This window comes from Pelophylax lessonae (assembly GCF_965119305.1).
Source record: "Pelophylax lessonae genome assembly, chromosome: 4".
Taxonomy (NCBI): Eukaryota; Metazoa; Chordata; class Amphibia; order Anura; family Ranidae; genus Pelophylax; species Pelophylax lessonae.
In genome coordinates, this window is record NC_138771.1 from 597,659,533 (window position 1) to 597,731,621 (window position 72,089).

The 72,089-nt window shown below is 43.5% G+C and overlaps 1 protein-coding gene across 2 annotated transcripts; it reads right to left on the reverse strand.

Moving 5' to 3' along the window:
- Positions 1–4,846: 4,846 nt before the first annotated feature.
- KRI1 (KRI1 homolog) lies at positions 4,847–56,410 on the reverse strand. 2 transcript variants are annotated; one of them, XM_082255607.1, is made up of 20 exons: positions 56,294–56,410; positions 50,903–50,979; positions 49,375–49,480; positions 48,168–48,258; positions 48,007–48,061; positions 43,971–44,020; positions 43,616–43,709; positions 36,933–37,010; positions 36,279–36,394; positions 33,822–33,948; positions 32,485–32,580; positions 32,219–32,389; positions 29,347–29,422; positions 26,362–26,480; positions 24,576–24,726; positions 22,401–22,531; positions 18,656–18,720; positions 10,787–10,882; positions 5,576–5,715; positions 4,847–5,527 (listed from the first exon to the last, which is right to left on the reverse strand). In XM_082255607.1, the coding sequence occupies exons 1-20, from the start codon at positions 56,367–56,369 to the stop codon at positions 4,893–4,895; spliced, it is 2,550 nt and encodes an 849-aa protein (XP_082111733.1). In that variant the 5' UTR covers positions 56,370–56,410; the 3' UTR covers positions 4,847–4,892. The 2 variants fall into 2 exon arrangements, with proteins under 2 accessions (XP_082111733.1, XP_082111732.1); XM_082255606.1 differs by having other exon boundaries at positions 4,847–5,715.
- Between the last annotated feature and the right edge of the window lie 15,679 nt (positions 56,411–72,089).

The window sequence follows — 72,089 nt, forward strand, 5'->3', positions numbered from 1 at the left end:
AACCGGATCCCGAAATGACGGGGAATCCTCCAACAGGATAACAGTACCCTTATTTAGTCTGGAAACCGGCGGATCCACCGAAGGTGGCACCGTCCATTTCTTAAAGTGGAGTTCCACCCATTTTTGGAACTTTAGATCTTTGTAATCCCCTTTAAAATGGCTTTTACCAATGGAAACTTTTTTTTTTTTTTTTTGCTAGTAAATACCTTAATTTTGGCTTTATTCCTCCTCTCCTCACTTCCTGGTCCGATCGGCGATGACGTCATTCGGCGATCCGCAGTGTCTGCTGGGATGTATTCTACTTGCAGTAGCTGTATCTGTACTGAGCCGTGCCTGCCCCGCCTCCGCCCCCTCTCATTGAATTGCATTGTATGAATGTATTAAGGCTGTTCTCTGCCCAGCCTCCGCCCCGCCTCCTCTCATTGAGTTGTATTGAGAGGAGGCGGGGCGGAGGCTGGGCAGAGAACAGCCTTAATACATTCATACAATGCAATTCAATGAGAGGAGGCGGGGCGGAGGCTGGGCAGAGAACAGCCTTAATACATTCATACAATGCAATTCAATGAGAGGAGGCGGGGCGGAGGCTGGGCAGAGAACGGCCTTAATACATTCATACAATGCAATTCAATGAGAGGAGGCGGGGCAGGCACGGCTCAGTACAGATACAGCTACTGCAAGTAGAATACATCCCAGCAGACACTGCGGATCGCCGAATGACGTCATCGCCGATCGGACCAGGAAGTGAGGAGAGGAGGAATAAAGCCAAAATTAAGGTATTTACTAGCAAAAAAAAAAAAGTTTCCATTGGTAAAAGCCATTTTAAAGGGGATTACAAAGATCTATGTATTCCAACCTATTAAAAATGGGTGGAACTCCGCTTTAAGGAGGGACTCTTCAAACGGGTAGCGCCTAGCAATCCGTTTGGGCATCCCAGGGGGTCGTTTTGGACGGACCCACTCCTTTTTAATGATATCGTCAAAGCATTTGGGAAAGGGAAACACCTTGCCACCCTGGAGGGCTTGCGAGTGCCAAAGGCAACTTCCGTATGAGCTGCATCCGCAGGTGCAACCTCCAGTTTTAGGGTCTCCTGGACAGACACAATCAGTGCGTCCACCAGTGCCTTGTCTTGCGCTATGGCGGAGGCAGAAAGTTCATCCTCACTATCAGAGGAGACGGGGCACGAGACAGCAGCCCCAGAGGAGGAACCCGCAGTAGCAGCGACTGGCTCAGGATCAGAATCTGAGGCATCAGACAAGACAGGGGTAGGCGGGGGTCGCTTTTTAGCCCCCCGTCCCTGACAGGCCACCTCCACCCGGGACACAAATGACTCCAGGACCGCCGAAAGCGCATCAATGGTGAGCGGAGAATCGGAGGGCCCTGCGGCCACCTCGAGGGGATCAGGTGGGGACACATGTGCAGCAGGGTCCATGGCAACACCAGGGGAACCCATCAGCAAAATATGACAAAATAAAAAAAAAAAAAAAACTTTTTTTTTTTGAAAAATGTCATCCAGCGCTGCAGCGCCCCTCAACGGTCAGACAGCGTGCCTCTAGATCCCCTCAGAGAGAGAGAGACTCCCAAAAGGCTCACCACATGATGCACCAGAGTTCAACAGGACTGCTCTCAGCGTTTGTCTGCATGACAAGTCCTGTGGAGCAATCTTCCCGGGTCTAGGGGCTCCTCCCCCTCACACACCCTCAGTAACTCCCACAGCTGCCCAGCTCTGCAAACAAAACGAGCTGGGTGTACCAAGATGGCCGCCCCCATGAGCCACATGAGGGACTCCAAACAAATGGCGGCCCCGCGCGCTGCGGTGGGGTCCCCACATTCACTAACAGACGATCGATCGGCAGGTAGGCCCTGGGAAGCCAGGGAGGAAGCCCCCCGCACAACAGCCGTCCGCACTCGGGACCCCCCCGCCCCCTTAGCGGCTTGCATGAACAGCTAGCCACCCCACACACACACACAAACACCCCCCCATAGGGGGGAAAGGGAGGGGGGAGAGGGACACCACAGGGGGAGGGTGCACAGGGGAACAGAGGGGAACCCAGATTAGTGTGGGTCCGACCGTCCCAGGGAGGGGCCCGGGTCCACCCCAGAGTCAGCCATGAGGAGCAGGGGGGAAACATTTACTCACCATACCGGAAAAGGCGGGCACCAACTCCTGACAGAACCCCTCTCCACCGAGGTGGGGGGGCTGTCGGCCAATACGGACGCCGCGACTCAGATTCCGACTGGTCGTAGGCGACCTGGCGAGACGTTTAACTCGCGGGGCCAGTCCCCGTCCAGTGGGACTATGTCGCAGCCGACCCAGCACGGAGCTAGGGCCTGCACGCGCTCGTAGGCCGGCTGGGGTGACCACCGGATCTCAACATCCAGCCCATCGCCCAGATCCAGCATCATTGCTTGAAGATCTCACAGGAACAAACTGGAGAAAAAAAGCTAACTAAAAAAGATTTATCTAAAAAAGCTTGTCAGGACCAGAGATCCCAGCAAGGAACTTAGGTTCTTACTCCTGACTAGGCAGAAAAAAACTGACATCCTGTAGCAGGGAGAGAGAGGATATACCCCCTGGGACAGCCCATAAGGTGTGGCCAGAACTTTTTTTCCTGCCTAGTGTCCTACTCCTGTAGGGGGCAGTATATCCCTACTGATATTAATCAAGACGTCTGCGTCTGTCAATGAGCGACAGAGAAATGTCATGTTCCTTCTACCAGCCACTGGACTAGACAGTGGGGGGGGGGGGGGGGGGCAGTAGGCTGATAAGCTTATCCCTTTGATCTCTCCTCCTATCAGTATGATTCTTGCTAGGACATGAACACTGCAAAACAACTGACCTGCTTTCTTCTCTTTTCAGTCTTACCATTGTACAGGGCAAAAAGACTGATACTAGGCATTATTTAATTGCACCACTTGCAATAAAAATAATAATCATTCGGTGTAATTGCTCACAAAGCTTTGTAATATGCCTGAAGTTCAGCTTTAGGATGTCCTCTATCTCAAGGCAGTTTCGTTTTGAGGGAACAGGGATGCAGAGAGACCGTGTGAAATTATCTTTATTCTCAGACCTATTTATATCCCATTATGAAGTTCTTCTGGAATTATCCTCCGGGACTGGCTTCAAATAAATTGTCAGTGGTGCAGGACCCTTTTTTTGGTTCGCACTAGAATCGGATCGCATGGGTGTTGATACCTATGCATTGCGATTCCACAGTTCGCACTGCGTTCTGCGAACCGATTTGGGGGCGTCTAACTTTCTATTGACACCTGCAGCGGTTTGCAGAGAGCAGTCTGAACTGCCTGCGCGTCAGATGCAATGCGGGAACCCGCACAGAAATCACACGGGTTCCCGAAGTGCACCAGTGTAATTAGAGACTTGCAGGATTTGAGCTTTTATTTCTCTGCCTAAAAGCTTGAAGCGTGTGCTTATTGGTGCGGTTTTGCGCGTTTTTATTAAACGTCTTTGATCATAACAGTTTTTTCCACAAACCCTCCATGGATACTAGTGATCGACCGATAGCCTTTTTTTTTTTTTTTGCCGATACCGATATTTTGGTCATCGGATATCGGTATCGGCCGATATTTTCGGACATTTAAAAAAACATTTTTTTTTCCCCACAGGTACTCTGGTGGAGGGATCTGGGGGTCTAAAAGACCGCAAACCCCTCCTCTACACTTAAAAGCATTAAAAACGCCCCGTTTGGCTGTTTTGAATGCTCGCATTTTTTTTAAATTTGCCGCCCAGTACCCGGAGACCCGATCAGAGCCGAATGCAGCTTTGATCGGGTCTTCCCTTCGGCAGAAACGTGCAGGTATGATTCCCGGGTTTCCCGGTGGGACGGGAGACCCGTTGAAGGGGGGGGGGAGGGGGGGAGGCGTCCCCTCCTGCTCCTTGTAATGACAGCCGAGCGGCTTCTCAGCCGCATTGGTTGTCATTACAAGACGGCTGACCGTCGGCTATGGACGCCGGTACCGTTGTGATGCCTCTAGCTGCAGGCATCACTCCGGTACAGCACTTTCCCGAAATCTCAGCGATATCAGTAACCTCAAGGGCCGATTCCGATATATAGGGGAAAGTGCATATCGGCCCCCGATATATCGGCATTGCCGATAATCGGTCGATCCCTAATGGATACATTATCTAACATGGAGGGGAGTTTCCAGGCAGAAAAGAAATTAGAGCTAAAAGTGCTTCTAAAGGCAGAAGGTTTTTTTTATCTTAATGCATTCTATGCATTAAGAAAAAAAACCTGTGTGCAGCAGCCCCCCTCAGCCCCGTGTTCATCCAGCGATATTGCAGCAGTGTCTCGGTTGCCTGGGACTCCCCTCATTTGCTTAGACAGCAGCACGGCGTCATTGGCTCCCGCTGCTGTCAGTCAGCCAATAAGGATAGGAAGTGGGCGGGGCTGGGCCATGGCTCCATGCTCAAATGGACACACGGAGCTGTGGCTCGGCGCGGGTGCCCCCATAACAAGCTGCTTGCTATGGGAGCAATCAGCAGGGAGTGAGGGGCCAGGAGCGTCGGTGAGGGACCCAAGAAGAGGAGGATCTGGGCTTCTCTGTGCAAAACCAACTGCACAGAGGAGGTAAGTTGAACATATTTGTTCTTTTTAATTAAAAAGATAAAAATAAATAAAAAAACAGACTTTAGTATCACTTTAAAATAGCAGTTTCTTTGAGATGCATTGGGCATGAGCCCTTTAAATGACAATACATTGAATGCATGCATATCTTCACCCATGTTTTAAACTGAAGACAAATTTTTAATTGTTACTTATGAAGAACAGATGTGGGGGAATAACGCTTTATAAATTGGGTTCCAATTTTTTTGGGAAAAAAAATAAATTGGGTTCTATGATAAATGTAGGTTTGTGGTGTTAAAAGTTCTGTATTTAGTCCTCTTTAGTGGTTTTCTTTTGGTGTTTTTCCTTAATTTTCCGCCTTTCTCTGCCCAGCTGCCTATATCGCAACCTCTTGGGGTTCAAGCCGTATGCCCGCAGTCTCTGCCCACTAAATTCCCTCCCACCCATTCGCACCATGGCACCCAGAATATGTCCAGCCTTCCGTTTTAGTTTCTTCTTCTTCTTTTCTTTCAGACACAGGTCATTCACTTTTGCCTCTAGCATTTCAGCCCCGGCAGAGTCTTTCTTCTCTGCTAGTATACGGTTGGCATTTGGCTTGCTCTTATTGCTTTTATTCACTTCTGCTTTCGGTTCATTATCATTGGCAGGGTCTTCCTTCTCTGCCAGTATACTGCAGACACTTGGCTTGCTGTTGGTGCTTTTATTCACTGCTGCCTTCAGTTCTTTATTCTTGTCAAAGTTTTTCCTCTCTTTTGGCATACTGTTAGGACTGGACTTATTCTCCGTGCTTTTATTCACTACAGCTTTTGGTACTTTAGCCTTGGCTTTCTTTGCGGTGGGTATACTGTTGGCATTTAACTTGCCCTTTATCCTTTCTTCATTATGACCTCCCTTGGACAAAGATTGATTTTTCAGCTCTGTTTCGGCTGAAGCCGGTTTCTCTCCTATCTCCTGCTTCAGTGAAGCGTTAATGTATGTCGATTTCTCCTGACCCGGGTCCAGCTGTATTGTTGGTTCAGTTTCAACAGATTTGAATGCCACCGTCCTCTCTTCTGACTGGCTCTTCAGTTTATCTCTGCGTTTCTTTCCTACTTTTGTCTTGGAGGACATTGTAGAATCTGAGTTTTCAGCACTTGCAGAGGATAAAATGAAATAAGTGTTACTGTGCAAAAGCATTGAAAATTGACGTCACATTTTTTTCATTCATTGCATTTTGTTCAGACAGCCCTGGACTGCCACCTTGCTACACACATATACTGCCCGTCATTAAGCTGGCAGTGGCACCCCCTGCATTCTTTAACCATAAGTCACATGATGCAGTGGAAGCCAGGTACTACTTTATAATGCACCTTTTTAGTAAGCACACCTCAAAAAGTTACACAATACTAATCTTTAGGGCTCGTTTACACTTGCGGCTGTGGAGGCAGTAAAAAAAGTAAGTTACATAGTTAATCTGGTTGAAAAAAAAAAAAAGGACACTAGCCCATCCAGTCCAAAAACACACAAATAGAAAACCTCCATATACACTGTCCTAGAGTTACTTGCCACCAGTTGCCCAACCCAACCCCTACCCTACCTCCGCTCCTAATCACTCACTCGTAAATTATCATATTTTATCCAGATCATACATGGCATCTCAAAAATGGCCCCCAGCTCTCTCGGCTCTTACAAACTGCCCCCAGATCTCCCGCCTCTTACAAATGCCCCCCAGCTTTCTCACCTCACATGTCGCCGCACCCCCCAGCTCTCAACAAAGCCATCCCCAGCTCCCTCACCTTTTAGAAACCTAGAATTCATCCAGCATCTTACTGTTTGGTATTACTGTGCTTTTTTTCTTCAGCACAGTGCCACTGACAGCTCTGTCTGTCAGCACTGTAGCACAGAGCAGAGGAGGAGTTTAACATCACTTCACTCAGCTCCATGCTAGAGTCCTGACAGGCAGAGAAAGAAGCCGACTCCGACTAGAACAAACAAAACAATGTGGGGCAGTTGCAGCGCCGGTACCCGGGGCACCCACCAGCCAGTGTGGGGCATATGCCCAGGGTGCCTGCCGCTCGCACACAAAAGCTGCCATACAGAAGCCTCTACCTGTGTGCGACAAGCTAAAAACATGCAGGGCTGCAGGATTCCTTACCAGAGGACGGTTTGGAGGTATGCCTTCATTGTCCAACGAGCACCTCTTCTCCTCCCCCAGCAGGATCCTGGCTGCTTCTGCCTGCTCCACGTGCCCTCAGTTTATTTCAACTCGCCTAATACGAACATGGCGAGCAGAAATATTGAGGGCTGCACTATCCTATACCCACAGTTGAGCCACAGTTTTACTGTCCCCAACCGTAACATAACATTGCAGCCTGAAGGAAATGTATATCAAAAACAAACAAAAATTCCCAGGCACTTAGTTAGCCTGCAAAAAAAAAAAACGAATTGACCCGGTCTAACACGTAACGTTAAAAACAAGCACACTTGCTTTAAAAAAGGTACAGGGATGCACGGGACACCCAGCAAGGGCCAGCAAAGGCACAAAGACAGCTGAAGCTATCCAGTGCATCCCCTCATTTATTTGTACTGTATACCTTACCTTCAGGTGCTATTGTGCCCTTGCACCTTGTGTCCCTGTACCTTTAAGGAGAGGTGGGCTCCCTTGATTGCAAACCTGCCCTTAATCTATCCATTGCTATATATGCTCCAATTTGAAAGACTCTTAAAATAACAGAGTTAGGACCACAGTACACTGGGGTGCCATGATGTGGCCACTGCAACGAACACATACATTATATTTGCAAATGTGTGTGATTGAACCCCTTGTTTTTAACATGGAACTGTTAGACAAGGTCAATTTGGTTTTGTTGCAGGCTAGCTGGTAACAATTTTACAGGCAATTCTCCTATGATTATATCCTATTGGATGAAACGCGTCAGGAAACCTTATTCTGCCATCTCCTCACTACATGCGTTGCCTTACATGATGACTTTGTAAGTGTATTTCTCTTTTTTTAATAAAATTTGAGAAACAGTTTTATGCTATGTTTGCACCGTTTGGTCATTTTCATGTACACACCATCCGTTGGGAAGTCCGGGCGTTCCATTGCTGACCACCCTATCCATCCAGGCATGTACCCTGGGCAACTGTATGCTGAGAGAGAGGACGTATTACCATAATCTGCTTTAATGACCCATATTCAATACGGAATTTTGGGTTCATTACCTCTGGTGAGCGCATTTGTATTACCTTGTTGGTGTTGGATTCTATCACAATTATCACCAGTATTTGTTTCAAAGTCACCTTTTCACTTGGGACTCTATTTCTGCAATTCTATATGGACATTTTCTCACAAAGATTTCAACTCTTTTTTATGAGGTTTAATTGTCATATTATTTTAATTTATTCTTCATTCATTTGAAGGCGATTTATGATTTTATGTATATATCCTTTTAGCGCTGCACTTATTTTATCTATGTTTGATGACCGCTACTTATGTCAAGTTGAAGTGCTGGCAGTTTTTTTGATCACAGAGTCAGTGCGGTTTGATTCCACTATTTACCTAGCTGGTAGGAGAGTTGGGAATTTTTGTTTGTTTTTGATGCGGGTTGCCCTTCCATGTGTTCCTTGTAAAGGCTAGTTATAGCTTAGGATTTGTTTGTACAGAAGTGAATGTAAGCATGCTGCGACCACAGCAAAATCTATATTCGGTACCAAATCCAACAGAACGCATTTAAGTATACAGGGTCACACCAAAACTGCCCTGCAATTGCATGTGGTTGCGTAATACTGCTGCGGAATTTCAAGGGTTAAAACAGGAAGCAAGAAGGTGACATATTACCTCCCAGCCTCCTGTCAACTGCACTCTAAAAAACGATCCACTGCAGTTTACATTTCAGAAGGTGGTAAAACTGCTGCAAATGTAAACTGACTCTTTAGGGGAGAGGGACTAAAAAGGGCTGTGTGCACAAATAAAGTGTATGTCTGTACAAAAAAAAAAAAATCAGTATATCGCTGCTTTATATGTACATATTACCATGTTTTCTGCTTTTAAAAAATGCTGCAGATACAGAAAAATCCCTTTTGATTCTGCCAAAAATCTAGTGAGCTCCTAACAGTGCCACTGCTGCACTGAAATCCCAAGCAGTGTTAACAGCCCTGCCCAGATCTCCTCGTGAGAATTAAAAAGCAGCTCCTCCTCTCGTTCGTTCATAAAAAGGGTGATGAGTTCTGAAGTCCTGAAGGGGAGAACTAGGCAGGGCTATTAATACTGCTTGGAATTTCAGTGCAGCCGTGGCAATGTGTCTGTCAAACCGATGTTAGCTCACTACATTTTTGGCAGACCAATGGGTACTTTTCTGTATTTGTAGCATTTTTAAAGAGACAAAACATTGCATGAACTGCAGAAAGGTTTTGAATATTTTTTTTTTTAATATTTTTTTTTCCCACAGACATAGGCTTTTAGGGCCAGTTCAAACTAAGAATAGCACAGGAATGCGCTTAGACTATTGCGGACACTCTGGAAATGCTAGATGCTTAGATTTTATGCTCATCTAAAAACTTCCAATACTTGGAGTCGCTGTCTTCGGACAAGCACCTAAGCTAGACAGCCAAGCAATTTGCAGGAGGTGGCCAATAATGGCAGCCTGACCCAAATACTTAAAGCGGAGTTCCACTCAAAAGTGGAACTTCTGCTCATCTGTCTGCTCCACAGCATGCAATGAGGGGGGAGCGGGTACCTATTTTTGCCAGGTACCCTGTCCCCACTTCAGTCGAACCTTGCCGTGGCGATGTACCTCAGAAGTTCAGCCCCCCTCCTCCTCCTGCTTCCAGGCCAGTAACCAAGCACTGCGCGGTTCGCGCATGCGCAATAGGGACCCGGCTGGAAACATCGGCAGCTGTGCCGACATCTCTCAAAAACGTTTTTTTTTTTTTTTGCCATAGGCTGAGCATCAAAAGTTTTCATCACTGTCCGTGTCCTCTCTGGAGGGATGTCCCCTCACTTCCTGCCCTAGTGACACCAGAAATAGGAGGGCGTGCGTTTCATTAACCACTTGCCGACCGCTCACTCGAGCTCTACTGCGGCAAAGTGGTTAGTTCCCGTCCAGCGACGTAGACCTACGTCCCTGGACTCCTCCCCTTGTGGGCAGCGCACGCGCGCCGCCGGAGGCTCGCTCCTGCTGTATTCAGTCACAGCGGGAGTCAAGCCAGGGGAGGAGCGGCGGTGATCACCGCCACTCTTCCCCGATCGTCGGGGAATCGAGTTTAGAGATCCACCCGCTTGTGTAAACAAAGCGGGCGGATCTCCTAAGTGACAGATTGCAGGGTTCAGCATAGCTGAACATCCGATCTGTCCCTGTGTCACTCAGTCACCTCCCCCCACACACGTTAGTAAGCACCAGGCATACATTAACCTCTCCCTCTCCAATAAAATTAACCCCTTCCCTGCCAGTGTCATTTTTACAGTAACCGTGCATATTTATAGCACTGATTACTATAGTAATGTCACTGGAACCCCCAAAAGTGTCAAAAATGTCAGTCAAGGGTCCGATCTGTCCGCCGCAATGTCGCAGTCCCTCAAAAAAAAAAAAAAAAAAAAAAAGACAGAAATCTTTCCCGTAGTTAGTAAACGCAATAACTTTTGTGCAAACCAATCAAAATACGCTTATTGTGATTTTTTTTTACCAAACATAGGTAGCAGAAAACAAATTGGCCAAAAATTTTAAAAAATTTAGATTTTTACATTTTTTTGGAGGGAATTTCATATAAAAAAAATGTGAAAAATAGTTATTTTTTCAAAATTTACGCTCTTTTTTTGTTTATAGCGCAAAAAGTAAAAATCGCACTGGTGATCAAATACCACCAAAAGAAAGCTCTGTTTGTGGGAAAAAAAGGACGTAAATTCCGTTTGGGTACAGCGTCGCACGACCGCGCAATTGTCAGTTAAAGTCGCACAGTGCCGAATCACAAAAAGTGGCCTGGACGTAAGACCGCAAAATCCTCCGGTGGTAAAGTGGTTAACATAGCAAGACACAGAGCAAAAAAACTTGGCAACCATTCCAGCAACCCCCCCATGCACACACTAAATAAAGTGTTATGTTATAAAATGCTCTACTTCATCCACCGCTCATGTGAATGGGCCCCCACAAATCTGCCCACTCTAAGATAAAATGTGATTGGCAGCTGCTATTCCCCAAGTGTGTCTATTGAACAAGGAATCCTACCTCTCGGTTATGGACTTCAGGATTTGCTGTTTCTTCCAGAGATTCTGTGCTTTCTGGCTGAAGGTATTTTGATCATAAATGTCGTCTTTTTCAGATCTGTAACAAGTCAAAATCCTGTTTACAAAGTTTGTCTACCAGCAAACAATAAAACTTCCTAGAGACTTTGGTTTCTGGCACAAATTAAACCCCTCTACAGAAACACTCATACCAGAGCATTGAATTACCTTGCAAGCACTGCTTAGCTAACCATACATGCATCTTTTTTGGAAGTGGGGAGGGGTGCATTGTGAATGATATTGACAAATAGGTTTTAGAAATCTTTCAACTGTTAGCAACCCCCTTAAAAAAAGAATTATGCCCCCCCCCCATTAAAAGTCAGCTGCTGCAGGAATCAATCAGTGTACCTGTGCTTAGTCGTAGACCCCTATCCCAACAATTACCCATTTTGCCTGCCATTAAAGTCAACCTAATGCAGCTTCCTGTTATGGGGTGGCAACAATGCTGCACTGCTCCTGAATACACAGCAGAGTTGTCAGTCTGACATATGGTCATACACCTGATCCAAAAACCATATGATAGATCATCCTTTTTTTTTTTTGGGTTGCTAGTCTCATATTGAAAATTAAGAGTTTACCAACATACAAAAATTCTCGTACGACAGAATAAATGTTGTAGTGTATTTGTATTGTTTTTTCGAATGACAACTGTACTGATTAAACAAAAATCGTATAATCTGGTATCGTACAAGAAAAATCTTCATACTTGTCCCTTAAGATATGGTTTGAGCTGTCCTAGTCAGCTCTTGAAAGCTGTGTTCTAACGATCAGATTATCGTGCAATCGCTTTAAAAGCGTTATTTTTCATACGATTTTGCAGAACATGTGTACGGACCCCATAAGACTATCTGGCTGCACTACAGTGGGATGAGAAAATGCTTTAGGAGGCGTGGCTATCAGCATTGTTACTACTGATTCATGTCTGTAGCTTTTCAATCAGCATATGGCAACACCTAGTCCTGCCCACCGTACATTTTCTTCGGGATTGGCAAGAAGGGGGCAGATTTATTAAAACTGAAGCGTGCAAAATCTGGTGCAGCTCTGCATAGAAACCAATAAGTTTTCAAGTTTTATTGTCAAAGCCTATAGAATCTAGTGCAGCTGTGCATGGTAGCCAATCAGCTTGTTCAGAGTGCTCCAAGTCTCGCCTCTTTTGCTGAAATCCTCCCACTGTGAGCTGCAGTCTCTGGAAGGAGAAGTTTGTAGGAAGGATGATTGAATTAGGAATGTAATAGAAGCTTATTGGTTTTTCTTTTCTTTTTTTCTGGGGGGGATCCACAGTGGCTGGATCTGGTACTGGTTTAGGCATACAAGAGTCCTTAGTTGTATTTTGAAAGTGACAGGCTCAGATACAATTGTTGGTTTCCATATTTTATGATACTATTGGGACACCTGCCTTTACACACACACGAACTTTAATGGCATCCCAGTCTTAGTCTGTAGGATTCAATATTAGGTTGGCCCACCCTTTGCAGCTATAACAGCATCAACTCTCCTGGGAAGGCTGTCCACAAGGTTTAGGAGTGTTTCTATGGGAATGTTCGACCATTCTTCCAGGAGTAAATTTGTGAGGTCAGGCACTGATGTTGGATGAGATTGCCTGGCTTGCAATCTGCGCTCTAATTCACCCCAAAGCTGTTCTATTGGGTTGAGGTGAGGTCTCTTTGCAGGCCAGTCAAGTTCCTCCACCCCGAACTCACTCATTCATGTCTTTTGGCACTTTTCCACTGCAAGAACCGGCTCGGCTCTACTCGGCCCGGTTTGCTTTTCCACTGCTGGTACCGCATGGTACAGTGTTGGAACGGTTCAGTACGGTTTGGTATGCTTTTCCACTAAAGTAGTACTAAAGTTAAGTGGGTGGGATAACAACGATTCTCTGACCAATCAGTGGCTAGTAGTGACTGCATGCAAAGGATTGTGGGATATGGTACCGGTATGGTACCTCTTGGAACCACAATCGAGGTGGTACTGTTTTAGAGAGCCGTACCGTTCGGTTCTATGCAGTGGAAAAGCGCCACCGTACCGAACCATTCCAACACCGTACCATGTGGTACCAGCAGTGGAAAAGCACAAAAGCGAGCCGAACAGTTCGGTTCCATGCAGTGGAAAAGCACCATTTATGGACCTTGCTTTGTGCACTGGTCCAAATCATTTGGTAGATGGGGAATTATGGTGTGGGGTGGTTTTTCAGGGGTTGTTCTTGGTCCCTTAGTTTCAATTAAGGGAACTCTTAAAGCGTTGGTATACCAAGACATTTTGGACAATTTCATGTTCCCAACTTTGTAGGCCTGTTTGGGGATGGCCCCTTCCTGTTCCAACATGACTGTGCAAGGCCAAAGCAAGGTCCACTCAGCACAGATTTTAGCTATCACTGTGAAAAGGACAGATTGTCAGCTTTCCCAGCAGCCTTCTCAGGTATGTGCTATACATACATATACACACACATATACAAAGGGCCAAGCTAGATCAATGTAGCTACAGTGCATCCAGAAAGTATTGACAGCACTTCACCTTTTCCACATTTTATGTTACAGCCTTATTCCAAAGTGGATTAAATTCATTAATTTCCTCATAGTCCTACAAACAATACCCCATAATGTGAAAGAAGTTTGTTTGAAATCTTTGCACATTTATTAAAAATAAATTACATGTACATAAGTATTCACAGCCTTTGCCATTACACTCAAAATTGGGCTACGGTGCATCCTGTTTCCATTGATCATTCTTGAGATCTTTCTACAACTTGATTGGAGACCACCTGTGGTAAATTTAGTTGATTGGAAATTACTTGGAAAGGCACACACCTGTCTATATATAAGCTCCCACAGTTAACAGTGCATGTCGGAGCACAAACCAAGCCTTTAAGTCCAAGGAATTGTCTGTAGACCTCAGACAGGATTGTATCGAGGCACAGATCTGGGGAAGGGTACAGAAAAAGTTCTGCAGCATTAAAAGGTCCCAATGAGTACAGTGGCCTCCATCATCCATAAATGGAATAAGTTTTAAATCACCAGGACTCTTCTTAGAGCGAGCCACCAGGCTAAACTGAGCAACCAGGGGAGAAGGGCCTTTAGTCAAGGTAACCAAGAACCCGATGGTCACTCTTGACAGAGCTCCAGCATTTCTCTGTGGAGAGAGGAGAACCTTCCAGGAGAACAACCATCTCTGCAGCACTCCACCAATCAGGCCTGTATGGTGGAGTGGCCAGACGGAAGCCATTTCTCAGTAAAAGGCACATGACAGCCTTGCTTGTGAATTTGCCAAAAAGGCACCTGAAGGACTGTCAGACCATGAGAAACAAAACTCTCTGGTCTGATGAAACAAACATTGAACTCTTTGAATGGCAAGCGTTATGTCTGGGGGGGGAACCAGGTACGACTCATAACCTGGCCAATACCACCCCTACAGTGAAGCATGGTGGTGGCAGCATTATGCTGTGGGGATGTTTTTCAACAGCAGGAACTGAGGGACTAGTCAGGATCAAAGGAAAGATGAATGCAGCAATGTACAGAGACATCCTTGATGATGACTCAGACTGGGGCAAAGGTTCATCTTCTAACAGGACAACGACTCTACGCACACAGCCAAGATAAAGGAGTGGCAACAGGACAACTCTGTGAATGTCCTTGAGTGGCCCAGCCAGAGTCCAGACCTGGACCCGATTAAACATCTCTGGAGAGATCCTGAAAATGGCGGTGCCCTGACACTCCTCAGCCAACCTGCTGGGAGCTTGAGAGGTCCTGCAAAGAAGAAGATTGTGAGAAACTGCCCAAAAATAGTTGTGCCAAGCTTGTAGCATCATACTCAAAAATACTTGAGGCTGCAATTGGTGCTGTGAATACTTTCCGGATGCACCGTATGCAACAAAAATCATACCTATAGTCCAGCTTTGAAGCTGAACTCCAAGTAGATATTAAAGTCAATAAATGCAGCCTTCCAATAAATAATATAGAAATAAATGTATTAAGTAAAAGCAATGCAAGTATGTGAATTCAAGATGTTATCAGCCTCTCGCAGTCCCTGCAAAAAGGGGGAGAGAGAAGCGGTGCAGGAAGCCAGTCAGTTGCGCTGCATTTCAAGAAGTATGCAGATGGGAGGAGAGAGCAGAGTAACAAGGAGCTGAGCTCTGGAGCCTACTGCTTCTCCTGTTACTATCATGTCACTAGCTACGCTAGAAAGGAGACCTGTACATGTTACTGGAGATCATTTCCTCACCTGCCAGACAAAGCTGTGCTGTATGACAGAGCTGTGCAAGTCTCAGCAAAAAATTGACACAAAAAAACCTTTGGCAGGTAAAAAAACAATTCCCATAGTTTTTCCACTATGTATTTAGCAATTAGCCTGGATTTCAGCAATAGAAGAAGGGGCAATTAACTATAGAGAGGAACTCCAGCTCCTTTTGAACTCCCTCACCCACGAATATCCACTTGCCATAAAACGACTAACCTGTACGTCATTTTGCGGCAAGTGGTTGTACCGAGGTAATGCCTGCAGCTGCAGGCATCACCCCAGTACCATTTTTTTTAAATCGATGGTTGGCTCTCTTTTAAAAACAACCGATGCAGCTAAGCAGGCGTTTGGCTGTTATTACAAGCAGCGGGAGTGAACGCCCCCCCTCCAGCTGCTCACCGGAGTGCTCCCATCCCACTGGGAGACCCGAGCGACCAGCAGGCACGTCCCCCGGCTGCCGGAGAACAGAATAAAGCCGGAATCAAAAGTATTCAAAAACACAGATCTTAGCGTTTTGAATACTTTTAACTGCAGAGGAGAGGTTTGGGGTATAAAATGAACAAGGGTGATCAGCGCTATGGAGTATACACAGACTTGTATAAAGTACTCGAAATTTCTACTTGAGTAAAAGTACAAGTGCTCGATCAAAAAGTGACTTGAGTAGAAGTGGAAGTGCTCGCAGAAAAAGTTACTTAAGTAAAAGTACTAAAGTATTCAACATTTTTTTTACTTAAGTATTGCAAGTAGTTTTTTCAAAAAATTTGCTACTTAAGTACTAAAAGTAAAAAGTACCAGTAGTTTTGAAAAAAAAATTCTACTCAAGTACTGAAAGTAGAAGTAGAAGTACTGTGTTATGTAGTTATTAAAGAAAGAAGTCAAAAGTTTGAACATCATATTGTTTTTTATTATTTCAAATGATTTATTCAAATGATTAACCTGTGTTTGTTAGTAGTTTCTTGATGCACTTTAAGCGCTGTAGCACCATTTATTTGTTTGTTTCATATTTTCTTTTTATTGGAAAGATTTGGTATAGCAGCTTTTATTATACACAGCCTTTATTTTCGTATGCGCTGATTTACAAATGACATTTTACACATTTTTTGAGCTTTATGCAACCTGCCATCTACTGTTCTGGCAGTGGTAATTTTTTTTAAAAGTAACGAGTAACTATGCAGCACAAAAAAAAAATATCGGAGTAGAAGTATCGAAATCATCGAAAAAATGTAGTGAAGTAAAAGTAGAAGTAGGAGAAAAAAATTCTACTCTAGGAAAGTACAGATACCGCATTTCGGTACTTAAGTACAGTACTTAAGTAGTTCTACTTCGTTACTATACATCTCTGAGTATACAGTAAATGTGTGTGCTTTATTGAAAAGGTGTAAGCTGCCAACAACCAACCCCTAGGGGTTAAGAAAGGGAGACAAGTGAAAAGGGTTGAAACGGCGCTACCTTACAAGAGATAAAGTGCCGAGTGTATAAATAAATAAATAAATAAATAAATAGATGGTGGTATGATTATATTTTATATCGTAAAAAATATATAAATATAAAGTGCACTAGTGATTGGTGGTCAGTGAGGTAACCAATTTTTTGACCCCAAAAATAGTGTGCAACAATAAGGTGAAAAGTGCTAGTGCAAATAAATTAATGAAGAAAGGTAAATAAGTGAACAGTGAATTTTATTTCAAAGGAAAAATAAATGATTTACAGCGTGGTTGCACCAGTGATAATAATAGTGAATTATTTATAAATCAACGAATGAGATAGAGCTCTTCTTGGTAAGAAGTAACCACAAATTCCACTAGGGAATCAACCCAAAAAATAAAAATATGAGTGAATAGACAAGTGAAAAAAACAGGTAAAAAGAATTTCGGTTGCATTCACCAGTGTGCCCACTAGGTGTCGCACCTCTCATACAACCTGCTTTATGATAGATTTCCGAGGGACAAAGATAATATCCAGGGGTTCCTCCAATGTCATCCCTTCTTAGTTCCTCAGAGATAAAAGAGAAAGGGAACCCCTTGGTATAGTATGAATAGCAATAGAGAATAGCGGAGGTAGTAAATCACAGTTGAAGCTGTCCGCGATCAGTAGTAGAAGAAGCCGGGAAGCTTCCGCGTTCCACGGCCCTGGCTCCAAAAAAAACGGAAGTGACGTAGTGACGCATGACTCCACCCTACGTGTTTCGTCAGAGGACGTCTCTATAGTATGAATAGCAATCGGGAATATCTCAGCTATTCCCGATTGCTATTCATACAATACCAAGGGGTTCCCTTTCTCTTTTGTCTCTGAGGAACTAAGAAGGGATGACATTGGAGGAACCCCTGGATATTATCTTTGTCCCTCGGAAATCTATCATAAAGCAGGTTGTATGAGAGGTGCGACACCTAGTGGGCACACTGGTGAATGCAACCGAAATTCTTTTTACCTGTTTTTTTTCACTTGTCTATTCACTCATATTTTTTATTTTTTGGGTTGATTCCCTAGTGGAATTTGTGGTTACTACTTACCAAGAAGAGCTCTATCTCATTCGTTGATTTATAAATAATTCACTATTATCACTGGTGCAACCACACTGTAAATCATTTATTTTTCCTTTGAAATAAAATTCACTGTTCACTTATTTACCTTTCTTCATTGATTTATTTGCACTAGCACTTTTCACCTTATTATTGCACACTATTTTTGGGGTCAAAAAATTGGTTACCTCACTGACCACCAATCACTAGTGCACTTTATATTTATATATTTTTTACAATATAAAATATAATCGTACCACCATCTATTTATTTATACACTCGGCACTTTATCTCTTGTAAGGTAGAGCCGTTTCAACCCTTTGCACTTATCTCACTTTGGGGTATAAAGACCCCAGATCCCCCCCAAAAAAGAGTACCTGTCACTATTACTGTCACAAGGGAGGTTTAAATTCCTTGTGACAGCAAAAAAAAAAGTGATAAAAAAAAAAGTAAAGCACCTTATCCCACCGTGCTCGCGCGCAGAAGCGAATGCATATGTAAGTCGCACCCCACATGTAAACAGTGTTCAAACCACACGTGAGGTATCCCCATGATTGTTAGAACCAGAGCAATAATTCTAGCAGAAGACCTCCTCTGTAGCTCCAAACAGGTAACCTGCAAACATTTTTAATGTCGTCTATGGAGATTTTTTAAAACCGCAGTTTATCACCCTTCCACGAGCATGCGCAATTTTTAGAGCATGACAGGTTAGGTGCCTATTTACTCAGCGCAACATCATCTTTCACATTATACAAAAAAAAATTAGGCTAACTTTACTGTTTTGAGTTTTTTTTTTTAAATTCAATAAAGTGTTCTTTTTTTTCCAAAAAAATTTAGCTTGCAAGACCGCTGCGCAAATACAGTGTGACATAAAACATTGCAACAGCTGCCATTTTATTCTCTAGGGTCTCTGCTAAAAATATATAATATGTTTAGGGGCTCTAAGTAATTTTCTAGAAAAAAATACTGATTTTAACTTTTAAGCAAAAAAATTTAAGAAAAAGGCCTGGTCTTCAAGTGTATATAATGGTTCTGCCAACATGTGGACACAAGCAGGTTCTCACCTGTACATACAAGTCTTCCTTAGTGAACACCATCTGTTCAGTTCCTTGTCATCTGCTGTCAGGATCTGTAGGAGAATATCACATCACTGAATTCCAATTTCACTATAGATATATGTATATCCATAACCACCAATCTAAGCATAGCCACAGACATGAGATGACAGCCGGATGACCTGACCACTGAAAACTCAGACATATCTTTCCACAGAAAAGTCAGATTTCAGAGCCGGTTCACACTCATGCGGCGTTCGCATGCAATGTTGGAGCGCACTGCTCCTTCATTACATGCGATCGGCTGTGCAGTGCGAGTTTAGCCATACACTTTGTATGGCTAAATTCGCACCGCACCCGTAGCAAACACGCACAGGACCCTTTTTTTGCAGCCGCATCAGGATCGGATCGCACAGCGGTTCACACTTGTGCGATCCGATCCTGTGCGAACTGCAAGATCGTACTGCGATATGCGATCAAACTGGGGGTGTCGTTAAGATTACATTGACACCCCAACGTATCGCATATGGCAGTGTGAACTGCCGGGGGTGCGTTTGCGATGCGGGAACAGGCTGCGGATTCGCAGCCTTCCCGCATCGCATAAGTGTGAACCGGGGCTTAGTCAGCCAATGTTTATACGTAGATCCGACACCTCTGACCTTGTTTCAGGGATACAAATAATAAACATTTGGGGAAAAAAAAAAAAAAAAACAATAAAACAGTATAATTGCGTTGGAAAATTTCCCCCATTCATGACCAGGCCATTTTTTAGCACTGCGCTACTTTAATGCTCCATACACACGTGCAGATTATCTGCAGACTTTTGTCTGCAGACTTACCAAAACCATATAATATGAGGTCAAACCTAAACACTTTCAATTTGTATGCAAGGCAGGCCCTTGCACTACATAGAAAAGGCAAGTCTGCAGACAAAAGTCTGCAGATAATCTGCACGTGTGTATGGGGCATAACTAGTAATTGCGCGGTCATGCTAAGCTGTACCCAAACAAAATTTATATACATTTTTTTCACACAAACAGAGCTTTTTTTGTGGTATTTGATAACCACTGGTTTATTTTTTGCAATGTTAAAAAAAAAAAAAAAGATTTTTTTTTTTATTTTCTATTTTCTGCTATAAAACATATACAATAAAAAAAAAAAAAGCTGCAAAAAATTATGGCCAAAATGTATTCTGCCCCATGTCTGAAATACAAAAATTCCAATAAGTGTATATTGATTGGTTTGCGTCAAAGTTTTAGCACCAACAATCTATGGTGTATATATATATATATACTGGAATGTTTATTTTAGTACCAATGGCAGTGATCAGCGACTTAGAATGGGACTGCAATAGTGTGGCAGCCAATCTGACACTAACTGGCGCTGTGTGGAACTGATTGCCACTGACATCACCAGTAACATTATTACAGCGATCAGTGAAAATACTGTACACGGTCACTATACTAATGGCTGGGAAGGGGTTACCTAGGGTGACAAAAGAGTTAACTGTGTGCCCAACAATGTGTAATGAGTGTAAAGCGTGTTGGTTTTACTACTAGATCTCAGTTTCTCGTTCCTGCTTTTGCAGGAATGAGAAACTGACAGATCGTTCCCTTCGCACAGAGCTCTGTGTTGTTTATCAACACAGAGCTCTGGTCTGTGATTGTACACAGCCGATCAGCAGATCCCAGCTGTGAATCACTGGCCGGGACTTGCTGACATGCTCCCCCTGTGTACAATCACAGCAGGTGGCAGGCAGAGGCACAGGTCCTAAACCTGGAAGAAGGTAACAGTGTATGGGTACATCATTTTGCCTACACCGGCTGCTTGCCCACAGTACATTGCGGGTGGGCAGTCGGCAAGTGGATAATTCACCTAGAAGGTCTGTCAGGCAGGAGTGCCTGCAGAACATAACGTGAAACTACAGCTACTTCTATTGTTATCATCTAGATTGAGAGACAATTATTGAACGCTTAGACTAACATTAAGCATAAAGCTTTGTTCAGATGGTTGCCAACACCCATCCTACAGAGGTGGATGCAGATGCAGTTTCTGCACAGACACAGCCGCATGTCAAAACTTGACAAGCAGGCAGGAGCATGGATTCAAACAGACATTGTGCATTCAGCTCTATGCAACCACTCCTGCCCACATGTCAAATTTTGGCATGCAGCTACAGCGTTGGCATTCACCTCTATAGGCTGTCTGCACACAGCTTGGGGCAGATGCAGACACAAGGACAATGGAAGCCTGCAGGACAGGTGTCTGTGCCCAACTGAATGGAACCTATGCAGCACTTAAATTGCATCAGTAGCCAAACTTGTAGCTTTGCTTTGAAAAGAGTGAGAATTGTTTTAAATCCCTTTACGTTTTCTTTTTTTTTTTTTTTGCTGTTTCTGTTCCATTTACAACCAAACCAAGGTGAGGGGAAATTGCTTTTAAACACAGTTATCACCACAGCAGGCTTCCCCATACCTTTTGTTGTAGTGACTGCTATGCAATTTTCATTTCCCGTCATATTCTGCCACCAGGACAAACGGAGAGGGGGACTCTACCCATCAGAGACACATAAAGCAATACAAATCTGAAAGGGGTTCTGACCATCTCCTAATCCATTCCAACCCTGCTGAGGGCCTCTAATGGCAAGCCTCTTGCTGTGTGAGCCAATGAGCAGAGAAAGATCCGGGAGGCACGTTGCTCTCATGCACATTGGTGGATCGTGATGACGCTCAGGTAAGAATAAGGGGGTACTGGGGGGCCAGTAAGCTGCACCCAGGTGTTTTTTTTTTATGCTACTGCATGAATGCATTAAAGCGGAGTTCCGGCCTCGGGGGTGAAATTTAGTTAACAATACCCCCGGGACAGTCAGGGCTAGTACATTCCACAATGGATAGCCTCTGAACAGTCCCGGGTCGCACTTACCTTTTAGAAGAAATACTTACCTTGAAAATTTCTTCTCCAGCGCTGCCATCTCAGGTGTGGGCAGCTGAAGCCAGCGCGTCCTCTTCTGCGTCCTCTTCCGTGTCCTCTTCTCCCAGAATGCGCCTGCACCCGCCCCGTTCGTCACTTCCAGTGCGGGCGCGTCATCCCTCCACAGCTTCTGGGCATGCCCAGAAGCGGTTTAGCAGGGAATGATGTGTCTGCACCGGAACCGGCGAGCGGGGCCGGTGCAGGCGTATTGATTCCTGGGAGCGATGACGTTCAGCTCCCAGGAATCAATGCAAAGAGGAAGTGACGGCGCGGGCCGCGGCCGCAGAGGGAGGAAGTAGAAGAAAGGTCTGAGTATATTTTTTTCAATATCAAGGTAAGTAAATAAAAAAAAAAATCGTAAAATATACATTTCTTTTTCAGGTGACCCAGAGCAGGCGGTTGGCCCAAAAATCGATTTTGAGGCCGGAACTCCGCTTTAAGGTAACAAACCTTTTGCTATTAGAACCACTTTAATGCAGGCAATGCATTAAGGTAAAAAACGGTTTTTCCTTTATAACCCCTTTAAGAGTTCTAAAAGCCAGGAGGCGGGTATTGTGATTGGCTGTCGTAGCAGTCACATGATCGGAAATCTCCCGATCGCAAGTATGCGTCAGGAACTTACCGATCCCTGCCAGCTACACTCCAAGCAAAGTAAGTTGCTTACAAAGGGCTGTATATATGCAGTCACTTGGTGTTAAGGCCCACCCGTCGAGATACCGCATATATGCGTACTGTCAGAGCAAAGGGGTTAATAAAATACGGTTACAGTTCAACATATTCTTACCTCATCAGTGCTAAGTCCAAAGTCACAAGGAAGCACCTGCCGATACTTGAATCGACACGGAAGATCATCCACAATATCCTCATAGTCTAGCTTGTAATACTCTTCTACATATTCCTGGAATGTTTTATCATCTGTGTTAAAAAAAAAGTGCCTGCATGAAGAAACACATTAAAAGGTAGCCTGTGCTGAAAAAAAAAATAGGTAGGCTGCCTTTAGGTGCCTCCTTCAGAAAATACCAGCTTCTCGGTAACTAACCTGGAGCAAGCATGCAGATAAAGTCAAACAGGAGTTAGAACCTTTGTGAAAACCTACCCATGTTACTTTGCAAGCCCTGCGACAATACCCAAGTCAACCCAAGTGACCAATCATATTTATACCCCATCTTTATATGATCCAGCCCTATCACAAGCCCAGTTCCTGGCAATGAAAAAGTTGTTCCCAGAGAGAAATCACTGAGGAAATGATCACATCATGTCTAAGACGATAGCACTGCTTTCATCCCCTCCCATCAATGCTGAATACAGGTAATGGAACAGACCACAAGAGGACATGGAGAACGATAAATTAAAACATAACACAAACATAAAGGAATGCATTATTTGTACCTTGAAATTTCAGAGTGTTTGTGTTAAGGAAAAAAAACAACACTTTTAGTTCTGCTTTCAAAAGTAAACTGGGTCCATATTTGGTAATAATAAAAGATGAGTTTTAACTTACCTGTAAATTCCATATCTTGGAGTACAGTACAGGACATAGTAAAGTTTTCATAAACTAGGGTCTGTAAATACACCCTGGTCTATGAACACTTTTGCCCGTGTCCTGCATTGTAGAATTAAGATAGACATGTTCTACAGCCCAAAAGCTTGATATCCCTTACCTTGGTAATGTAAAACATTGGGGGCCTGGTCAGGTCTTGGCTGTTTGCATCTATAAGTCTAAAGCCTAGTACACACGCAACGAATTTCCGCAGACCGGTCGCCCGTCTTTTGTCCAGAGTTGTGTTTTGTTGGTTGGAATGTGCCTAGACTGCACACGAATTTTCCCGCACGACAAAATTCTACTTCAGAAGTGATGTCATGTGTTGGTTTGCTTTCTTTCTTCTCTGAGCATGCCCAGTCTTGCTCATAAGATTTTTCCCCATCAAAATCTTTACTGACTGCACGAAAATCGGACGTGTTTTGACGGAGGAAAAAAATTTTATAGTCTGCACACCAGACTTTTTTCGGCCGAAAAGTCGGAGTCGGTTGTCGGAAGCATCATACTAACAAGCCGAAAATCGGCAGATCGGCCGTCGGACGAAAATTCCCGGCCGAATTTTGACTCGTGTGTACGGGCCTTAAGTCTTTCTATGTCACAATAGACTGACCAACATTTGTAAAGCTGATCCATTAGCTAATATCTTTTTAAACAGGACTGGGCTCCAAATTTAACAGTCAGTCCTCCTCCTTTCTATATTGTAAATGTGTCACTGCTGCAAAAAAATAATGAAATTAAAAGTTTGCTGAAGCTAAAATGACTCCAAGCACAGGAGTGCGAATTAAATGGGGGGAAAAAAAAAAAAAAAGGAGAAGCTGCGCTAACCTCAAATTGTGCAAACAATCCCAAAAATACTTTCGTAGTGAATAATGTGTGCCCCCAATACTATTAAACCAATATATCAAATCTTATATACAAATTTGTGAATTACAAAGAAAAACATTTGTATGAAGTATCCAAGTGTCCATTATTCCATTCCATGCCAGAAAGTAAATCTTAATCATGCAGTGCTTCACCCAATATTGTGTGCGAATCCACCACCTGCCAAATTGTGCACTCACCAGTAGTTGGTATATTTTAGGCCTTAACACAATATTGGGTGAAGCACTGCATGATTAATATTTTCTTTCTGGCATGGAATGGAATAATGGACACTTGGATACTTCATACAAATGTTTTTCTTTGTATACAAGACTTGATATATTGGTTTAATAGTATTGGGGGCACTACAAAAGTGTTTTTGGGATTGTGGTTTGCACAATTTGAGGTTAGCGCAGCTATTTATAGTCCTCCTATGCCAGGATATGTCTGGGACTAGCCACAGTTTGTGGGAGATTCACAACCATAGTGTGCAAAATTTGACCCATACAGAACAACTAAGTCATTAACGGATTACTCATGCTTGCCTGTCTGACTGACCTGGATCAAAGACAGGTTTGTCTCTGCTCACAGCTTCGGCAAACACAGACTTCTTTCTCCTCTTGGCATTCTTTTCTCTCTCGAGCCGTAGCCGCTTTCTCTCTTTACGTGATGGGGCATGAGTGTCTTGAGGGTTGAAATCTGCATCCATCTAAAGAACAAAGGAATAACTTGGCAATGTAAATCAGTGCAACTCCTGCACATTATTAGTGTTTCCCTACAGGCCATGACAGCGGACCATGAAAGGGTAAAAAAAATGTCCATTGTTTCAGTTCTATCAAAAGTCAAGGCTTTTTGCAAACATTATTGGTCAAAAAAAAAAAAAAAAACCCGAGGGTTCATCACAGTCATTTTACAATCAATTAGGTCTGTCATCGCAGATCCATAAACGTACAACATTTTAGGCAAAGTAAAAGCCCTTTGTCAGTTGCTGGTGCTGGAGCATCTGCGCACCAGACTTCATCATGTATATAGGATGTTAGTGCAGAGATGATGGTGGGGTCTTAGCTGTGCATATTCTTGGGGCTGTTTCTTTTATTTTTTAGTAATTAAAACTGAACTAGGGGTGCAAAAATTAAATTGAAATAGATTCTTCATTAGTTGCAAGAGAGATCATCTACATTTTGAGCACCAAATGCCTTTGCTAATAAGGATATTGCCTGTTAAATATAGCGGTGACATCAGTGGACTGTGCATAGACTATGCCGAGTTCAGAGCTGTAGGTGGGTTGCAGTGGGTAATCCTATTACAAGCTGCCTGCAGAAACTAAAGGGGGTGGGGGGGGGGGGGGGTCAGATACAAGGCCTGCCACAAAGAGCAGCAGTGACCGGTCTGTATCACAGGACAGCGGATCAGTCGCCCAGCACAAGAAAAGCAGTGACCGACCAGTAGACAGAAGGTAGAAAAGTTGCACGCCAGAACTCATCCACTATATGGAGAGGTAAAAATACAGGTTCAGCCTGAACTTTTCCTGGCTAAGCTCCTCTGACATGTTTCGTCCCACCTACAGAGCTTAATAATAAAGATCTCTATGATAAAGTCCCATAGGCCTGGCAAAAAACGTCAGGGGAGCTTAGTCAGAAGTTCAGTTTTGCAGCGTTTCCACCTTCTGTCTTCGGATCGGTTTCAGCTAGCCTTGATGAGCTTGTTTGAACAATAGCACCTGATCTGTGCTTTGTACTGCAGGGGAAAAGTTTTACAGTGCACTGAATAGCAGTCCATGTTTTTGTATATGGGTCACAGTGACCAGTCTATTACAGGAAGGTTCTGCACAGTGGAGGAGTAACCTCTTGTATTCAGACGTTTAACTTGTTTTTTAGCTTTAATAAATCAAGGTGAATAATAAATAATGGCATATACAAAAACATGGCATGGCAAAGTGGAGCTGTGGTTACATAGCAAAGTTCCCCAGCTAGGAAAGATGAAACTGAACAGGATACCTGCCATGACACAAAAGGCAAAGTTTCAAAAATAATCATAGAATGGAGCATGGAAGCCAACAGTAAAAATCAGTCTGTATATGCAGTAAAGCATGCTTGTTGCACTCTCTGTGGAACCTAAGGGGTTAACCCTCTGCATTGTGTAAAAAGGCTGTTTGATCCTGTATGCATAGATCCTCCCCTTTTTGCATTGCCCCCCAAACATGTCCGGATAAGGCTGCACATGCAGTTTGGCGGTGTTTTTTTTTTTTTTGGCGCAAAGTTTACCATGTGGGTGGAACCCAGCTTTAAATTAATGGTACCAACCCTCTATTGTACCCTTCAAAAAGTAATAATCTTAAAATTACCACAAAGTTTGGATCATCGCAATGAAGTTCAGCATCATCTTCTCCCTCGTCACACTTGTCGTCTTCACCAGCCTCCTCCTCTCCTTCTGCTCCAGTCCAGGTATCCCAGTTCCACTCCCCTGTAAGAGTCAGGACCCGTTAACCAGAGCCCAGTAATACACAGATTAAAAGCACAAAAAAGTGAAAGCGCACCACCACTGTAAAAAAAAGTATATAGATAAATGAAATAACAAATGTCAAATACATACATAAATCTACTAAAAGTGCCTAATACTGTCACATAAATAATCTCCAAACGCACATCAATGGTGCTAAAAACATAAATAATTGAAGACTAACAATGTGCTAAAACACACTCACAAGTTTGTCTGATAAGGAAGCAGGATGGCAGATAAACCTATGGTCTTATATAACTTCAGCCTCAAACCTGGTCACAGTGAGGTAATTAATGGGCAGGTATAGAAAGGCTTTACAGACATCAGGTCCGGTTTACCCAATGAGGAAGTCACAGATCGTGTGACAAAACATATCAGGAGCGGAGCAATGTGATGTCATTACGCCCGGAAGCTGTGTAGCAGTCATCTTTCTATATCCTCTCCAGATGCCCATGATTAAGGTGGGAATGTTTGTACTGTGAATTTCTGCTAGTTACCTTGTGTATGGTACCCAGTGCACCTTATTTGCAAGTATCTTTTAATCTTTATTCAAATACTTCATTTATATTGCCGAGTGACACACATCCAGAGGCATTGTTTTGGATACCTGCTCCTTGGAGGATTGCTGCAATTATAGACACCCAGTTTTGAACTGGCCAGTGTGTAGGTCGATTGTTGAGGTAAGCAGAAGAGGAGACTAGTGGTGGACACACAGAGGGAGCACTTTTGAAAGTCATATTGTGCACAAGAGATCTGGAATTTTATACGTTACCAACGCATTAGGTTTCCACTTAAATGGACTTTTATCATTTAATTGCACAGTGTGTTTAGCACATTGTTGTTGTTCTATTATTTTTGTTTTGGCAAAATTATTGTGCAGTTGTATCGGGATTATTTATGTGACAATGGGGCACTTTTACGAGATCCATGTATATAATTTAACATTTGTGATTTCATTTATCTACAGTGCCTTGCAAAAGTATTCCCCCCCTTTACTTTTTACCTATTTTGTTACATTACAGCCCTAAGTTCAATGTTTTGTTAATCTGAATTTTATGTGACGGATCAGAACACAATAGTCTAAAGTTGGTGAAGTGAAACAAGAAAAATATATACATAGAACTATTTTTTAGAAATAGAAAACAGAAAATTGGCATGTGCGTATGTATTCACCCCCTTTGTTATGAAGCCCATGAAAAGTTCTGGTGCAACCAATTACCTTCAGAAGTCACACAGTTAGTGAAATGTCCACCTGTGTGCAATTCAAGTGTCACATGATCTGTCATTACATATACACACACCTTTTTTTTAAAGGCCCCAGAGGCTGTAACACCTAAGCAAGAGGCACCACTAACCAAACACTGCCATGAAGACCAAGGAACTTTCCAAACAAGTAAGGGACAATGTTGTTGAGAAGTACAAGTCAGGGTTAGGTATAAACAAAATATCCAAATCTTTGATGATCTCCAGGAGCACCATCAATTCTATCATAACCAAATGCAAAGAACATGGCACAACAGCAAACCTGCCAAGAGATGGCCGCCCACCAAAACTCTCGGACCGGGCAAGGAGGGCATTAAACAAACAGAGAGGCAGCACAGAAACCTAAGGTAACCCTGGAGGAGCTTCAGAGTTCCATAGCAGAGACTGGAGTATCTGTACATAGGAGGAAAATAAGCCATACGCTCCATAGAGTTGGGTTTTATGGCAGAGTGGCCAGAAGAAGGCCATTACTTTCAGCAAAAAACAAAATGGCATGTTCTAAGTTTGCGAAAAGGCAATTGGGAAGCTCCCAAAATGTATAGAGGGAGGTGCTCTGGTATGATGGGACTAAAATTGAACTTTTCAGCCATCAAAGAAAGCGCTATGTCTGGCGCAAACCCAACACATCACCCAAAGAACACCATCCCCACAGTGAAACATGGTGGTTGCAGCATCATGCTGTGGGGATGTTTTTCAGCAGCCGGGACTGGGAAACTGGTCAGAGTTGAGGGAAAGATGGATGGTGCTAAATACAGGGATATTCTTGAGCAAAACCAGTATCACTCTGTCCGTGATTTGAGGCTAAGACGGAAGTTCACCTTCCAGCAGGACAATGACCCCAAACACACTGCTAAGGCAACACTTGAGTGGTTTAAGGGGAAACATGTAATGTGTTGGAATAGCCTAGACAAAGCCCAGACTTCAATCAAATAGAAAATCTGTGGTCAGACCTAAAGATTGCTGTTCACAAGCGCAAACCATCCAACTTGAAGAAGCTGGAGCAGTGTTGCACGGAAGAATGGCCAAAAATCCCAGTGGCAAGATGTAGCAAGCTCATAGAGACTTATCCAAAGCGACTTGAAGCTGTGATTGCCGCAAAAGGTGGCTCTACAAAGTATTGACTTTAGGGGGGTGAATAGTTATGCACATTGACTTTGTTATTTTATTATATTTGTTGTTTGTTTCACAATAAAAAAAAAAAAAAGTCTTCAAAGTTGTGGGCATGTTCTGTAAATTAAATGATGAAAATCCTCAAACAATCCATGTTAATTCCAGATTGTGAGGCAAAAAAACACGAAAAATGCCAAGGGGGTGAATACTTTTGCAAGGCACTGTATATACTTTATTACAGTGGTGTTGCGCTTAGCCTTTTTGTGGTTTTGGTTTTTGAGGTGCGGGAACGCATGGCAGTTTACAGCAGCAACCAAGCATTACATTTATACACATTTTTCCAACATAAGAGATACATTGTTTTGAATATCACATATTCGCACTAGGGTTTCGCAGTGATTTTACTGTAGCAGTAATACACAGATTAAACATAGCAAAAGGATAACATAAGACTCACCATCCAACTCCTCTTCATCATTAAACTGTGGCTTCTGATCCTCCTCTACTCCATAATAATCATCCCCAAAGCATTTCTATAACATAATTTATATTAGGAGGTTATATAATAAAATGTACAAATGATGTCAACATACATAGTGCAATCATTCACAGGTCAAATTGCAACAGTGAGCTGATTTCTGATTGGTTGAAAAAAGCCAAATACATTTCTGCACAGCCATCATTTCTAACAAGCGTGGGTATCTGGGTCATCAAGGGCTGTGACAGGAAAGGACTAACAAGAGGGAAACTGACTTCTAAATTTACAGTATATAATTTTTATTTTATTTTGCAAGAGGTGGACTGGCACCAAGGTTTCCTTCAAGTGAATCTCTCAGTCAACTATACATGTTGCAAAACTTTAAAACAGTTACCTGCTTCTGTAAAGTAAATGAGATATCCCTTTGAACCTGCTAAAATTTTTCAAAATGAGTGCCAAGCAGAAGGTGCCCCCGTTAAAGTGACCCTGTCACCATGCTACACGTGTCAGGTTTAACAACTTCCCTGCCACTGTATCGTCAAATGACGGCGGGCGGGATGCACTCTCGTTCTGGGACGTCAGATGACACCCCTGCAGTCTGACCACTGTTGTGCGCTGTGTCCCTGGGACATGGCGCGACCCGGATCTTGGTAAAGAGCAGATGATGCAGCTCTTTACCCAGGTGATCGACTGTGTCCAATCACAGCTGATCACTTGTAAACACGGAATTGTTGGTAATCGGCTTTCCTCTCCTTACAGAGGGTGTGAGGAGAGGAGAGCCAAGCCTCGCAGGGGAGACCTGTACAGGGAATCAGGACACTGATCCTCAGTGCCCTGGTTATCAGTGCAGCCCTAACAGTGCCCAGCAGTGATGCCAGTCAGTGCCACCTCATCAGTGAAGGATAAAAAAATTACCTATTTACAAAATTTTCTGACAAACTAAGAAAAACTTTTTTTTTATATCAAAAGTTACGGCCATTTTTTTTTGTGTTTGTGTGAAAAAAATGATAAAAATGTCATTTACATAGTTAGTCAGGTTGAAAAAAGACAAGTCCATCTGGTTCAGCCAACAAAAAGAAAAAAAAAAAAAAAAAAGAAAAAAAAACAGGATTGAAAACCCAACCATACAATCCCATATACACAATCCTTAGGGTTCATACACATTTTTACCAATAAAATTCCATGACTTTTCCATGACTTCACGTAAATATTCATGACCTAAAGTTTCATGAAATGTCTATGTATACATGTGAAATAAGAAGAAAATCCATGTCACACCCAGCATATTTTTACTAAAATAAATGACAATCTTTGTAGTGTACAGTACCTCTGCAGTTAGGGTTTCCTTTCTGGATACAGCGCGACTCAAAATGGTCCCTTGTTTTACAGTGGATGAGATGGAAGCACCACTGCCGCAGCTGGGAGCGGGTGTCACTTCAGGTGCACGGGTGAAAAAGCCGAGAACTCTGATGTAGGGGGGACTCTGGTGACCAGAGACCACTTTCCACAGAGTGAATGCACTAAGGAAGGGGGGGGGGGGGTCCTGATATAAGGAGGAACCTTTATAACAGTGCCCCCTTACATCAGTGACCCCTCCTCAGACTGGCCGGGCAGCACTGTCACTGACCTCCTCTTAGGTGCACCATGCTCTGGTTTTATCCTGTAGTCTCCTCTCCCCAGTCCACACATGTCTGACTAAATTTTAGTACCCACTAACTGTATATTAAGTACACCCAGGAAAGAATCCAGACCTGTTTTAAAGCAATCTAGTGCGCTAGCCAGAACCACCTCTGGAGGGAGTCTATTCCACATTTTCACAGCTCTTACGGTGAAGAAACCTTTCCGTATTTGGGAGACGAAATCTGTTTTCCTCTTGGGTACAGTGTTGAATGACCGCACAATTATTCAAAGTGACAGCGCTGAAAGCTAAAAATTGGCCTTGACAGGAAGGGGGTAAAAGTGCCCAGTATTGAAGCGGTGAATATATCCTTAGCAACAATGCAGGCTTCTCCAAATGTCCTGCAATTGCAATTTAACAATATTTTCAACCACCTTTGAAACTTTCAAAAGTGGAGGCGTTCTCATCCAGACAGACACATCCACTTTCCCCCTCGGCCTTGAAATCACCCATGCTTCTGGAAGCTGCCAGGGGAGCCTTGTATCATCTGCATAGTACTTCATAAAAGCTTTGCTTAGAGAGGCTGTACAGGTGTAAGTTCTGTGTAGGACTAACATTTAATAAACTCATAATGGGCAAACAACTCATTACTCATGTAAAACATTTAGATCATGTGGAGGACAAATGTCAGCCTGACCACATTTAAAATCCCAGCCATTCCATGCAAGAGAGAATTAACAACCTAATAGCAATGTAATGATAGGGCCAGTATACAAATCTTTGCTATTTTGTAAAAGCACACGCAGGCAGTGGGTCCCAGACACAGGTAGGACCAGCCAGCTGAGGCAGTATCGGAAACACTGAGAAAACTGCCATTTACTTTAATCTTCGAATGACCCCGATCTAATTTTTGAACATGAAAGTGATATTGAAGTCTTGGTTCAGCCAATAAGGAGGGAGAGCCCCCAGACAGCAGAGTCTCTGGTGCAACATCGCTGGAAGAACAGAGCTCAGGTAAGTATTAGGAAGGCTGCTGCACACAGAGGGTTTTTTATGCTAATGCATAGAATGCATGAAGGTAAAAAAACCTTCTGCCTTTAGAACCACTTTAATGTGAAGGTACCTTCCAACAGATTTCCCCTCAATATGAATCCATTCTCCTCCTCCAGGGAAAAGCCAAAAGCCTTCCTAACAGAGCACTTTCTCAAAAGAACAAAATTAAAACTAATTTACCTGCATAACTTGGTCATGTTTTTCTGGGTCAAAATCTTCCAGCAGGTCTTCCTCAGTGACTCCGAGATTCTGATCTCCCGTCAGCTCCCGCAGCTTCTGCAACTTATCCTGCAGCTCCTTCCTCTTCAGGTTCTTCAGCTGCTTTAGCTCCTCTTCCTTCTTTTCTTTCTCCTGTAGACAGGACAGAACAAAATGGCAGCTAAAATGCTTACAGCTGCTCCCCCCACTCAGGTTCTCTTCCTGAAGAAATAAATTATTGGTCTCACCTTCTTTTTTCTCTCCTTTATCTCATCTCGTTTCCTCTTCCTCCGATCATCTTTCATTCTCACTGACTGAGCAATGGTTCTGGGAAAAGTCTTAATCTAAAAAAACATAAAATGCAAGATTATATTATAGTCTGCATAAACTAGAATAATCAGACAAAATTATAAGTCCGCACAATACTCACATTTCAGTACTGAACAAGGACAAGAAAAAAAAAAAAAAAAAAAAAAAACACTAACACTATAACTGATAAAACTTGGGCGCCATGTCACACTGATGATTCCACCACCAGAGAAACCTCCTCAGTGATAAAATCACCATGGTGTAACCGAAATCCTTCCTGAGTGGGCGTTGCTCCTTCACTAGCTGAAATTCTGCAGAATATTGATCGCAACCAGAGAAGCAGTAAAAAGAAGTACTCCTCGCTAGTTCGGCCAATGATGTAGAAACATCAAAAGGTAGGTGGTCTCTTAGCAATCCTGTTGCTGGCGAGTCATTGCCAGAAACTGGTCACTGGCTTGACATGACCCTAAAGCCTGGTACGCCCAGAGACTTTTTCGTTCAACCCCGGTCGGAGCTTCTGTACATCTCCAGAACACTCCGCCATTGGCTGACAGCACTGATCGGGAGTTGGTCAGCTGCTGGTTTTCCAGCATGCCTATCCAACAGAAGCTGACCATTTTGGACAGGGTGGCATACACACGGTCCGAAAGTCGATTGTTTTTTTAACCAGCTGATGTCTTCCGACAATTGGCCTGTGTTTACAGGGCTTTAAACTGGCCTTACACCTGTAAAATTTCATTAAAAATTTGTCGTTTACAGAAAATTTGATTATCTAAGAGTTAAAGGGGATGAATTGAAAATCAGGTTTGACCAAAGTGAGCAAAAAAAAAAAAAATCTAAAGACAAGGATGGAAAATCAGTTGAATCCAATAAGAACAAACACGTTTCTAATAGTTGAATTTGCTCCCGGATGAGAAAAATTTTAACTAGTCTTACCAGTATCCACTTATTAATCCAGAAGAACATATGATTTTAAGAAAATGAAGACACTGACCTGGAGCTCAAACTAAAAGTCGTTCAAAATGAATAGAGTCCATGAAGGTACCATTGAATGGTTGCATGAGCACATTTTATACTTTCTCACCCTAATGTTTGAATGACATATTACAGGTGCAAGGCCAACTTTAGGCTCATCGGAGTCAGATACAATAAACAACCAAGGACAAGCTCCTACACTCACTCATCCGATCTAGAAACGTTTAGAAACATTGTACTGACCACAAGCAGCACATTGCACAGACCCAACCCAAGTTCATACAACCAGCGCTATACATACCAAATCAGAATCTGGCTCTTCAAATCGGAAATTATATTTTCTTTCAAAATCTTCTTGTTTTTTCAAGAAAAGTTCCCCTTCGTCTTCAGAATCAGAGACGTGTGGTGCTTCTTCCAATGCTGGGGGGCTGAAGGACAATTTTATTACAAAAGCGTTTCAGGTGAACCCAACACTGCGCAGTAGATTTTAGGACGTTTCAGAAATATGTAAATCGTAGCTTGTGCAGTCTGCAAATGTAATCAGTCAAATCATCATTATGCAAATGTAGTGACTACAGGTATTGGCAACTCTATATTTGGCACTTTACAGTGAAGCTTTAGGGTACTGCAATTGTTTGATTTACTTGAAAATGCCAATTGCCTGCCTGTCTCTGGCTCATTCCGGGAACAGAAGAGTTCAAAAATATATACAACTCCTTATTGAACGGTTCCACCGTGCTTTGAACTAAAGCTCCATGGTGCTGAAGGGGCTCTTCGGCCCATATTTTAGATTAGAGTGCTTCTAAAAAACTCAACAGCTCATTATGCAAGAGTGGACATTATACGATCTTTCCAAATTACAGGATGCACAGTAACAGTGAGACACCCACAGATGCATACTTAACAAGATCCGATGACCATTTCCTCCATTGTTCATTTCCATTCTGCAGTGAAAGTCTCCCTCTCCTGGCCTTTTCAGCGCAGTACATTCCCCCATACACTGTCTACCTTTTGGCCACAAGAAGACCCCATAATAGTCTATGGGGTCATACTGTGCAGATGCGGCCAGGAAAATGTAAATCAAAGGAGACCATGGCCGTTAGATCTCTGTAAGAATGCATCTGTGGAGGGGTTAGGTCAGCTTAAAGGGCCAAAAGGGACTTTAAAGCTTCATTTTTTGTTTTTTTTAATAATAAAACATGTTATACTTACCTGCCCCGTGCAACAGTTTTGCACAGAGCAGCTCCTATCCTCCTCTTCTGGGCTCCCCCCGCCAAAGCTTCTGGCTTCTCTTCATAGAGTGCCTCCATAGAGAGCCGCTTTATAGGTGGGCACACGTGCAGGCTCGCTCTCAAGCTGCCTTGAGCCCGTCCCCGCCACAGGATTTGATTGACAGCAATGGGAGCCAAAGGCCCCTGCTGCTATCAATCTGCCCTGTGAGGAGGGAGAGAGCCGAAAAAGAGCTTCTGCTCTCATGCATTGGGCTTAGGCAAGTATAAAGGGGGCTTGGGGGGATTCTGCAGCACAGGTGTTTTTTTTGTTTTATCTTAATGGCAAAGAATGCATTATAGTAAACGACCTTAAGGGTTTAGAACTACTTTAAAGTACATCTAAAGTTTTTTTCATCCAATTTAAATAAACACTATATTACCAAAAGTATTGGGATGCCTGCCTTTACACGAACATAAATTTACAGGCATCCAAGTCTTAATCCGAAGGTTTTAATATTGAGTTGGCCCATCCTTTGCAGCTTTTCAACTCTTCTGGGAAGGCTCTACACAAGATTTAGGAGTGTGTCTATGGGAATGTTTGACCATTCTTCTAGAAGCACATTTCTGAGGTCAGGCACGGATGTTGAAGAGAAGGCCTGGCCTGCAGTCCCCACTGTAATTTATCCCAATGTTGTTGTATCAGGTTGAGGTCAGGGCTCTGAGCAGGCCAGTCAAGTTCCTCCACCCCAAACTCGCTCATCCAGGTCTTTATTGACCTTGCTTTGTGCCCTGGTCCAAATCATTTGGTGGAGGGTTTAGGATGCAGGATTGTTTTTTTGTTTTTTTTTTTTTTTTTTTTTTTTAAGGGTTGGGCTTGGCCCCTTAGTTCCAGTGAAGGGAACTCTTAAGATGCAAGCATACCTAGACATTATGGACAAATTTCATGCTCCCAACTTTGTGGGAACAGTTTGGGGTTGGCCCTTCCAGTTCCATCATTACTGTGCACCACTACATGAAGAAAGGTCCATAAAGACATGGATGAGGGAATTTGGGTCAGAGGAACTTGACTGGCCTGCACAGTCCTGACCCTAAACCGACAGAAAACCTTTGGGATGAATTAGAGTGCAGGCCTTCTGGTCCATCATCAGTGCCTGACCTCACAAATGCACTTCTGGAAGAATGGTCGAACATTTCCATAGACACACTCCTAAACCTTGTGGACAGTCTTCCCAGAAGAATTTAGCCATTATAGCTGCAAAGGGTTGGCTAACTCAATATTGGACCCTATGGGCTAAGACTGGGATGCCGTTAAAGTTCATGTGCGTGTAAAGGCAGGTGTCCCAATACTTTTGGTAATATAGTGTAGTAGGGGATGGTTAATAGCCATTTGTGTTGAATATTCAAGAGATTTAACTCCCTGTTCTGTAGATTCAAGAGATCCCTTCTTAGTTACGACTAGAACAAGTACCCCCAACTAAAATAAAAGGTTTTCTGCTTTAGAGAGATAATTCAGCAGCCTGATCTCAGTACAAAATTGTATATCTCACCATTCCTCATCGTCATCAGATTCAGACTCCACATACTCTTTGTTTAGAATATAATCTCTCAGGAATTTCTCTCCTTCATCCAGGGAAGGGTCAGTCCAGTATTCCTTCAGATAACTCTGTATGGACAAAGCACAACGTGGTCACTTCTGCAGCCAGTGCAAATTATTCTCTGACGAACCGACTACCTTTTAAAGACAGCTTGCTATTTTCCTCAGGAAACAGGCATAGGGTCACCCCTTGGCAAGAGTTTCCATGGTACATCAGACACAATTCCTATTTACTTTGTGGTTTCAGCTTTCTGCAGTCAATCACAAAGTGGTAAAGATTAAAAATGTTTTCTCAACTGCCTGATGGAAACGTTTGCAAAGGGTCAATAACGCTGCAGAGAGCACTCTGTGATACGGGAATTGCTTAGTCGCATGATTTTGAGAGGTCATGTGACTGACAACTCCTCCAGGCACTTATTTTCTCTCCTTAATTAAAATGAATAACACTTCACTTGCTTAGGCGTACTAAACTAAAAGAAGCAGGGGGCAGATTTGTAAAATACTTCACTGTGCTTTGTAACATGTTGGTATCTTTTTTGTTTTAATAGCAGTGGCATGGCAACCATAAGAACATACAGCTGCTTTATTTGTGTGCCATTGTACCTACCATTTCCTTCAGATCTTCTTTCCCTTCTATGTCTTTCTGCCCTTTCAGCCATGCAATGTATTCCACTTCCTCCTCCTCCTGCAGGAAAGTAATGGGACAAGTTAGAAAGACAGAAAGAAACCTTGACTTTTAAATAGTGCTGTATTGCAGGGTTACACCACAGTCACCCATCACATTGTGGTAGTTCCAGTATAGCAAGTTAAAAGTTTAAAGAAATATTGTTCCTCTTTTCTTTTTGCATCAAACATTTATTAAACTTTGCTTGCAACCATCCAACATTGAAAGCGTGTACCTGCGTTTTCTAGGCTTTGTTTTAATGTGGTATGTTTATTTGTTTATCCAGCTGTAAACTGGTGCTGCTATATGCTTTCTTACCTTAAATTTATAACCATTACAGCCTTTAACCTTTAGAGGTATCCCCTGGTTATCTGTAGATCTTTCTGAAGTGAAACCCAGTGCCAGCTAACCAGCCCTAATTTATCAATTCCTGATTGCTTAATTGGATAAGCCCCCACCCCAGGTCTAAAAGTATATAAGTGCAGCATCACTTGGGGACAGCACATTTGCAGGGGGGCACATTTGCTTTTGGGGGGCTCTCTTCTCTAAGTGGGGGGGACGATTTCTACAAGTGGCATGCACTTCTGATTCTGCACTTCAGAGAATGCACAAAGTGAATGAACACAGGAAAGGCTGAGATATATACCACATATACTGCAGGTGATCATCATTTTTTTTTTTTTTTTTGTCTCACCTCTTCAGCTCTATCCTGGTAAAATGCACTCTCTGCCACTTCTTCTGACTGCCCTATCCTCCATACTTAAATTCTCTCTACTTCACCCCTCTTCTCCACCCCACAGCTTATATATATCATCCTCACTTCTGTCCTCACCTTATTACTGCACTCACCATCTCCTGCTATTTCTAAATCCACATGCACACAAATCTTCAAGGACACTGAGGCATGTCCCTTCATATAAATCACACTCTCATATTACCACTCTCACCTTTCTGCTTCTCCTGGCCTCTGGAGACATATCTCCAAACCCTGGGCCTCCATCTACCCATGCTCAATACACCACCTACCCTACACCCTCTGGCTGCAGTCGCAGTCAGCACAATCTAGTTCCTATCTCTCTTCTTCCCAAGAGTGGACTCCCTTTCTCTTGCGTCCTTTGGAACGCCCGCTCTGTCTGTAACAAACTCACCTCTCTCCATGACCTTTTCATCGCTAATTCATTTAATCTACTCGCCATCACCGAAACCTGGCTTCACGAATCCGACACTGCGTCTTCTGCTGCCCTATCCCAAGGTGGTCTTCTATGGACTCACTCCCCTAGACCCAATGGACGCAAGGGAGGGGGTGTCGGGATCCTTCTAGCCCCACATAGCTCCTTTCAGGTACTTCAGCCGCCTCCCTCTCTGTCACTCTCCTCATTTGAGGTACACTGCATTCGTCTTTTCTCCCCTGTCTCTCCAAGGATAGCTGTGATCTACTGCCCCCCTGGACCAGTATCAACCTTTCTTGATGACTTCTCCGCCTGGCTACCCTACTTTCTCTCTTCTGAAATCCCCACAATCATTCTTGGCGACTTCAACATCCCTATTAATACTAACACTCCTACCACTTCCAAACTTCTCAATCTAACCTCCTCCTTTGACCTTAAGCAATGGATACATGCTTCTACTCACTCTGAAGGCAATATCCTTGACCTGGTTTTCTCCCACCTATGCACCCCGCACAACTTTTCCAACAATCCTTTCCCTCTCTCTGATCACTACCTTATTAGTTTCACTCTTTCCCTCTACTCCACCTCCTCTCCCTCCAGCTACCGTACAGTTACCCACAGAAACCTACGCCATCTCAACCCTTCTCTTCTCTACTCTGCTACCGACCACCTCTATGACAAAATCGCACCCCTGTCCTGCGACAACCTAGCCACTTCTGTCTACAACACTTCACTCTTAGCCTCCCTGGACACATTGGCCCCCCTCACCACACACCGAATCAGGCCCAGACCCCTTCAACCTTGGCAAACCGATAACACTAGAAGTCTGAAAAAGCATAGCCGTGCTCTTGAGCGCCTATGGCGTAAGGCTGGCCATACACTATACAATTTTCTTGTTCAACTTTCCTGTAGATTTACCAAAACCATGTAATATAGGGTCAAACCTAAACACTTTCAATTTGTATGCAGTCAGGCAGGCCCTTGCACTACATAGTTTAAGGTAAATCTAAAGGAAATTGAATAAGAAAATTGTATAGTGTATGGCCAGCCTTAGACTCGGTCTCAGAAGGATTTTAACCAATATAAATCCGCCCTCCAAAAATACAATTCCAGTCTCCACACTGCCAAACAGACCTATTTTATCACTCTCATTAACAGCCTGTCATCACGCCCCCGGCAACTCTTCGCTACCTTTAACTCTCTACTCCGTCCTCCACTACCCCCTCCCACCGACTCACTCACTGCCCAGGAGATTGCCAACCACTTCAAACAGAAGATTGACACAATTCGTAAGGAGATCGTTGCTGTTCAGATACCTTCCTCCATGCCTTATGCTTCACGCCCACAAGTGCGATCATTACTTCCCTCATTCAACCCCGCCACTACAGACGAGGTTGCTAAACTACTTGCTAACGTCCACTTAACAACCTGCCCTCTGGATCCTGTTCCCTCGCAAATGCTACGTTCACCTTCTGGCCCTATTCTACACTCTCTAACCCACATCTTCAATCTCTCTCTCTCTTCTGGCATCTTCCCCAACTCTCTAAAACATGCACTAGTCAGCCCCATACTTAAAAAGCCCTCACTGGACCCAACCGATCTGAACAACCTACGCCCTATTTCCTTGCTCCCCTTTTCATCCAAACTCCTCGAACGTCTAGTCTACAACCGACTGTGCGACCACCTTGCCGAGAATAGCTTCCTTGATCCCCTTCAGTCTGGATTTCGGCCTCAACACTCCACTGAAACTGCACTCCTAAAGCTGACAAACGATCTGCTAACGGCCAAAACCAATGGACAGTATTCTGTACTCCTACTTCTGGACCTTTCTGCTGCCTTTGATACGGTTGACCATCCCCTCCTCAAAAAACTCCATGCCTTTGGTCTCCGTGACTGTACTCTTAACTGGTTATCTTCCTACTTATCTAACCGCACCTTTAGCGTTACCTACAATTCTATTTCCTCCTCTCCTCTTCCCTTCTCTGTTGGAGTTCCCCAAGGCTCTGTTCTTGGACCCCTCCTATTTTCAATCTACACCTCCTCTCTAGGTCAGTTGATAGCCTCCCACGGCTTCCAATACCACCTCTACGCTGACGATACCCAAATCTACCTATCCACTCCTCAGCTCTCTCCCTCAGTCTCCTCACGTATCACTAATTTACTATCAGATATATCGGTCTGGATGTCTCACCACTTCCTCAAACTCAATCCATCCAAAACCGAGCTTATAATTTTTCCTCCACCTCGTGCCCCTTCCCCTGATTTCTCCGTCAATATCAATGGCATTACCATCAGCCCATCCCCACATGCCAAGGTCTTAGCTGTTGTCCTGGACTCTGAACTCTCCTTCAAACCCCACATCCAATCGCTGTCCAAATCTTGCCGCCTCAGCCTCCGCAACATCTCCAAAATACGCCCCTTTCTAACCAAAGACACAACAAAACTCCTAGTTCACTCCTTGGTCATCTCGCGCCTCGACTACTGCAATTCCCTTCTCATTGGCTTACCTTTACACAGGCTATCCCCCCTTCAATCCATCATGAATGCTGCCGCCAGACTCATCCACCTCACCAATCGCTCAGTGTCCGCTGCTCCTCTCTGCCAAGCCCTCCACTGGCTTCCGCTCACCCAACGAATTAAATTCAAAATACTTACAACATCTTACAAAGCAATCCACAGCCTAGCCCCCAGCTACATCACCAGCCTCATCTCAAAATACCAACCTAATCGCTCTCTTCGTTCCTCTCAAAACCTCCTGCTCTCTAGCTCACTCATCACCTCCTCCCATGCTCGCCTCCAGGACTTTTCCAGAGCCTCTCCAATCCTATGGAACTCCTTACCCTTATCTGTCCGATTATCCCCCACTCTATTAGCTTTTAGGCGATCTCTGTAAACCCTCCTTTTCAGAGAAGCCTATCCTACCAACCCCTAACAAATGTACCTCCTTTTTCTCCATCAACCCACCCCCCACGGTTATTGCCTTTTGTTTCACTTGACCCTCCCTTCTAGATTGTAAGCTTTAACGAGCAGGGCCCTCTAGTTCCTCCTGTTTTGAACTGTATTGTAACTGTATTGTCTTCCTTCACATTGTAAAGCGCTGCGCAAACTGTTGGCGCTATATAAATCCTGTATAATAATAATAATAATTAAATGCTTCCCGCCTGCACTAAAACCGAAAAACTACTAGAGCGCGGGCTTACAATGCTACGATGTCGTACTTGAACGTCCTCCCATTATGGCGTGCTCTGTGATTGCCAAATCCTTTTTTTTTCGGCTGATTACGAATCAGAATAAAAGAGCCAATCACAGTGGCCCTTTACCACGTGATCAGCTGTCCGCCAAAGAAAGCTGATCACAGGATGTAAACACAAGCCAGTTATCGACTTTTCTCTCCTCACGCTGACAGCACGAGGAGAGGAAAAAGCCGATAACCCGCTTCTGTTACAGGGACATCGGTCCCAACAGTGCCCACCAATGCAGCCAATCAGTTCAGCCTTATCAGTACACATCAGTTAAGGAGAAAAATTACCTGTTTGCTAAATTTTATAACAAGCTATAAAAAAATGTTTGTCTTTTTTTTTTTTGTCTATCAAAAAAAAGAACCAAGTGGTGAATAAATGACACCAAAAGAAGGCTCTATTTGTGTGAAAAAATGTACAGTGTTACATGACCGCGCAATTGTCATTCAAAGTGTGACAGCGCTAAAAGCTGTAAATTGGCCTGGGCAGAAGGGGGTAAAAGTGCCCAGCAGGCAAGTGGTAAAGTTTCTTGTGTGTGAAAAACATGGTAAAAAAAAAAAAAAAAAACACAAACAAGTCTTGTTGTCCGCTTCCAAGGGTCATTTCTATAGTAAGGAGCTGAATATGAAACAAGGATTTTGATTTGTTGCTGTGGTGCTCTTATTTGCATATGTATCACACATAACTTCTAATACATAAGTATCAAGGACCATTGTTACTTCCCAACAGCCACCAGGACTGAACTTTGAAGATTCCAATCGTTAATATCACAGAACTTTGGGGAATTTACTAAGACAGGAGTTGACAGAATCTGGAGCAGCTGTGCATAGTAACCAATCAGCTTCTAGTTTCAGTCTGTTTAGTAAGGCCCCTTTCACACATGCTGTCCATTTGTCCATTTTTCATCCATCTGTTGACAGATGAAAAACAGACATCTATGCATTCCTATGGAAAAACAGATTTAAATGGATGATCATTCATTTACATCCATTTTCATCAGCTTACGTCAACATCCGTTTTTTTGAACAGATGAAAGCCCTATTTTTCATCCGTTAAAAAAAACTGATCGGATGACAAACGGATGAAAAATGGATAAAAAAAAACTGATGACAAAGGATAAAAACTGATGTTGACTGAAAAAAACTGATGACAAAAAAACATGACTGAACTGATGAAATAAATAGATGTGTGAGAAAGGAGCCTTAAGCTTTGAAAATGAACGCTATAAGCCGATTGGTTGCCATGCACAGCTGTTCCAGTCTTAAGCCCCGTACACACGCACCGATTGTTGGCCGTAAATTTTCGGCCAACGTCCGATCGGCCGATTGTCGGTTTGTTAGTATGATGCTTCCGACAACCGACTGCGACTTTTCGGCCGAACAAAATCTGGTGTGCATGCTATAAAAAATTTTTTGGCCGTCAACAGAACGGCCGATTGTTCGTCAGTCAGTACAGATTTCGGCAGACAAAAATGTGATGAGCAAGACTGGGCATGCTCAGAGAAGAAAAAACACACGGAAAGTAAACCAGCACATGACATCACTTCTGAAGTTGGTTGTTGTTGGCCGACAAAATTTGTGTGCAGTCTAGAGCACATTTTAACCAACACAACAACACTGGACAAAAGACGGCCGATCGGTCGGCCGACAATCGTTGCGTGTGTACGAGGCTTTAGTAAATCAATCTCACAGAATTTGAGGATGGCCTTGACTCCCCATCATTTCCATTTGCCTGCCTAAAGAAACAGTACAAGTAAAAAAAAAAATAGGCACTTAAGAGTGGATCTTAGACAATTTCAAAAAAATTCTACCAAGGCCACCAATACACGGTTTGAATCTCCGCTGGTTCAGCAGGAACCGACTGAGATTTGAACTGTTAATGGGCAGGTTGAGTTGATCGTTCAACTTGGGTACAACCAGCCTGCCGGATTCGCTTCGGATTATCGCAAGTAGCTGCTATAGCAGCTAGTGGTAATCACGGTCTTCTCCCGGTGGAGATGGTTTCCCCAGCCCCCCCCCCCCACAAGAAGACTAAGGCCAACTCCCCCATCAGCACGGTCTGTGTTTAAGGGACCATGGTTGCAGGAAAGAAATTTGCACTGTGTATGGCCAGCCTAAGATGAGGACAAACAGAAATACAGATTTCTAGCACGTGCTAAGCACAGAACTTTAACTCTCCTAATCTAGCAAAAACATGTAAGGCTGAAGTTAGGGCTCACCTGTTCTTTTTTGGTTTTCACTCGTCTGGTTAAGAGATTAGCTGTGGTGCCATCACCCTCTTCATTGTCGCTGTCCTCAACAAATGTTCGAAAACTGGAAAAAGTTTAAGCATTTTATGAATGTCATCAATTATTAAAAGACTAGGAGCCATGTTTGATCCTTTGGTGGGAGAGACAGACTCCATGTTGCTTAGATAATCCTACTTAGAAAAAGCTGCGGCGAGATTTTCTAGCATCACAAACCCATTTCTAGACCTTACTCCCTTTCTGCTAGTCACAACAGTACAGAAGACTGTAAGTAAATCCATTAATAGGTCAGATGATAAATACGGAAATATCCTCAGCAGTCACCCACCTTTCTTTGATCTGCCTCTGCTCCTCTAGGTACGTTGGTGATCGAGACCTCTGCAAAAAGAAAAATTATACTGCTCACAGACAAAAGTTACAAATATTCATGTGTCAAGTCACCCTGCCTAAATTCTACATCACCACTGATCAGAATGGGCCTTGAACTAACAAAATAACCAATTGGATTTCATCTGTCCTACTGCAAAACAGTTACTGAAAGAACATCTGGATGTGAACAGCACATGTAAATGCTTGGATCCTAAAGATCCAACCCAATAAATGGCTGTCTTGACAGGAAGCAGCTCAAAGGAAGTTTTATGCCTCATAAATTATATACATTAAGCATTATCATGTCAATTAAATAAAAACTAAACCTTTCAATCGTTTTCAGCAGCGAAAGCTGCCATCTTGGCCTCTGATATTCAACTGCCATGGTGCTGCACATGTGATCAGTTAGGACATCAGTTATTTGATAGTTTGACAGTTTGGTGGAGAGCACATCCAATGTGACAGTTACATTCCAGGCACGTGTCAAGAATGTAACTTTTTAACCACTTGCCGACCGCCGCAAGTACATATACTGCGGCGGTCAGCCCCTCACAGGCAAAGTGACGTATCGGTACGTCACTAGCCTGTGAGGCTCTAGGGAGCGAGCAAAAAAAAAAAAAAAATCGCAGATAGCCGCCATTACGCGTTAAAAAAAAAAAACAACAAAAATGACAAAAATCTTTCTCTTAGTTAGTAACTTTTGCGCAAACCAATCAAAATACGCTTTTTGCGTTTTTACCAAACATATGTAGCAGAAAACAAATTGGCCTAAAATGTTAAAAACATTTTGATTTTACATTTTTTTGGGGGGAATTTCATATAAAAAAAAAAATAGAAAAATAGTTATTTTTGCAAAATTGACGCTCTTTTTTTTTTATTTATAGCGCATGATTTAAAAAAAAAAAAAAAAAAAAAAAAAAAAAAAAAAAAAAAAAAAAAAAAAAAATCGCACAGGTGATCAAAGACCACCAAAAGAAAGCTCTGTTTGTGGGAAAAAAAGGACGTCAAATTTGTTTAGGTACAGCGTCGCACGACCGCGCAATTGTCCGTTAAAGTCACACAGCGTCGAATCGCAAAATAGGCCCTGGTCAGGAAGGGGGTAAAATCTTCCGGGACTTAAGTGGTTAAAAACTTAATCAATGGGTTACATTTTTCTTTAAGTATGAAGTACCAGAACACGTCACTCAATGAGGTGTTCTACTAGAGAACATGCCTCTTGAAGATTTGAATTGTCACCTGCAGATAGTTCATAAATCTCAACCTCCCAATCTCACTCTTTTTCTCCAAAGATCTGAGAGCTTAGGTCCTGTTCACATCTGTATGTATAGGCACCATGTACGTGCATTGTGTGTTCTACATACATTACCACATTGCTGGAAACCATATCAAAGATGCAGCAAAAATTGGATTTTTGACTTACCGTAAAATCAATTTCTCTGATGTTCATTGACGGACACAGCTCCTGATTCTTAAGCACTGGGTTATAATGCCCCCTACAGGAGTAGGACACTAGGCAGGAAAAAGCTTGACTATGCCTATGGGCAGTCCCAGGGGAGTATACATGCACACTCAGTTATAGGCACTCAGTTTTGTTACAAACAGTGTCAGAAGAAAGCCAACTCCACAGAGGGGTGGGTGCTGTGTCAATCAAATAATATCAGGGAAATTGATTTTACGGTAAGTCCAAAATCACATTTTCTCTTTCGTTCATTGACGGGCACAGCTCCTGATTCTTAATCATTGGACGTCCCATAGCAGTGTCAAACATGAAGGGTGGGAAAACAGCATAAAAAACTTCCCAAGGCGAACCATAGCCAACCAGGTAACATGGAGCTCAACCATAACTGGAGCTCACCTATAAAAAAAAAAAAAAAAAAATACACCCTCAAAGAGGACCAGGTCCTCTAAAACAACAGCCTGCAAAACCTTGAGGCCAAAAGAAGCATCCGCAGATGCCAAACCATCCATTTGAAAAAGCTTTGTAAATGTACCTTTTTTTATTACATCAGTCCTAAGCTTGTATCTCCCTATGTCTGGTAAGAATTAAATTCTACCACCGGGTGTCACCATCTCACCAATTGTCACTTTGATTGTCATTATTGGAGTGTTGTTGCAGTAAGAGGCCACCCAACCACCAAGAATATTTATTTCTTCAAGCACTGTTGTCTGCCAGCGTCACGTCACTTTGGCACGGACTTTTTTCACTTTATTGTTTTTATTGGTTTAAGCAGACAGTCACTATTCACACAGCTTTTCATTTATTGTGTTGTTCATTATTTGCACTCAATTTATTGATCTATTTTGGCTCACCTTCTCATTTCAGTAGCGCACTATTTCTGTTTCCTCAGAATTGGACGTACCTTGCTTTCCTTCCAGGGAACTGTAAACAGGTTTGAGTAAAACCACTGAAAACATTCCAAAGCTGGAAACGGGGCAATCAACCCATGAAGTAACAAGTCTTGCACTGCCCCAAAGTGAACCTGCAAGCGATCTGGGGACAAGTGCAGGTTAAAAAGGGAAGAACCTTTCCGGAGGAAAAGACCAAAACAATTTTGTAGCTGCACCGAATGACTTTGTGGACCCACTTGACCTGTACCAGAGAGGTCCACGGATCTGGAAATCAGCAAAGACATCCCGCACCCCAGATACAGGTCAGGGCGCCCCTTCATGCAGAGGAAGCCTTGTCTGCAGGTCTGGAAGAGCCCCTCGTGGCTTGCCGGACCAGGTCCTCTTGGAACCTCCGGGGGAGGCCCTGAGGGAATTGAATCACTTGAGGGACGAAAAAGGCCTCTTATGAGCCAAGAATGGCCCACGTCTACTAATGTCATCCAAGGAAGCTCCAAACACGTGATGCCCCACAAAAGGGGAGAGGAGATAAGGCCTTTGTAGAAATCTGGTCAGCAGACCAGCATTGTCAGCCAAATATCACGACGAAGAACCACACTGCTGATATAGACAGCCTAAAATCAAAGAAGCTGCATCCAAAGAGGCAAAAACTGTAGCCCCTGGATCAACTGATCTGCCAGCTCCGCAAAGGCAGGGGGGGGGGGGGGGGGGGGGGGGGGGGGGAGTCATTTCCCCTCCAGGTCCTTTTGAAAAGGTAAGCCCACTCAGAGTTTGCAACACCAGGGCAATAGTAAATAACAGCCTAAGCTGAACCAGCCATAGTGAAACATATGGAGGGCCAGAGCCTCGGCTCTCCTATCAACCAGATCTTTAAAGGCCAAGGACTCCTCAACCGGAATTAAGGTAACTTTATTTAACCTGGAAACCGGCGAGTCCACTACAGGTGGGACCGTCCAGGAACAGGACGGGCACTGCTCCTGACAGACCACTGCTCCATGTGGGTGACTGACGGACAGGAGCAACACTGCGACTCAGGCTGAGGCCAGATCGTATGCGCCCTTGAGAGACATTTAACCTGCAGGCCAGCCCCCGCCCAGTGGGGCTAGGTCACGGCCGACCCAGCATGGAGCTGAGGCCTTTGCGTGCTTGCTGGCCAGACTGGGAGGACCCTCTGGATCTAGATTATCCAGTCCAACAGTTTAATAGATTCTCACAAGAACAAAATAACCAAGATAGGAAAAAATACAGTTAAAGGAAAAAATACAGTTAAAGGAAAAAAATTGCCAGGACCAGAGATCCCAGCAAGTAACTAGGTCCTTACTCCTGACTAGGCAGAAAAAAAATTAGTGCCTATAGCTGAGTGGCTGTATACCCCCTGGGACTTCCCATAGGCATAGTCAAGCTTTTTCCTGCCTAATGTCCTACTCCTGTAGGGGGCAGTGTAACCCAATGGTTAAGAAGAATCAGGAGCTGTGTCCATCTATGAACGAAAGAGAAAAGGACTTTTTCCATTACTCTGAACCCACAACAAGCAGATGTGAACAGGACCTCACAAGAACAGGCCCCACCACTATACACAAGGGGCAGCAGACCAACAACTTAGGAAGCTCATTCACAATGCCTCAAAATGCCAACACACAACTTCCTACCTGATCTTGTAAAAGGCCTTCTTCTCCATCCGAGCTTTCTTCATCCTCATATTTCCTACAAGCACAGAAAAGTATTATGAGTCTTAGCATCAAAGCTTTCAGAGTTAAGATCAATGCTTTGTCATAGCAGTCACGGCGGTCATGGCTTACGGCCACCTCACCCTTCCTTCTCCAGAATCACTTTTCGCTCGTAGTCTTTAAGGTACATGGGCTTTTCCTTGGTAGATTTGCTCTGACTGGTAGTTGGCTGATCTGAAAGGCAAAGAAGTGCTTTTGTAAGCAGAAAAAATAAAAAATAATAGGAAGAAGTATAGCTACTTCTATAGATGTCCACATAAATAAATTTTTCTCAGTGCCTCTTAAAGACAGTTTAAAGAATAACTCCACCTTTTTGAACATGTTACACCCCTATATGGGATGTAACATATTCAGTATCTGCCCCCTCTCCCCCTGATTCCCGCCAGCCCCTTACAGAAGGCTGGGAAACTTCTCCTTGCACCCGCAGTCACTATTCAAAAAGAGAGCGACCATGAGGGGTTACGCCCACACAGCAGTGTCATTGATTCACAGGTCCCTGTGAATCAATGAACTACAACTACCAATAGCTTTTGCAGCTGACGGCTTGTAGGTTTTAATGAACTACCAGGAAACTGATGAGCGATCTAGGTAGCGCATGGAGCTTCTTGTCATTAAATACGGTAACTGCCTGCCCGTATTGAAGGTATGGGCAGACAGCCTGCAAGAGCCTGGCATTGCACCCATAATCTGCTGATCATGGATGTAATACACTTTGCTATGACCACAGTGGATCAATGTGAAACTTCCCTAAAGAATGGGATCAACATTAGCAACATGCTACACCCGTATTTAAGGTTTAACATGCTGCTAAGGACCATACACCCTGACCCTGAGCCCCCCCACACACATAACAGCAGACAGATGTTCCTCCTCCCAGCAGCTGCTGTCACATTTAAAATCAGTCAGTCATTCATGACATATGCCACCGTGGCAGATGCCTTGTAGTTCCCATTGAACTACAAGCGCACTGATCAGCACACTCGAAGCCCATTGAATCTTCCTCCAGGTTTCTAACTGTACATGCGGAAGTACAGGCAGAAAGCTGGAGAAGGAGTGTGCAGAAGCCTGACAATGCACCCCTGATCATGGATGCAATACTTTGCAGAGTTCAGTGTAAAAAAATAAAAAACAAAAGAAATCTCTGAATAAATCTGTGTGGCAGGTACAGTGCAACACAATTCAGCTTCTATATGTGGGAAACTTTTCAGTTTTACATAACAATGACTATAACACAATGGAAAAGCAAGTACAGAACACAATGGAATGACTGTACAGTGTATTTGGAGATACCTGTTTCTTTGTAAAAAGTAACATCCTCTTGGTATATCTTTGGATCTTTCTTTTTGAGCAGGGATAGGGTACGATAAAAGTCCCTGTCCAGTTCTGGATCAATGGCCTAGAGAGACGGGAAAGAAGATCATCTTTTAGAAAGGGGGGGGGGGAACATGTCACACAAACAACACATTATTTTTCCAAAATGACCCCAAAAATTTACAGTTCCACATGAAAAAGGAGACAAAAACTTTTTTGTTTTCCCATTTTGGATAACGTAAGTGAGAGATGTACAACCCCTGTTGGGTTTTTGCCATCTGTGTCCCATTGGGGAGATTTTTTTTCACTTTCTGTCCCATGGCCACAACAGGGAAAGAGGGGGAAATCCCTCTAAACTGCTGGAAATTCCTGGTTGTCATCAGAACTTGTGCCCTCATAGGAAGATTTATCTTTATACTTGATCTGGCTACAACCCAAAATTTAGGATTTTCTGATGATGTTCACCATGGAGAGGGTGAATCTCCCTAAAGGTGATACAGATAGCGATAAAAACCTGACAGATGTTCTAATCCAGTGGCGGCTGGTGCTCAAAATTTTTTTTTTTGGGGGGGGGGGGGGGGCAAACAGAAAAATGTAATAGGCATTGCTTTGCGGCAAAAAACGCAGCAAAAAAATTGCATGACTTTGAGGTCACAAAAGTGTGAAAGGGGCCTTCAATGTAAAGTGCCCACAGCGTGCCCCCTTCAATGCAGAGTGCCCACAGCGTGCCCCCTTCAATGCAGAGTGCCCACAGCGTGCCCCCTTCAATGCAGAGTGCCCACAGCGTGCCCCCTTCAATGCAGAGTGCTCACAGCATGCCCCAATCAATGCAGAGTGACCACAGCGTGCCCCCTTTCAATGCAGAGTGACCACAGCGTGCCCCCTTTCAATGTAGGGTGACCACAGCGTGCCCCCTTTCAATGTAGAGTGACCACAGTGTTCCCCATTTCAATGCAGAGTGACCACAGCGTGCCCCCTTTCAATGCAGAGTGACCACAGCGTGCCCCCTTTCAATGCAGAGTGACCACAGCGTGCAGAGAGACCAATGCACTTACCTGATGCAGCGGCAGCTTCTCCTCAGTCCTCTGCGTCTCCCGAGTCCTCCTCCTCTTCCAATGGCAAAGGTTCGCCTTTCGGCCAATCAGGAAACAGGTCTCGGACCCGCTTTCTGATTGGTCAGGAGCAGGATCCGTGTGACAATAGCGAAAATTAATTTGCTATTGTCACACAATGGGTGGGCTCGGGTCGCACTACTCTGTGCCCCGGGTCCACCCTTTTCTGAAGCCTATTAGAGCCTCTGGCTCTAATCACGTGCTTCAGAAAAAAAAAAAAAAAAAAACACATTGAACTCCATGCGTCCGGCGCCCCGCATGTAGATTAGGGGGCCGGACGCATGGATGGGGGGGCGGCACCCCTGTGCCCCCAACGCAACGGCCGCCACTGTTCCAATCCCTCTCCACTCTATCCAAAACGAAAAGAAAAAGTTTCGTTTTAGTTAAATACTCACCAGCTCATCCTCACTCTCAGACTCCGAGCTGGAAGACCCACTGTCGTCCTCACCTTTGTCCCCATATCGATCCTTTACTACAAAAAGAAGAAAAATATTTAAAATCTAGAAGCAAAACACATCCAAAGGATTATTGGGGATGCTCTCCTTTACAGAGAGATAGAACTCTATACTTTTCATCTCTTCAATCGGGATATTCCTCTTAAAAGCTAGACTTCAGTCTAAAGCTGACCATTAGAGGTGAGCTCAGACGTTTCCCAGGCCATCTGACCCATCAAGCCACAAAGCTTTCACTGCGTACTGCCAACCATAAGCAGCTGAGGCACTCCCCACCCTGTAGCCACATGTATACCAGGGTCATGTAGAAGTGTGGCTGTGGGGTTGGGAATGCCTCAGCTGCCTATAACTGGTGGTGTGCAATGACAGACTTCTGGCTGGATAGCTCAGGGGGTTCGGACTGTGATCCAAACACGTCTGAGCTCATTCCTGATGGCCATACACTAGTAGAATTTAATTTTAAAAATTTCATTTAAAAAATGTTAGTATGATTTCCTGACAGTCGGGTCAAATCGACAGGATGCAAATTTTCTCCTTGAAACCAAAAAATTAACAGTAAATGCAGGTTTTCATAAGGGAAAGCTCATTTGTTCCTTGTCTTCAAAACATTTATGTAGGTTTGTGATTTTTATGGGACTTCAGTTAAATCCATGTATTGTCACCTGGAGTACCAGAAATTTTTTTTTTTTTTTACACAGCACTAAAAACTTGACAAAGGATTAAATCCTTCCACTCTAGGATCAAAAGCGAAAAACCTTTCCACTGGAGCTGGGCCCTAAAAAGAAACTTTCATGAAAATAGAAGAAGATCTGCCTGGATGACAGTACCACAACTGTATTAAAAAAAAGTGTGTAACCACTTGCCGACCAGTCACGTTGACTGTACTGCGGCAAAGTGGCTCGTTCCCGTCCAGTGACGTAGACCTACGTTGCTGGACTCCTCCCCTTGTGGGCGGCGCTCGCGCGCCGCCGGAGGCTCGCTCCCGCTGTTTTTAGTCACAGCGGGAGTTGGGCCAGGGGAGGAGCGGCGGTGATCACCGCCGCTCTTCCCCGATCGTCGGGGAATCGAGTCTGGAGATCTGCCCGCTTGTGTAAACAAAGCGGGCTGGATCTCCTAAGTGACAAACAGTGACAGATTGCAGGATTCAGCATAGCTGAACATGCGATCTGTCCCTGTGTCACTCAGTCACCTCCCCCACACATGTCAGTAAGCACCAGGCATACATTAACCCCTCCCTCTCCAATAAAATTAACCCCTTCCCTGCCAGTGTAATTTTTACAGTAACAGTGCATATGTATAGCACTGATTACTGTAGTAATGTCACTGGTACCCCCAAAAGTGTCAAAAATGTCAGTCAAGGGTCTGATCTGTCCGCCGCAATGTCGCAGTCCCGCAAAAAAGAAATCGCAGATCGCCGCCATTACTAGTTAAAAAAAAAAAAAAAAACACCAAAAATGACAGAAATCTTTCCCTTAGTTAGTAAACGCAATAACTTTTGCACAAACCAATCAAAATACGCTTATTGTGATTTTTTTTACCAAACATAGGTAGCAGAAAACAAATTGGCCAAAAATTTAACAAAAATTTTGATTTTTACATTTTTTTGGGGGGAATTTCATATAAAAAAAATGAAAATATTATTTTTTCAAAATTTACGCTCTTTTTTTTTTGTTTATAGCGCAAAAAGTAAAAATCGCACAGGTGATCAAATACCAGCAAAAGAAAGCTCTGTTTGTGGGAAAAAAAGGGACGTAAATTTTGTTTGGGTACAGCGTCGCACGACCACGCAATTGTCAGTTAAAAGTCGCACAGTGCTGAATCACAAAAGTGGCCTGGACGTAAGACAGCAAAATCCTCCGGTGGTAAAGTGGTTAACTGTGATCACTGTTTTCTTTAGTTTCTTTAGTTGCCCCGTAATTCTACATTCGTGATCAGGTCTGTATGTTTGGTAATCAGTAGGTCTAGTAACGCATTGTTTGTCAGTGTGTTCACCATCCGACCCATTAAATTGTCCTGCAAAACATTTAGGAAATAGCGAGCTTTGGATGAATGCGCGGTTCCTTCTGCCCAGTCTATATCCGTATAATTAAATCCCCCATTATAATGAGTTTTCCCATCCTTGCTGCCATTCCAAGCTGTGATAGGAGGTCCGACTCCCCCTCCTCCCTCTGGTTGGGGGGGCCTATAGCATACGCCCAATAATAACTTCCCCTTGAAGCTCTACCCATAGGGATTCTACCTCCTCCCTAGCTCCATTCGTGATATCGTTATTTCTATATAAAAATATGCTTTCATTTCAGAAGTAAAAAAGACGGGCATTTCACAATACAATCCCCTGAATACACAGCTCCACCTCCTCCCAGCGTGATTACATCACCGCCCACCTCACGCGTAGCGCCCAATGGGTTTTCTCAAAGGTTCAGGTAGGCCGTGCCATTTAAACAATGCTCAATTGGTACTAGGGGCCCACAGTGTGCCAAGAAAATATCCCCCACACCATTACACCACCAGTCTTAACCCTTGGATCCATGCTTTCATGTTTATGACCCTACCATCTGAATGTCGCAGCTGAAATCAAGACTCAGACCAGGCAAAGTTTATCCAGTACAATTTTGGCGAGTCTGTGTTAATTGTGGCCTCGTTTTCCTGTTCTTAGCGGACAGGAACGGCACCCGGCATGGTCATCTTTTGCTGTAGTCCATTTGCTTAAAGCTTTGAGGTGTTGTGCGTTCAGAGATGGTATTCTGCATACCTTGGTTGTAATGAGTGATTACTTAACTAACTGTTGCCTTCCAATTGTCTTGGACCAGTCTGCCCATTCTCCTCTGACCTCAACAAGCATTTCCCTCCACACAACGGGATATTTTCTCTTTTTCTGACCATTTTCTGTAAACCCGAAAGATGGTCGTGTGTGAAAATCTCAGTGAATCAGCAGTTTTTGAAATACTCAGACCAGCCCGTTTGGCACCAACAACCATGACACAATCAAAGTCACTTAAATACCCTCTCTTTCTGATTCTGATGCTCAGTTTGAAATTAAGCAAGTTGTCTTCACCACGTCTAGATGCCTAAATCCATTTAGTTGCTGCCATGTGATTGGCTGATTAGCAATTTGTGTTACCAAGTAATTGAACAGGTGTACCTAATAAAGTGGACGGTGAGTGGACATATATTGTATGCTGTTTATTCTTGGCAAGGCTTATGTATATGTGTATATATATATATATATATATTCAGTCTCAGGTGTGGCGAACAGTACAGCAGTACTTGCTTCAGTGCAAAAGCAATCAGGCTGTCCCACCGGCCGTACAGTAATCCCCCGCTACATCACGGTTCAGTTTTTGCGGTCCCGGTAATTCGCAGTTTTTTTTGTAATGTTATTTTACTATATAAATCATTAAAAATGAAAGATTTTTGTGTTTTCCATAGCTCTTGCTCTGTCTCTAAGTATCTTTTATGTGTTTAAATAAGTTTCTATTGTTTTAAAAGTGTGTTTAAAGACCTTAAAATGCTTTTACACGTACAGGGACAGTAAAAAAATCATGCCTACAATGCATTTTAATAGGGTCTTTCTATTTCGCGGAATTTCACTTTTCGCGGCTGGGTCCGGAACGTAACCCCCGCAATGGAGGGGGGTTTACTGTATATGGAAAAAGTCCACATATATAAGTGTGTATATTTAATAAGAGATAGATGTATTTCTATCTGAAGAAGGGCGCTGTCATAACAGCCGGAAACAGTCATGGGAAATACTTCTGAATTGTACTTTATGGAATTTTTCCAATAAATCCTATTCGCAGCAATCCCCGTGGAATATATATATATATACAGGGCTTTTTTTCAGCAGGAACGCGGGGGAACACAGTTCCGGAACCTCCAGTCTGAATGAATGCAATGGCAAAGGGGTGCTGGGGTCAGTGGGGTGAGCTGAAGGGCCTATTGATGGTGGCTGCTGGGGTGAATCAATTGTTGCTGGGGTGAATCTATTGTTGCTGGAGGGCATTCTGTAGCGGGTGGGGCTATTGTTGCAGGGGAGGATTTTTTTTTGGGGGGGGGGGCGATTGTTGCAGGAAAGGATTTATTGGGGGGGCGATTGTTGCAGGGGAGGATTTATTGTTGCTGGGGGGTCTATTGTTGCAGGGGAGGATTTATGGGGGGGGGGCGATTATTGCAGGGGAAGATTTGTTGTTGCTAGGGGACTATTGTTGTTGGGGGGTCTATTGTTGCAGGGGAGGATTTATGGGGGGGGCGATTGTTGCAGGGGAGGATTTATTGGGGGGGGGGTGATTGTTGCAGGGGAGAATTTGTTGTTGCTAGGGGACTATTGTTGCTGATTGCAGGGGATCTATTTTACTGTTTTTTTCTATTGTTGCAGGGGGGATCTATTGTTGGGGGAGGGTCTATTGTTGCTGATTTCATGGGATCTATTTTCCTGCTTTTCTAGTTATCATTAACAAACTCCATGCAAATTACCTAGAATTACAACATGATACTTGATTCTGTATTCTCTAAAAGAGGGGGTACTGGGAGGTGGGTAGAGGATGGAATCAAAGCACAGCGCTCGGAGGTGGGTAGGGGGTGGAGACAAGGGGTGACTCAGAAGAGGGGAGTACCTGCACCTATTCTCTGAGAAAAAAAGCCCTGTATATATATTACACACACACACACACAAACATGTATCACCTATGCATATCTTCTACTTCCTCTTTAAAGAGGTTGTAAACCCATAAAACTTTTTTTTTTGCAACCTGAAAGACAAACACATAATGAGCTAGTATGCATCTCATACTAGCTCATTATGAAATACTTACCTTAGAACGAGCCACCGCCGTGCCGCCCGCTTACCTGTATGACGGGCGACATGTCCAGTCGCCCGTCTTCTGGGATCGCGGCAACCGGCCATCTGATTGGCCGGAGCCACGGTGACGTCACTCCCGCGCGCAGGAGCCGACGGTCACGGCACGGAGCTCTGAAGGAACGGCACCAGCGGCATGTAAGGTAAATATCTCCTAAACGGTACATGTTTAGGAGATATTTACAGTACCTATAGGTAAGTCTTATCATAGGCTTACCTATAGGTAAAAAGTGTCAGAGGAGGGTTTACTTCCTCTTTAAGACTCCTGCAAAAAGCAGACTGTCTGACCAATGGGTACATTTAGCTGACTCTAAGGGGAACCACAAGTCCCAGCATGCACACCAGTGACAGGCCATGCTGCAGACACACAGGCTGCACCCCATGCTAAACACACTAGGCCCTGAGCCCGGCCTAGGTGTACAGAGGTGGGCTATGTCCTGTGGGGTAAGGGGAACCCTCCGGAGACCGGAAACACTCACGCCGCTGAAGCTCCTCCTTCTCCCGGTACCGCTCATAGCGCTCAGCGAACTGCCGATTAATCTTCAGCTCTGCCATGCTGCACTGGGACACCGGAAGCTCGGTAAACTGCAAGACACGCCCCCCTCATTCGTCATGCGTTCCAGGAAAGCATCTTCAGCAAATCAGCGTCATGATCATGCGTTCCAGCCCGTTTGAAACCAATCATCGCTGAGGTAGGTGTGGTTTTCCTGTATCCCTTTAAATTCTTTAATTGTGGCAATGCAACATGTGCACGTTTTTTTGTTTTTTTTTTATATCTTTATTTATTATCATCTTTTGGATCAAATCTGGACAGTGTATCAGTTTTTTTTTTTTTGGTTACTAAAAATTGCATAAATGTGAGATTTTTATGGTGGTGATAAAACTGGTCGATCGATGTACAGTTCAGCAAAATGATTGAATTGGTCACAGAGTGAAACAAAAATGGCAATAAATGACAGTGACAATTTCAACACAAGTTGATTGGTTGTGGCAGGGGAAAAAATGATCGCAAACGGCCAATCCATGATGACAATTGCACACCGATGTGAATCGCTTTCTATTGATTCGCAGGTAACCACCATTTATCATTCCTGTATGATCATTTTTTTCCCACCGCAAATGATAAAAGAGCACATGCTCATCATTATGGAGCTGCTGTGCAACCCAGAAAAGACAGCTGGCACCCCCTTGTGGCATTAAAAGAAGATGGGATGCCCATGTAATGGGTCCCAGGAGGCTGTAGGGTACTCTATGGCGCATGTGCATTAGGTGGTGTCCACTTTCTATTAAAGGCTTTTGCAGCTAATAAAAGAGCACATGTTCATCATCATAGAGCTGCTGCACAACCCAGAAAAGACAGCCGGCACCCCCTTGTGGCAATAAAAGAATATGGGATACCCATGTAATGGGTCCCAGGAGGCTGTAGGGTACTCTATGGCGCATGTACATCAGGTGGTGTCGGCTGTCTATTCATGGCTGCTTTTGCAGCTAATAAAAGGGCACGTGCTCATCATTATGGAGCCACTGCGCAACCCAGAAGAGACAGCTGGCACCCCCTTGTGGCATTAAAAGAAGATGACAGGACAGGACAAGTTGTGATGTGGCGAAGTAGTCAGCTGACCTCACTCTTTGGGCACATGCAGTAAATATCCAATAGAATAGTTACTGCATGCTTAGTTTAGTTAGTTGCTTAGTTAATTCCAGGTGGCAACTTTTTTTTTTTTGGCCAGGCAGTGTATGTGCACTTTATACATACATGTATTTTTCCTTTGTGATTTCACTTTATTTAACTTTATTTCATGACAGCGCACTTTGTTTATACATTTGAATCAATTTTCTCCTGGTGTTCAGGGAGCTTCAGGTGCAGCAGTTGTGATTGATTATAGGCCAGCGCATCTTTTTCATCTTATAAGGTTTTTTTTCAATCTTCTATTGTCCAATTTTGGTGAGCCTGTGCAAATTGTAGCCTATTTCCTGTTCTTAGCTGACCAGAGTGGCACCAGGTCCTCTGCTGCTGTAGCCCATGTGCTTCAAGGTTCGATATGTTGTGCTTCCAGAGATGGTATTCTGCATACCTTGGTTGTAATGAGTGGTTATTTGAGTTACTGTCGCCTTTCTATCATCTCAAACCAGTCTGCCCATTCTCCTCTGACATCAACAAGGCATTTTCGTCCACACCCCTGCTGTTCACTGGACATTTTTTCTTTTTCGGAACATTCTCTGTAAACCCGAGAGATGGTTGTGTGTGAAATCGCAGTAGATCAGCAGTTTTTAACACACTCGGACCAGCCCGTCTGGCACCAACAACCATGCCACATTCAAAGTCACTTAAATCCCCCTTTCTTCCCCATTCTGATGCTCGGTTGGAACTTCAGCATGTCTAGATGCCTAAATGCATTGAGTTGCTGCCATTTGATTGGCTGATTAGTAATTTGTGTTACCAAGCAATTGAACAGGTGTACCTAAGTGTATGTTGCAGATAGATCTACAGTTCTCCAGAAAGTCAACACAGCTCCACTGATTACAGTGATCAACACTAAATTTCCCTAACAAACCAAACAGCAGCTCCCCTGGATACAGTGAGCCAGAACTAAATTTACTTTATCCTTGCACCTATCTAGGAGAGTGCTGCATTCATAAACTTAAAGCGGTAATAAATCCAAAACCAAAAATGTATTATATTGCAGCCTACCAATCATCATATGTGGTGATCTGTGCAGTAACACACCTCATGTATCAGAGTGCCCCCACTCTGGATGAAGGCGCAACAGAGAAACCTTTAAACAGCAGCATTGTCAGTCTGTGGGGAGAGGGGGTGTAAGATGTACTAGCAGATTTAGATACACTAACAAATTGAAGCCAAACTCCAGCTAACCCTTTATAAGCAGTTACAGCACCAGTTTTGTTCCTTTTGGGATGAAGGTTTTACATCTGTGGTTCTCAACCAGGGTTCTGTGGAACCCTAGGGTTCCTCCAGAGGTTGCTAGGGGTTCCTTGAGCAATGAGAAATTTCTGCCTCTCAGATAAGTTCCCCTGACACCATTGATCTTTTTAGGTATCTGGAAGAAGGTAATTCTTCCTAATGTCCACAAGTGTAAGGAGCATTCATCCCACTGACCATCACACGAATGTATCATGAGTTGTAAATATAGTCCTTTTTAGCAGGGGTTCCCTGAGACCTGAAAATTATTTCAAGGGTTCCTCCACATTGAAAAGGTTGAGAAAGGCTGTTTTACATAAATAAAAGCTGAATATGCACCCCTATCAGTGTTAAATGGTTTGTCTCAACCCTCTAACTGCTGCATCAGCAAAGCTAGTTTTCCTGATGTAGCAAATGGTTTGTCTCAACCCTATAACTACTACATCAGGAAACCTAGTTTTCCTGATGTTGAAAAACAACAGACTTGCTGGCAGGATAACAGTTGAAAAGAAAAAAGAAAAAAAAAAAAAGAATGCAGCCGTCACATCTAAGAACTGGTAAGCTGTAATATATGCAATATGATGGAACACAATTTCGAGCCCAAGATCTACCAGGCTCCAATTCTTTATCTTCACATTTTCCCAGGCTTTTGCCAGAATAGGGTCACGTAAATGGGCACTTCCAAAGCTGTCCCAAAATACCTCTAGCTCTGGCACACTGTGCATCTTAAATGACTCTGGACAAGAGGAGAAGAGATATAATTTCACCAGTGGTCACACCTACAGCATTATCATCAACATTATGTTCGAAGAGGTCTGGTGTCTATTCCGAACCCCCACAGACTTTCAAGATGCAGGGCCTTTTTCCTTGCCACTGCATTGTTCCCAGAAAGGTGGAAAATTGTGCAACGTGATTGGGGACATCTGCCTTGTAGCCATGAAACCCACTGCACCCTCGCTGAGGTTGTGACTCGTACATACCGCAAGATCTCAGCTTTTAATTTATCCGTCTCAGGCATCACCAGAGGTCATGCCAACATACACCTTTTGGGAGTCTCCCTTTAAGCCCCTTTCACACTAGTGCGACTTGTCCCGCGATTTTGGACCGCAAAATCGCATGACAAGTCGTTTTCCATTATTTTCAATGAGCCCCATTCATATCAGTGCGTTTTGAAGTCGCACCGACTTCAAAGTAGTTCCTGCACTACTTTGCCACGATTTGATTGCATTTTGAGCCATAGCCATTGCTTTCAAAATCGCTGCAAAGTCGCGTCAAAATCACGCCGCAAGATCACGGCAAAATCGCGGTAAAATCGCGACGCATAAGTGTGAAAGGGGCCTAAACAGTAGACACGTGCAATGTATTTAGTTATGAATCAAATTTGAAGCAGAATTTTCGTTATTCGGAGATTGGTATGTAGAATTTCAGAATCATGATAATAACAAATTTCAACAAATCCAAAATTATAACAAAACGAATTATCTGAATTCGAAAATGAATTTTAATTTGAAATAAAAACATATTGCAATAAATGCAATAAGGTATAAAATTGAAAAAAAGATGGTGATTCCTACTTAGGCTGCTTTATAGAATAGAATAAAACAGAATAGAATAGACTATAACGGATAAGAACAGAAAATAAAAAAATAGAACAAAATAGAAAATAAAAGAATAGAATAGAAAAAAATAGAACAGATTAGAATATAATAAAATAAAATAGGAAGAATATGGTCATCTTCCAAAATTCTAATTTTCGATTAGAATGGAATGGAATAAAATAGAAAGAAAATAGCCATCTTCCGAAATTCAAATTTCAAACAGAATAAAATAAAATAGATAGAATATAGCCAACTTCCGAAATTTGAATTTTGAATACAATAAAATAGACTACAGCCCTCATCCAAAATTTGAATTTCGATTTTCGATTTCGATTCGAATATAGGAAAAGAGTCCCGCAAATTAATCATTCAAACATAATGAATATGATGAAACAAAATTATTTACTTAAAGAAAACATCCAAAAGGAAACAAATGTTTCCGTTCTGCACATCTCTACTGCCAAGTATTCCTAAAAGTATTCCTAAAAGTCGGTTCACACTATGGGGACACGACTTTGGGGGCGACTAGTGAAGTCGCCGTGCACCGCGACTTCGGCGTGACTTGCACGGACTTCACATAATGGAAGTCAATGCAAGTTGCTCGGACTTCGGTCAAAAGTAGTGCAGGAACTATTTTCTAAGTCGGAGCGACTTGAGTCGCTCCTATTAGAACGGTTCCAATTGCACTGAATGGACCGCGACTTGTCAGGCGACCAAGTCGCCTGGCAAGTCGCGGTAGTGTGAACCGGAACTTAGTCCAAGCCTGCCCTTCTGCGGTCCTCTCAAAAGTACACAAGAAGACCTCCACATCATCTTTGGATGTCATCCTTTGTAGGTGGTGACTTTTTGTAGGTGAAATGGTCTCCCCAGGGCAAACTCTTGCAATCCAGGCTAGCGATTGCCAAAGCACTTCTGGTAAGGCCTGTCGGTCTCTCTCTGCTGCCTGGGCCAAAGCAGTCACTGGAGCCTCAGGGCTCGCCAGCAGGGCAGCCAACAGACTGTTATTTTTTTGCTGGCGTGCCAGGCTCTTTTGAAAAGTTACAATAAAAAGAAAAGAGAAGGCGCCTGGCCCTTTAAATAAAAGATTGTTGAACCTGCTGCCCTTTTAATTGTAATAAAACAATAAATAGGTATATATCATAGGTAAAAAGGCGCTGGTAATCTTAATATATCACGTGTTATAAAAATTAATAGGTGATTTAAAGTGTAATATATGTGATTAAAAATTGCTACAAATATATATATGATCTACTATTGGTGCAATTAGCAAAGAAAAGTGCATACCAGTGCAATTTCAATTCAGAAGTGTTTGTGCTTCTCAAAGTAAATTAATCCACAAAGGTGTGGATCAGTGAACCAATAAATAGATATATAAAGAATTCCATACAAAAATCACATAAGAATATATAAAAATATAAATATATAAATGTGCTCCAAGTAGTGTTTAAAAATCCAGGCAATAGCATGCAATCAAAATTGTGCTTGGTGGATTCTTATTAATCCCTTCACAGTGCTCCAGGTGCTGGGATGTGACAACCGTCAATTAAGAAGTGCTTGTGCTTCTCAAAGTAAATTAATCCACAAAGGTGTGGATCAGTGAACCAATAAATAAATATATAAAGAATTCCATACAAAAATCACATAAGGATATATAAAAAAATCACATAAGAATATATAAAAAAGTATAAATATATAAATGTGCTCCAAGTAGTGTTTAAAAGTCCAAGCAATAGCATGCAATCAAAATTGTGCTTGGTGAATTCTTATTAATCCATTCACAGTGCTCCAGGTGCTGGGATGTGACAACCGTGGCCTCTTACCAGCTAGCAGCAGGTCACAAGTGTATGTTTTTTGGAGAATAAAACAGTATTTCACTATTGGAGGCTATTTGTTCTTCTATATCTTTATGTGTATGGGGGGACTACATGGTCCAACTCGAGTAATATAGGAGCCAGAGATCCAAGCAATCGAGGAGAGGTCTGATCCACCCAATAAAGGGATCACAGGCGTTGGGGGTCCTTGTGACCTGCTGCTAGCTGGTAAGAGGCCACGGTTGTCACATCCCAGCACCTGGAGCACTGTGAATGGATTAATAAGAATTCACCAAGCACAATTTTGATTGCATGCTATTGCTTGGACTTTTAAACACTACTTGGAGCACATTTATATATTTATACTTTTTTATATATTCTTATGTGATTTTTTTATATATCCTTATGTGATTTTTGTATGGAATTCTTTATATATTTATTTATTGGTTCACTGATCCACACCTTTGTGGATTAATTTACTTTGAGAAGCACAAGCACTTCTTAATTGACGGTTGTCACATCCCAGCACCTGGAGCACTGTGAAGGGATTAATAAGAATCCACCAAGCACAATTTTGATTGCATGCTATTGCCTGGATTTTTAAACACTACTTGGAGCACATTTATATATTTATATTTTTATATATTCTTATGTGATTTTTGTATGGAATTCTTTATATATCTATTTATTGGTTCACTGATCCACACCTTTGTGGATTAATTTACTTTGAGAAGCACAAACACTTCTGAATTGAAATTGCACTGGTATGCACTTTTCTTTGCTAATTGCACCAATAGTAGATCATATATATATTTGTAGCAATTTTTAATCACATATATTACACTTTAAATCACCTATTAATTTTTATAACACGTGATATATTAAGATTACCAGCGCCTTTTTACCTATGATATATATCTTTTGAAAAGTTGCTGCACTGCATTACTTTGAAGTAATGCCTTTATCAAGTCCTCCATTGTGCATATTCAAAATTGTACAATGAAGTGCACTGTGCCTTTAAATTGTATAGACACAGCCTGCTGTCACAAGATCACAGACGTTCTTGATCTATTGTCCCCAGATACCCTTAGCAGTTTTACAGTTTCAGCAGAATGTCACATTGTCCCTAAAAATTACTGCTGACACAAGCTTTTCACACTTCTTATCTCAATGCAACTTTAACATCAGGTACATACAGTAACCTGCAAAGTTGCCTTTCAGTGAGGATCAGTAGAGCGATTGCCCACATTCAAGCACCAATCGTAGGGTTCCGCTTTATGTGGAGAGCTTGCAGCAAGGTTCTCTAAAAGCCAAAGTGTTTAAAGGCTATCTGTCCGCCTTTATTTATTAGCAATGCTGACAAAAAAAAAAAAAAAAAATAGGACCAAAACAAGGAGATTCCCTCGCAGGGGTAATAGTCTCAACCAAAAAACACACTGGGACTGCTCAGACCTGCAGACATGTCCATCACAGTTGGCATGCATTTTTTCCTAACAACACTGATCACCCCAGGGAAAGGAAAAATTACATCTCAAGTAGGGAACAATGTGTGACCAGTGGTCAACACCCTGTTTACTGCTACAGACCGTTCACTGACTGCAGTTAACTTCTGACAAGGTTTTATTGCTGTGTCTTGGATGGGAGATTTCTCTTCACTTCCTGTGTGGAAACAGAACCAAAATTTGCATACTGTATATTCAGCCAGTGCTTTAAGTGGCCCAAAAGAGGTGCCGGTACTCTATTTTATAGCCTATAAATTTTTTTTACATTACAAGCTCTAGATAGCTTTGAGAGGCCAAATGCCAGGAACTAAGATGAAGCCAGGTTGGTTTTGGGCCTGGTAACTCACCTAATGTGCTGTGCTGGTGGCAGGAAGGATGGCACGGCAGGGCACTGACTATAGTGGCACTGGCAGGCCAGGCAGGTGCTGTGGTGGCAGTTGGCAGGCAGCTAGGGCACTGTGGGGTGACAAGCAGTGGCAGCCAGGCTTTACTTTCAGTTTCTCAGAGTCGGCAGACGGAGGAGTCAGGACACCACACCGCGCAGGGCACTGCTGGAGGGGGTGGGGGATGGAGCACTGTTTAGGCACGCGCGCGGAGGAATAAGTTCCTCCTCCGCTGTGAATGCTGGGGCGGCGGGCCAGGCGTATGACGTCACTGGTTGCTAGACGCCAATCGGTAGGCAATCTAGCAACCACCAGTGATACAGAGGGAAGGAAGCACAGCAGAGGCCGAGCGGTGAGCGGTGCGGCCGGCATCGATGGATTTACTGTTCTGTCTGCAGAGCGGCGCCCCCCTTTTCAACAGTGGATCGGCCCTGCGTACCGGTACGCTAAAATCACGTTCTGGGTGCAGGGAGAGATGGCGGTACTCTCAAGAGCATTTTGCAGAAGTGGCGGTACTGAGTACCGGTGCATACCGGCCCACTTAAAGAACTGTATTAAGCTAAAAAAAGCTTAATGTTCTGGAACCAGCAAGGGTCCCTTCATTAGGCAGTGACACTTTTGTCTGATGGAGGGACCCTTGGTGGTTATTAAACATTGCACTTTGTTTTTTGACATGCTGAACACACCCAAATAAAGTGTTTATTCCAAAAAGATTGACATGTACTGGTAACATACTTTCTTCCATCTCGGAAAAAGAGACACATATAGCAATAAAAACAGACACAGGTTCTAATCCTAACCGATGCTTGATGACAGATCGAGAAGAATGAGAGAAGGCCACATTTTGATTTTGAAGTCAGGAGGCCATTAACCACTTAAGCCCCGGAAGATTTTACCCCCTTCCTGACCAGGGGTTTTTTTTTGCGATTTTTTTACTGTGTGACTCTAACGGACAATTGCGCGATCATGCGACGCTGTACCTAAACTAATTTCACGTCCTTTTTTTCCCACAAACAGAGCTTTCTTTTGGTGGTATTTGATCACCTGTGCGATTTTTGATCACGCGCTATAAACAAAAAAAGAGCGTAATTTTTGCAAAAATAACAATATTTTTCACTTTTTTTTATATGAAATTCCCCCCAAAAAAAATGTAAAAATCAAATTTTTTTAACATTTTCGGCCAATTTGTTTTACGCTACCTATGTTTGGTAAAAAAAAAATCGCAAAAAGCGTATTTTGATTGGTTTGCGCAAAAGTTATCGCATTTACTAACAAAGGGCAAGATTTTTGTCATTTTTGGTGTTTTTTTTTTTAACGAGTAATGGCGGCGATCTGCGATTTTTTTTGCGGTACTACGACATTGCGGCGGACAGATCGGACCCTTGACTGACATTTTTGACACTTTTGGGGTTACCAGTGACATTACTGCAGTAATCAGTGCTATATATATGCATTGTTACTGCAAAAATGACACTGGCAGGGAAGGGGTTAACTTTATTGGACAGGGAGGGGTTAAGTGAGTATCCTTGCGACTGGTGAGTATCCTTGCGACTGGTGAGTATCTTTGCGTCTGTTGGATCTTTGCAACTGGTTAGTATATTAACGACTGGTGAGGACCCCAGGTTTAGTACCAGGGGAGACAGAGGTAGTGTAGGTAAGGAAGAGCAGGTCGTTAATATTATCCCCATAGAGTAGAGGGTAATAATGTCCAACAGGATTGCGGATGCTACTCAGTGCACTTCTTGCTGCATGTATGCGTTCCTTGATGAACCAATCGAGGGCGAATACTGCTGTGCAAGATGTGAGCGACTTGTTGCTCTGTTAGACCAGATCCTGGACCTACAGAACACAGTGGCAACACTGCGTGGCATCAACAACCTGGAAAGGAGCTTGGACATTGCCTATCAGGCGCTGGTAGGGGCCAGCATAGAGGAGGGAGGAACAGAGGAGACGCAAGCAGCAGAGGTACGCAGCTGGGTGACTGTTAGTAGGGGAAAAGGGATGAGTGCCAGGGAGGCCAATCCTGAGTTGGTACACCCTAACAAATTTGCAGAGTTGCAGGTTGAGGGGGATATCAACTCAGGGGTGGCAGAGCTGGAGAACGCGCCCTCCCCCAGCTGCCAGGGGAGGGACGGCTCCAGGAAGAAGGGGGGCTGTAACTCAGGAAAGGTTAGAAAGGTTGTGGTAGTTGGGGACTCAATTATCAAGAGGACAGAGAGGGCAATCTGTAAAAAAGATCTCGTGAACCGAACAGTTTGTTGTTTACCGGGCGCCCGAGTTCGGCACATCGCAGATCTTGCAGACAGATTGATGTGGGGGGCTGGGGATGACCCAGCGGTCATGGTGCTTGTGGGCACTAATGACAAAGTTAAAGGTAGGTGGAGGATCCTTAAGAACGATTTCAGGGACTTAGGTAATAGATTGAGGAAAAGGACCTCCAAGGTGGTTTTCTCTGAAATACTGCCTGTACCTCGAGCCACACAGGAGAGGCAGAGGGAGATTAGGGAACTTAACAAGTGGCTGAGGAATTGGTGTAGGAAGGAGGGGTTTGGGTTCCTGGAGAACTGGGCTGACTTCTCAGTCGGCTACCGGCTCTTTAGTAAGGATGGGCTGCACCTTAATGGGGACGGTACAGCTCTTTTGGGGAGAAAGATGGCCACCAAGTTGGAGGGGCTTTTAAACTAGGAGACGGGGGGGAGGGCTCAGAAGTAGAGTCAGTCAGGAGGGAGCAGAGGACTGAAGGCAGCTGTAGGGTCAGCAGCGACAGTAGGTCCACAATGTCAATTGGCAGGTCTGTGCGGGAAAATCTCAGACCAAACAGGAATAAACATAACCGCCAATTGCGCTTAACTTCCGTAAAACTAAGAGGGGTATATGCTAATGCCAGGAGCCTAGCTAATAAAATGGATGAGTTGGAAATATTGGTACATGAGGAGGACATAGACCTTGTGGGAATAACAGAGACTTGGTTCGACCCCTCACATGACTGGCTGGCCAATATCCAAGGGTATTCGGTGTACCGGAAGGACAGGGTAGGAAAAAGAGGGGGAGGGGTATGTCTCTATGTCAAGAACAATATAAAGGTGATAGAAAGGAGTGACATTACGGATGGGATGAGCATGGATTTAGAATCTGTGTGGTTTGAACTCCATAGGGAAGGAGAAAAGGGGAAAGTAATTGTGGGGGTTTGCTATAGGCCACCTAACCAAGGGGAGGAGGTAGAGCTGGAATTCTTAGCACTAATGAGTAAAGTGGCAAAATTGGGATCAGTCGTCATATTGGGGGACTTCAATTATCCCGACATTGACTGGGACGAGGGGACTACACACTCACAGAAGGCCCGCCTATTCACAGAAACCTTACTGGATAATTACATGTCACAGTTGGTGGATTCTCCGACTAGAGAAAATGCAGTCCTGGATCTGTTGATCACTAATGACCCAGACCTAATCTCGCAGGTAGGAGTCCAGGACAATCTGGGCTCTAGCGATCACAGGATGATCACATTTAGTATAAATAACAATATAACAAGGCAAGTGGGGAACATAAGAACCCTAAACTTCAGAAGGGCAAACTTTCCAAAATTGTACTCATTGATGGAAAGGGTAAACTGGGACCAAACCCTGGGATCCCTGACCACAGAGGAAAAATGGGAATGCTTTAGGAACATATTAGGCAAAGGCATCTTGCAGTGCATTCCTATGGGAAATAAATAAAGAGACAAAGCCAAACCTGGCTGGCTAAACCGTAGCGTCAAAAAACTTATTAGGGGAAAAAAATTGGCCTTCAAGAAGTATAAATCAGAGGGCACAGTATCGACTTTCGAGCAATACAAGGAGGCAAATAAGAAAAGTAAACAAGAAATCAAGATGGCTAAAATCAACTTTGAGAGACAAATAGTGGAGGATATTAAAAAAAACCCAAAGAAATTCTTTAAATATATCAACAGCAAAAAACTAGGGCAGAGCATATTGCACACATAATTAACGATGATGGGAGGATGGTTACAGAGGACACTGAAAAAGCAACCGTGCTGAATGCTTTTTTCTCGTTAGTCTTTACACAGGAAACGGAGGGGTACACTGACCATGACTGTTTGGTTAGTAGTAATACACAGGACTTGCCACTATGGCTAACAGAGGGTGAAATCAGGGAAAGGCTGGATAAACTCAACACAAACAAATCACCAGGCCCGGATGGCGTACATCCGAGAGTACTCAAGGAACTTAGTAAGGTTATATCCAGACCACTGTTCCTGATCTTTGCTGACAGTATTAGGACAGGAGATGTACCAGGGGATTGGAAGAAAGCTAACGTGATTCCGATATTCAAAAAGGGCCAGAGGCATATCCCGGGAAATTATAGGCCTGTCAGTTTGACATCAATAGTATGTAAACTTCTGGAGGGGATGATAAGGGACTATATCGTAGAGTTTGCTAAAGACAACAACATCATCAGCAGTAATCAGCACGGGTTTACAAATGGGCGTTCTTGTCAAACCAATCTATTAACATTCTACGAGGAGGTGAGCTGTGAGCTAGATAGGGGGAGACCAGTGGATGTGGTGTACTTGGATTTCGCTAAGGCGTTTGATACAGTTCCCCACAAGCGCTTAATTTATAAAATAAGGTCTGCAGGTATCGACAGCAGGGTTTGCTCTTGGATACGGAATTGGCTTAAAGGGCGTGTCCAAAGAGTGGTAATAAACAGCGCATACTCAGACTGGTCTGAGGTAGTAAGCGGGGTGCCCCAGGGCTCAGTCCTGGGACCAACCTTGTTCAATTTATTCATAAACAACATTGAGGTCGGGATCAGTAGTTCGATATCAGTTTTTGCAGATGACACAAAATTGGCCAGAGCAATAACTGCACAGCATGAAGCAGATATCCTACAGAATGACCTGGACAAAATTACAGAGTGGGCAACGACATGGCAAATGAGGTTTAACGTGGAGAAGTGTAAGGTTTTGCACTTGGGGACTAAAAACATAAAAGCACAATACACGTTAGGAGGGGAACCCTTGGGGGAATCAAAAATGGAGAAGGATCTGGGAGTCTTGGTTGATGATAGATTAGGCAACAGCATGCAATGTCAAGCGGCAGCTGCCAAAGCCAGCAGAATATTAGCATGCATAAAGAAAGGGATGTATTCCAGAGATAAGACTATAATCCTTCCACTTTATAAAACTCTGGTCCGACCGCATCTGGAGTATTCTGTCCAGTTCTGGTCGCCAGTCCTCAGGAGGGATGTGTTGGAGCTGGAGAGAGTCCAGAGAAGGGCAACTAAACTAATTAGGGGATTGGAGGACCTTGACTATGAAGAGCGTCTACAATCGCTCGATTTATTCTCCCTGGAGAAGAGACGTCTGAGGGGGGACATGATAGCAATTTATAAATATCTTAATGGGGATCCCAGCTTAGAAAAAAAGCTGTTCATTCGAAGGGATTGCATGAGGACTCGAGGGCATACAATGCGATTAGAGGAGAAGCGTTTTAACCTCAGGCAACGTGGGGGGTTCTTTACTGTTAGGGCTACAAGATTGTGGAATTCTCTACCACAAGAGGTGGTTTCGGCGGGTAGTATGGTGGCTTTCAAAAGACTCTTGGACTTACATCTCAAGGATCAGAACATTCAGGGGTATGTGAGATGATTACAGCCACACACACCTACACAGGTTGAACTGGATGGACTATTGTCTTTATTCAACCTCACCTACTATGTAACTATGTAACTAAGTGTGTCCTAGGGGCGTGCTTCTAACTGTAGTGGGACATTCCTATTGGTGTAAAAAAAAAGATCAACGGTTCTACATAGTAGAACCGTCTGATCTTCATTTTTACACAGGGAGAACTGACAGGCGGCTTGTTTACATAAGCCACTCTGTCTTTCTGTACCGGCGATCGTAGTGTGACCGGCGGACATCGGGTCCGCCAGTCACACTCCCGCACTCCTCCGTGAACGAGCCGAGGCGGGCGCGCGCCCGCCCACTATTGGCTCTAGAAGGAGTGACAGGCGAGCGACGTAGACCTACGTCACTCTGCCTGGCCGGGGCTGACTGCCGCAGTAAATATACTGTGCGCAGTCGGCAAGCGGTTAAAGCAGATTTCCACCCAAAAGGGGAAGCTCTGCTTGTCTGCCTCTTCCCCCTTCCCCCACCCCCTTCACTGCCACAATTTGCACCTTTTGGGGGGGGAGAGGGTACCTGGTTTTGGAAGGTACCTGCTACCATTTCCCGCCACAGTGAACTGAGCCTTTGTTGGTAATGGCAGCTAATGGCAGTATGGAGAAACTAGTCGCATGCATTGCTCAGGTGTGATTTTGGCCCAGCCGTCCACACGGTCTTCAAATCTTGAAAGTTCCATGAGCCTCTTCTATGAACTCTGATCTTTAGTTATTTCCAAAGATTTTCTATTGGATTCAAGTCAGGTGATTGGACAATTCTAGCAGCTTTATTTTCTTTCTGTGAAACCAATTGAGAGTTTCTTTGGCTTTGTGTGTGGGATCATTGTCTGAGGCCAGGTCGTATGCGCCCTCGCAAGACATTTAACTTGCGCTGGTAGTAGATTCTCACAGGAACAAAATAACAAAGATAGCAAAAAATCAATTTAAAAGGAAATAAATTGCAAGGACCAGAGATTCCAGATACATAAACCTTGCTAGTATTGGGTTGGACCCCCTTTTGCTTTCAGAACTGCCTTAATTCTTCATGCCATAGATTCAACAAAGTGTTTTGGTCCATATTGTCATGATAGCATCATGCAGTTAACACCATTACACCACCACAACCAGCCTGAACCATTGATACAAGGCATCCATGCATTAATGTTGTTTAAGACAAATTCTGAGCCTACCATCTGAATGTCACAGCTAAAATGGAGACTCATCGGACCAGGCAAGGTTTTTCCAATCTTCTATTGTCCAATTTTGGCAAGCCTGTGCGAATTGTAGCCTTAGTTTCCTGTTCTTAGCTGAGAGACGTGGCACCCGGGTGGTCTTCTGATGCTGTAGTCCATCTGTTTCCATGTTCAGTGTGTTGTGCATTCAGAGATGGTATTCTGAGTACCTTGTTTGTAACGTTATTTGAGTTGCCTATCTATCAACTCGAACAAGTCTCCCCATTCGCCTTTGACCTCAGCAAGGCATATTTGTCCAAACAACTTCTGCTCGCTGGATATTTTCTCTTTTCAAAACCATTCTCTGTAAACCCTAGAGGTATGGTTGTGCATGAAAATCCCAGTAGATCAGCAGTTTTTTAAATACTCAGACCAGCCTGTCTGGCACCAACAACCATGCAACATTCAAAGTCACCTAAATCCCTGCTCTTCCCCATTTTGATGCTCAGTTTGAACTTCAACAAGTCGACTTCACTACATCTAGATGCCTAAATGCACTGAGTTGCTGCCATGTGATTGGCTGATTAGCAATTTGTGTTACCAAGCAACTGAACAGGTGTACCTAATAAAGTGGTCGGTGAGCTTTTACAGAACCTTCCCTATAGTTTATATCACACATTCCTCATAGAGATTATGATTCCACTCTCACCCAAACAAATCTAGATAATCTGGGAAATCCATGTACATAAAAATCAGCTTTTATTTTTAGACAACTGCAGACTCAATTGAAAAAAGATGAAATAGAAAATTCTAGAAAAATAATGGGATTTTTGACTTACCGTAAAATCAATTTCTCTGATGTTTATTGACAGACATAGCTCCTTATCTTCTTGATAGTTGAGTTATACTACCCCCTACAGGAGTAGGACACTAAGCAGGAAAAAACTTGACTACTACTATGGGGCAATCCCCGGGGGTATACGCCCACTCTCAGCTATAGGCATTCAGTTTTTTTTTTTACTGCCTAGTCAGGAGTAAGGACCTAGTTCCTTGCTGTGATCTCTGGTCCTGGCAATGTTTTCTTTTTAAATGGAATTTGTTCCTACCTTTGTTATTTTGTTCCTGTGAGAATCTATCATCAACTGAGCTGAGGCCTGCACGTGCTTGATGGCCAGACTGGGGGGTCCCTCTGGATCTAGATTATCCAGTCCGTCGCCCAGTCCGGCCA

Excerpts from the sequence above, each read along its gene's own strand:
- KRI1 (XM_082255606.1), bottom strand. The coding sequence starts at position 56,369 with ATGGCAGAGCTGAAGATTAATCGGCAGTTCGCTGAGCGCTATGAGCGG. Across the intron at positions 48,259-49,374 it reads TACTTTTTACAAAGAAACAG|ATCAGCCAACTACCAGTCAG; the intron begins GTATCTCCAAAT and ends TTTGCCTTTCAG. Across the intron at positions 5,716-10,786 it reads CTGAAGTCCATAACCGAGAG|TGCTGAAAACTCAGATTCTA; the intron begins GTAGGATTCCTT and ends ATCCTCTGCAAG.